Source organism: Silene latifolia, chromosome 2, assembly GCF_048544455.1.
Source record: "Silene latifolia isolate original U9 population chromosome 2, ASM4854445v1, whole genome shotgun sequence".
Lineage (NCBI taxonomy): Eukaryota > Viridiplantae > Streptophyta > Magnoliopsida > Caryophyllales > Caryophyllaceae > Silene > Silene latifolia.
The window spans coordinates 2,613,452-2,685,540 of NC_133527.1; the positions used below are offsets into that span (position 1 = coordinate 2,613,452).

General features: G+C 38.9%; 2 protein-coding genes across 2 annotated transcripts; one reads left to right on the forward strand and one right to left on the reverse strand.

Annotated features, from left to right (window-relative positions):
- Positions 1-18,365: 18,365 nt before the first annotated feature.
- Positions 18,366-18,884, reverse strand: LOC141627124 (uncharacterized). Its single transcript, XM_074440582.1, has one exon. The coding sequence runs from the start codon at positions 18,882-18,884 to the stop codon at positions 18,366-18,368; it is 519 nt and encodes a 172-aa protein (XP_074296683.1).
- A 6,390-nt stretch (positions 18,885-25,274) lies between these two features.
- Positions 25,275-26,129, forward strand: LOC141627148 (uncharacterized). Its single transcript, XM_074440591.1, has one exon. The coding sequence runs from the start codon at positions 25,275-25,277 to the stop codon at positions 26,127-26,129; it is 855 nt and encodes a 284-aa protein (XP_074296692.1).
- The last annotated feature ends 45,960 nt before the right edge of the window (positions 26,130-72,089 follow it).

Genomic DNA, 72,089 nt, shown 5'->3' on the forward strand with positions numbered 1-72,089 from the left:
ATTTGCAATATCACATCGTATTAATGTGAAAAGTTTACAAGAAGTATACATCATAATCACACATCAAAATATGACAATAATGTTAACAGCCTCAACTAGGATTTCAACTTCATTAACGTTGCCTTCTTCACACCTATCTTCATGAACGATTAGCCAGAGTCTTGCTCCATTTTGTATATATCTTCTCTTTGCGCGCCTTTTTAGTATTGGTTGATTTCTCAAACTTTCTTCTTCAAATTTTCTGACATTAAAAACAAAATATTCGACTATTAATAACTAAAACTTATGCGAAGCTTGTGGTCCATCATTATTCATAATATTACAGTAACATCATTTGTGAGTTTATGACAATTTTAAACCATCAAATTTAATTGGAAAATATCACACAACATCAAATATACAATGTTGTAACAGTATATCAAGTTCAGTTCTGCCACGCAGTAAATAATGTTTGTGACACCCCTCGATAGGGCATCAAAATTAAAGCGGAAAATACGAGATTTTTAAAACCTTTTTAAAAGCTTAAAGTGCGAAATCCACCATAAGCGATCAAACAAAAATGAAAAGAAAGATAATTAAGTTTTACAATTTAAAACAAGTGCGATGGGGAAAAGATATCCCACGAATAAACACAGGTCTAACGATAGGTGAGTCTAAGCAACCTATAACTAAGGTCCAAGGGTCAACGTTCTCGCTAGCTCACACGTCTTCCCCATAATCTGCATCACAAACCTGTCATTCATGTAAACATGAACGCCACGATCGGGGGGGAGTAACTCGGGGTTCTCCCACCACCATATGTCAAAATGCACATAAGCAAGAACTTAATTAACATATTGATCATGCATCATACTTGAATAATATGAACAAGGGAATATAAACGATCATCATAATGAGATAGGCATATTGCATTATATTAAAACATGCATTCAAGGTAACCAAAACATGGATATGAGATTAGACATCGAATCATATGAAGAAGGTAAACAACGGATCAATTTAATAGAAAATACATGGATAGAAACCAATAGCCATTACTTTGAAAACCTCTTAACAACCATAGCACGGGACGTGGCTACTAATGTCACATTCATACTTATGGCTTACATCTCACCATAAGAACGGATGGGAACATCAATCCCGGCGATCATATCGCAACTAGGGGCTTACATCTCACCACTAGTATCCGATAGGACCAAGACACTCACAACAATCATAGAAGACGTGCACTCTCGTATATAAGAACACACCAATGACCGTAACAAGTAAGACATTTACAAAGGCTTTGACTCAAAACAAGACAAACCCCTAGACTCCAACCTCCTGGTAGGACGACGATCATAATACGGTCCTAGTCTAAATCGCCGGACTCTCGGGATGGACGACACCCGATTCGACATACAATCCCAAATCGTATCCAAGACTCGATCCATGACACCTAGCCGTGCCCCAAGGTCGAGTAACCCCAATCGGAACAATGGTACCTAGCCGTACCCCAAGGTCCGAAGAGGCGGAAGGAAGATAGCCCAACTCGGAAACAATGGCACCTAATCGTGACCCAATGTCCGAGGGCAAATAAATAAGGAATGTCGAGTAGTCGCACAATGTAAAACGTCACACTCCGATCACAAGTACGAGTAACAATAGTTTGCATGAACATAACATCAATAAGTCTTATATTAACCAAATACCAATAAGGGAGAAGATACATGCATAAACCATTGATCATTAGAGGTTACAAGTGAAAAGAAGCTCACGGGGACTCCCAGTAGGTCAAGAGACCTTTGCTGGCCCACCTACTGGGACAACAAGCCAAAATCAAAATTTAAATAAAACTTACAAAGTGTACTCCCCAGCCGGTCGAAGACCGACCCGCACGGTCACCCTACTGGGACTACACCAAATTTCAAAACTCTCATAAATCCTTGATGCACTCCCAGTAGGTCACCCTACTGAATACACAAATTTCCAAAAACACATAAAACCTTCATGTACTCCCAAATGGTAGGTCACCCGCTGCAGGTCCACCCTACTGGGAATACGCCCAAAACTCAAAATCACCTAAAACCTTCATGTACTCCCACCGGTCAAGAGACCGGCCACCGGCCACCCTACTGGGACTACAGCTTTCTAAAATGTGTTCAAAACTTACGGGGATCTCCCGGCCCGGTCAAGAGACCGGTTTCACGTCACCCCGGCCGGAGTACATACTCACGGTTTCAATGCACCACTTCCAAACCATTTGAAACCAACACAAATCGTTTCCCATCAATTGTTTACGTATCCTAGCATGATTCTAACTCGGAAAAACAACATATTTGAGACGGAAATCCAACAATTACGAATTTAAAGCAATAAAGAATGAAACTTTCAATGAAACATGTGAGAAATTCATATGAGGATACAATCCAACCAAAATTCAAGTAGAACACAACAAAAATCAGATTTCAACATTTGAAAGGTTAAATTAACAAACAAAGCACATAAATTTTAACATAAAAGTCGAGTAACCCATCACCGTTACCTTTTTGCACTTAAATCCACAAAAGACTCGTCTACCTTTCAAGAATCCACTTCCGGGTCAACTAAAACTTCTCCTAAACATAAGAAAACACAAAATAAGACTAAAAATCGAAACTAGAAAAAGGGTACCATGAAGAGGATGGCTCGACAGCCCTATTAAAGGAGGAAAGGTAGTTCTTTTCTTACCTAGAAAGAAGGAGGGCGATGAGAGGAAGAGATAGGCGCGAAAATCACTTAGTTTGGATAAGAATTGAGCAAGTTATGGTGATTTTAGGGTTGAGAGCAAAAGGGTTAACAATGGTGGAGTGTTTGTTGAGGAATTTCAGAAATTAGAATGAGGGAGATGAAGTTGTGAGGGTTTAGTTGAGGGTTTTATGAAAAGAAAAGAGAAGGAGAAAAGGCCCATAAGTTGTAACAAGCCCAACAACTCAAATTGAGTCGGTTTCTACTAGAAATGACGTCTCAAGCCCACTACAACTCAAGACGGGAAATATTATTATTATTATTATTGTCCGACCAAATATTTATTTTTTTGTATAAGATAAGCTTTAAAAATATAATATTTATAAAAATCATGTTTAATAATGAAATTAATTAAATTAAATAATTTAAAATATAAATAAGACAATAGAACGGTTAATTAAATTATAATTGTCAAAATGGAAAATTCGCGGGTGTTACATTACTGTAACGCTGTTACCGTAATGCTGTTACCGTAACGCTGTTACTGTAATACTATTACAGTAACAAGTGTTAAGTTTTTTACGAAAGCTAATTTAATCCTCATGGTTACTCAGTCTCTACAAATCAGTAACCCTAATTTTTTGGCGAATAGTAGAACATGAAGAAACGCATATTTCAATAGCAAGCAAAACAAAAATGAGTGTTAGTTACTCAGTTTCTACAAATCATTAACCCTAATTTTAGGCGAAAACTATAACATGAAGAAAACACCGAAATCAGTAGTGAGCAAAACAAAACCGGACATTAATTACTCACTTTTTACAAATCATTAACCCTAATTTTTTTGGGCAAAAAAACTAAAATATGAAAAAACTTGGAAATCAATTAAAATTTTCTTCATATCGTTCAAAATCGACAATAAGAACAACAATAACATGAAGTAACATCAATCACAACGAAAATTTAATAGTTAGGGAATCAAAAATGAGAATTAATTTCTCAATTTATAAGTTCGAAAAAGCAAAGATATAATCAATTGACAGTTTAGTTATGTAATTCAAGATCAGCAACAACAACAACATGTAAATTAAACCTAATTTTTTGCCGAAAAATCAATCACTCAGTTTGAGAAAAACATTAATCCTAAATCAATTAATAATTTCTTCATATGAATCAATATAATCATTATCATCATCATCAACAACAACAACGACAACAACAATAACAACGACGACAACAACAACAACATGCAGCAACGTCAATCGCGACAAAAATTTTAAACGAAATCACGAATTAGAGATCGATCTATACCTTTTCATTATGGGAGAAACGCTTGTTTTCTGAACGTTTTTGAAGATCTTGAGTTGATTTTTGTAGCGAGATCGACAAAAATTGATGCGCGTTATTTTTCTTATGTTGTTGAAGAATAAATGTCTTAACTGACTAGAGAGAGAGAGAGAGTTTGTAGAGAGAGAAAAAAATGTGATTATAGTGAGACATAACAATCAGTTTGTAGCTTTTATTAGGTGCGCCTAATATTTGGGGCGACGTGGCTGAACGAGAGCCCTTGGATCTTTAGATCCAACGGTTCTTATTGATATGCTAGACTCATCTAAGATGCTAGACTCATGGGATGCTCACTCTATATATATATATATATATATATATATATATATATATATATATATATATATATATATATATATATATATGTAAATATATATTCATGCTAAACTCGGAATAAATAACATTGTCAATTGTTTAGACTAAAGACACCCACCTCTCGTTATTAGTGTCAACCATAGACCGGGTCCTAGAGAACTCTGGTTATGACTAGGTCGTCCTATTACACATGCTTAGTCTAATTCGATTCCATGCCTCTCGACTTATAGAATGAATTAACAAACTTAATCGTTGAATATGGCCACTAAACAAAGATTAATCGTGACGATACAAACATGTGATAGAAACAAATAGACAATATTACATTAACCTAATTTAACATTTACATATATTACTTATGAGTGGCTTACCTAATCCCTAGACAAAAGGGAACTACTCACTCATATTAGAAATGAAACTAACAATGTATGATGTAGCAAACATGTTGAGTATGAAATAAGAATTTGATTAATATTAATTAGAAACTAATAACTAAATAATAATTTCTAGGCTGATTTGCATATTACTACCCATTATAGTTAATTTTTTTCAAAATACTACATATTATAATGTTTTCTTCAAAATACTACCTATATAGTTACAACTCTTCCCAAATTGATACCTAATAACCTAGATAAGGTCTTAATTAACCATTATAAGATGATTTTCATTAATTTCTCCTCTATTAATTCAATTCTAAATAATCTACCCCATTATACCCTTATTAATAATCTTACCCCTTGTTCCAATCTTCCTTTTTCATAATATTCATCTACCCACCACCACTATCAACATCCACCCACCACACCCCAACATCTACCTTTGTTAGAATGTGCGGCGTGGATAATTAGGGGCGATAACGATGGCATGGTTAGGTGGTAGAGGTATTATTGGTGGTGATCTAACATGGCAAGACTTTGGTGATGGTGGTGAGTTTAAGTGGGTAAAGATGGGCAAAATGGATAATATACTATATTAATTTCAGATTTTTTGATGATTTAACCTCAACTATGACCTAGTTTAGCTTATTTGGTAGCAATTTGAGAAGAGTTCTAACTATATAGGTAGTATTTTGAAAAATTAAGTATATTATGTAGTATTTTGAAAATTACTAACTATAATAGGTAGTAGTTTGCCATTTTTCCTAATTTCTATGATGAAATGATTAACTAAATAACTTGTAATAGAAATAACAAACGCAATAACGAAATGTAGAATTAGAATTACCGAAATGTAGAACTTGCATCAAGAACTTGCAAAGGAAGAACAAACAAGAACCAAATGCTTGAACAAACAAGAACCAAATGTTTAACAATATTGAAACTAATATGAAAACTATTAGAGAATTTTGTGTGCTTAAACTAAGGAGTAAAATTGTGTAAGGAAAGATATCCTACATTGACAAACTAAGGCCCCTATTTATAGTGAAATAGGGGCATAACGGAAAAATCCAAGGGCAAGGAAACCCCGATCGGGGACAAGCCACCCCGATCGGGGCCGAGTGATTTCCGATTTCTTTCTTCAATTCTTGATTAAATGTTCCAAGGGATCCAATGTATGCGATTAATGTCCCTTAATGCACCCGGGTAAATGCATAATATCGCAACTTAAGAGCATCCAAAGAGTATCCTAAACCGGTTTGATCTCGAATTTCGAGGCGGTAATTTGAGTAGTAGTAATAATGGCCGGAAGCATAGCCGCGGTGGGCTTGAAATGATCGGAAAGTTTCACCTACCTTTTAGTTGGAGATGATGGTGGTGGTGGGGATGAAGAACTAGAAACCCCCTCCTCTTCAAAAGCTTTAAGATCGTCTAAGTAAGACTTTCTTGTACTTTAAATTTGCACGGAAGAAGCGGCTTCTATAATTTCTTTCAAAAACTGTCGTCTTCTACGCAAAGTTTTCTCGGGATTGGAATCCGGTGAAAGCAAATCTCTAATACGAGAAGACTTGGGCATAAGACAACAATCTCAAGAAATTCGTAAGTAACAGTCTCAAGGAACAAGTGTTCCTCAAGACAAAAGAAAACAAGATAGAAATCAACAATTCTAAACGCTATAAAACCGTGCTCCCCGGCAACGGCGCCAAAACTTGATAGGTTTTGTCGCACACCTAATCAAAGATAATTTTCCGTTGACACAAATTAATGTAGTATGAGGGGCCGAACACAAGGAGACGGGAATTACGTTATGAATAGCTATTAATAGACTTTTATCAAGGTTGATTACGATTAGTTTTGTTTGTTGATCAACAAATTAAACGATGTAAAAATATATGATTAAAAGAGTTTAGGGGAGTCGGGTCACACATGCAATTTATATATGTATATATATATATATATATATATATATATATATATATATATATATATATATATATATATATATATATATATATATATATATATATATATATATATATAGAGCATCCCATGAGTCTAGCATCTTAGATGAGTCTAGCATATCAATAAGAACCGTTGGATCTTATTGATCCAACCGTCCCGATTATGACACGTGTCTTAATTTAAAAAAAAAAAAAAAAAAAAAAAGGGCGCTGATATATTAAGAACGACACATTCATTATTCCTCATAAATTTTCACTTCCTTTTCTCTCTCTAAAACGTCTATCTCTCCCTCTAAAAAACAACGCGCATCAATTATTTTGACAGTAGATATTCAAAGTTTCTTCAATCGCCATTCTTTTCAAAAAAATCTTCCCTAATCTAGTTAATTTTCTCTAAAATCGAGCATAGATCTACAAAAAGTTAATCAAGATCTTCAAAAACATTCAGAAAACAACCGTTTCTCATCTAATGAAGAGGTATAGATCGCTCTCTAATTCGTTATTTCTTATAAAAAATTGTCGCGATTTATATGTTGCTGCATGGTTTTGTTGTTGTTGTTGTTGTTGTTGATTATATTAATTGATTTAGGGCTAATGTTTTGTTCGAACTGAGTAATTGATTTTTGGCAAAATATTAGGTTTAGTTTGCATCCTGGAGTTGTTGATCTTGAATTATATAACTAAATTGTCAATTAATTGTATGTTTTCTTTTTCGATTTCAGAAATTGAGAAATTAATTCTCGTTTTTGTTTTCGTAGCTATTAAATTTTGTGTTATTTCATATATATTCTACTTTTCGCCTAAAAATTAGGGTTAATAATTTGTAGAAACTGAGTAATTAATGTTCGTTTTTGTTTTGCATAGTATTGATTCTATGTATTCATAGTGTTTGTTAAGAAGTTAGTGTCGTGACAGTGTGAAATTCATAATTGGATTTGTTTTCATGAAAATTGGGGAAAAATTGTGACGATTAAATTAACTTTCGTAAAATACTCGACATCTTTTACTGTAACATTGTTACTGTAACACAGTAAAACTATTACTGTAACATTGTCATTGTAACATTGTAAAACTATTCTTTGTAACATTATTCTTTATTACATTAATATTGCATGCTATAATGTAGTTATTATTGAGGAATCGTCAGTTACTGTTGAACTGAACTTGAAATATTATTACAACATTTTAAATTTGATATTGTGTGATTTAACCCAATTAATTAATTTTGTTCGTATAACATTGTTATTAACTCACAAGAGATGTTGATCATTAATCATCGACCATCAGTTTTCACATATATTTTAATTATTAATGCTACAATGTTTTGTTATCTAGTTACCTTAAGATTGTATTGTTATTATGCTACATTTATTCGATAATATTGATCCACATTAGACTATATGGCCTGTTTGAAAAAATTAGGTTACTTGATTTGTTGAAACCGAGTAACTCGAGGATTAAATTAGCTTTCGTAAAATACTCGACACCAGTTACTGTAATGTCGTTACAGTAACATTATTACTACATGATAGAACTGAACTTGATATACTGTTACAACATCGTATATTTGATGTTGTGTAGTTTATCCAATTAAATTTGACGGTTTTAACATTTTCAAAAACTCACAAATGATTATACTGTAAAATTGTTACTGTAAATTATAACCAATGATTGACCACTGCCTTTCGCATATGTTTTAGTTAGTAATGGCTTCATGTTTTGTCTTGAATGTTAGAATATTTGAAGAAGAAGGTTTGGGAAATCAAGTAAGATAAAAAAGGCGCGCAAGGAGATAGTACATACAAAAAGAAGGGAGACACTGCCTAATCAGTCATGAAGATAGGCGTGAAGAAGGCAGCGTTATTGAAGTTGAAATGCTACTTGAGACTGTTAATAACATTGTAGTCAGATTTTGATGTGTGAATATGATGTATACATCTTGTAAACATTTCACATTGCTACTGTGTGGTATTACAAATCATTTAAGCATATGACTGGTCTGTATTCATTTGATTTTTATTGTTGAAATAATTAAAGTTGGAACTTTTAACATTGTTTTCGTGCTACTTTGATGAATCAATGTTGTTACAGTAACATCATTACAGTATCATTGTTACTTTTTGAGTAATGACGTTACGATACTGAGTTACTTTAAATCTAAAAAACGAAATAATCCCTACATTTACATTTTAGAACTACTTTATACACCGTCTTATATTGTAAACAAACTAAATTAATACTGTAACATTGTTGCCAGGTTATTTTAATGAATCACTTGTTATAGTAACATTGTTACATTAATATTGATCCGCCTTTGAGAAATCAATTAATGAAACGATGATGTTACAGTAACTTTATATTACAGTAACACTGTATTACTCTGATGAATGACTGATGTTACAGTAACACTATTACCATAACGCGAAAGAACAAGGATTAGTTGTATCAAAAATATGAGGAACGCATACAATAAACAACATTAGACTATATGCATGGTCTGTTTGAAAAGTTGACAATACATTCTTAAAATAACTAAATAGGCTATATGGGATTCGAACCCATACCTTTGTACAAGCTTTGCACATTGCTCTCCCATTTGAGCTAATAGCCTTTAAACTAACGACTCAAACTTTCAAATCAAATGAATAACAATAAAGGTATCCTCTTCCTACAAGCTTAAACTTTACAATGATATAATAATACTCATTATTCATACGGAGTTAAACTCTTTTTCATATGGCGTAGATGCAAAGATTGAACCGACAAAACATACATCTCTAATGTTTGTCGATAATAAATGATAACATTATAATGAAACAATTTCATCAAAAGAAGGTGCTAAATTAACATAATACAATTATAAAGATATTAGAATACGGTTTCCTATTATCGTAATAGTGTTACAAGAACATCACATTATTCTGATAACGTTATTCTTGTAAGAGTGTTACATAACCATGTTACTGATAACGCTATGTGTCGAGTATTTTGCGAACGCTAATTCAATCGTCACAATTAATTACCCCAATTTTCATGAATAAAGTCCAGGTATGAATTTCACAATATCATAACCCTAATTTTTTCGACAAACACTAAGAACACATATAATACACATAGATAATAACAAACAAGTCAATCGATCTGTCTTTGCTTAATGCGAATAAGAGACAAAATTACAGTGCAAAAAAAGATCGCAAAGGAATCGCATAATAATGCAATTAATTAACATCACACGACTAATAAACTGGAAGATGCGACTACAAATTGCAAGATCTGAAATCAATTGAAGATATTAACATCGCAGGACTAATAAACATAAAATCGTCAAACGAAAAAAAAAATCTCAAAAGTAAAGGAGTAATGAATTACATACCTGATTACATATAATTAATTGAATTCAATTGATTCAATTGAGCGTGTTCATTAAATTCGCGAGCAAATCCTGTAATATCATTGAAGGTTTCTAGCAAAATCGATTGTGAATGTTAGATTGAATTTGCGATTGTTGATTTGCTGATTAAATTATGCGAAATCGTAAAAAGAGGAAAAAGGTGAGATAGAAGAGATCTGGTTTAGAGAGAGAAACTGATTGTGAATTATGAGGAGGGGAAGCATATAATTAGGTTTATATAGGTAGGTTATGATTTGTGAGGATTAATCCCAGCCGCTGATTTATGTTAGATCTAATGGTTGAGATTAAAATGCTAGACTCACCTAAGATACCTAGACTCACTTGATGCAGTTTCTATATATATATATATATATATATATATATATATATATATATATATATATATATATATATATATATATATTCATGTTAAACTCGGAATAAATAACATTGTCAATTGTTTAGGCTAAAGACACCCACCTCTCGATATTAGTTTCAACCATAGAGCGGGTCCTAGAGAACTCTCGTTATGACTAGGTCGTCCTACTACACATGCTTAGTCTAATTCGATTTTGTGCCTCTCGACTTATAAAATGAATTAACAAACTTAATCATTGAATATGGCCACTAAACAAAGACTAATCGGGACGATACAAACGTGTGATAGAAACAAATAGACAATATTACATCAACCTAATTTAACATTTACATATATTACTTATGCATGGCTTCCCTAATCCCTAGACAAAAGGGAACTACTCACTCATATTAGAAATGAAATTAACAATGTATGACGTAGTAAACATGTTGAGTATGAAATAAGAATTTGATTAATATTAATACGAAACTAATAACTAAATAATAATTTCTACGATGAAATGATTAACTAAATAACTTGTAATAGAAATAACAAAAGCAATAACGAAATGTAGAATTAGATTTACCGAAATGTAGAACTTGTATTAAGAACTTGCAAAGGAAGAACAAATAAGAACCAAACGCCTGAAAAAATAAGAACCAAATGTTAAACAATATTGAAACTAATATGAAACTATAAGAGAATTTTGTGTGCTTAAATTAAGGAGGAGTAAAACTGTGTAAAGAAGGATATCCTACATTGACAGACTAAGGCCCCTTTTATAATGAAATATGGGCATAACGTAAAAATCCAATGGCAAGGAAACCCCGATCGAGGACATGCCACCTCGATCGGGGCCGAGTGATTTTCGATTTCTTTCTTCAATTCTTGATTAAATGTTCCAAGGGATCCAATATATGCGATTAATGTCCCTTAATGCACCCGGATAAATGCTTAATATCACAACTTAAGATCATCCTAAGCTTGATATTTTCCACATGAATTTGGACTTCTCACTGGGCTCTGTGCATGATCATTTTGCATTTATCAATTAATGCTCCATACTTTCTTTCTTGGGCTTGAAAACACACTCTTCTATGGTCATGCTTGGTCTTTGTTAGCCTCGTGAACTCGTATGTTTGCTATTTGATGGAAAAAGCTACTAAAGCTTAATTTCCTACAAAACATAATGAAACAAGCAAATGAAACATAATCACTAATATTAGTGCAAATAATATGTAAAAATAGAGCTAAAATGGGGGTAAAATCATGTATAAAATTCTAATACTCATTCATTTCATTTCATTCAAAGATCTCAATGAATTTGCAAATCGTTATTATAGATTGAAAGTGATTGTTTCAAAAAAATTGTAATACTCATTCATTTCATTTCTATTGTCCTCTTTTATTTAGTTAGATTTAAAAAAAAATATAAAGAAATGGGATGAATAGAATTACTTGTAGTTTAAATATTTACTGCATATATTTAGAAAAAGGGTAAATTAATTTGATACCAATCGATATAATAGCAAAACTAAACAAAACATAGCGATTTCGAACTCACATAAAAAGAAAATCTATCAACAAAAAAACATAAAATTATGTAGAATTATATAAAATACTGCAATTAAAAAAATGAAATGATTATTCAAAGATCTCAATGAATTTGCAAATCGTAGTGCGAGTAATTCAGACGTAGTATTGTATACTTAGGATTTTATAACAAATCTCGAATAAAGGAAAAAATACATGAGAAAGTTAGAATCATATATATATGTAATGAGCTCCTATACTATGCAATGTAATATAAGGATCATCGCACCAAAGAATTACTCATATATATATATATGTGTGTGTGTGTGTGCGCGCGCGCGCTAAAAAATAAGAAAAATAATACGGCACCAAAACAAAGATTATGACAAATTACTACAACCATCAAAGTTACACCAAAAAAAATAGTAAATCACTATCATATCAAAAAGAAAATTTGAATGATAACTACATGCAAAAATAATGAAATTGTAATGACTAAATTTTTCTCTTTACATGTTATGTAATATATATGCATAGAAGGGTAGGTGAATGATTTGAAAAACTTAAACTCGTATAACTAATAACTTATTTAATTACATGAATTTTAAGTGTCATTAAAAAGGAAGATGTATGAAAATCTAAAATTGTTAAGGGACTATAGTCAATAGCGGATGGGAAATTTAGAGTTTTAAAAAAAAAAACAAATAATGGCTTAGAAATGAAGGAGGGATGTCACGTGTCGGTTCAACAATTGCTCAATCTAGGCTTTTTATATTATTGTATAGATAATTAAGTTAGTTAGATTTGAAATGCAGCAACTACTGAATTGATGGGATTTAAACAAAACCAACCCAAATTTGTTAAATTTGAACACAAATTAGGGTGTTATAAAAATGATAAATTAATTACAATACAATTTAATTTTTTTGACATTTATTTTATGTAAAGGCAAGGAAGATGTCTTACAAATGGTTTTCGTCTCCTACGAACATTATGTCGTCTTTTGTAGACGTAAAAAAACGAGAAGTAAGATTGAAAGTGGAATCTTCAGACGACGAATCCTGTTCGGATTTCATATTATCACCTATGTCTTGTCCAGTATCATCGGATTCTGAATCTGAATCAATCCAAACTTCAACAAGGCAAATGTGTATAGATAAATTGCATCGAGACGGAGGGAGTAATAGTTTTATCTTTTTAAAATTTCTCTATAACGTTTAATCATAGAAAACCAAATCAATTGATTGAGACAGAGGGAGTAATAGTTTATCATTGTAGCGCACAACCTTTTAATAATTAAAATAGTTCTATTACCCGTGAAATTCACGGGACTGGTTATATTGTCACATTGGTAGTGTTATGAAAAGTCGGATTGACGATCACATCGGGGCATGGGGATAAAAGACTTCGTAAGAAAAACGTTTTTAATAATCAATACGTATATCGTCAAAGTATATGTATGTTATGTGTATATAGCACAATTTACTAATCTTTTGCCACGGCTTATTGGTATTTTGCCACGAGTATTGTTATATTTGTTAGTGTTTTCCTACGATTATTGGTATTGTTGTTGTTGTTGTTAACTTTGATTTTGTTTTTCCTCTTTTTTCATTTTATAACCTCCGTCTCGGTAATTTGTTTACGGGGCTAACTGAACTTACAGTATATGTGATTTGCGTGTACTAGTTCAATCAAAGTTTTAACACACATAATAGTTGCACAATTTTATTCGTTTTATTTTCGTGTATTCGAATCTATTACAAATTACAAGGTGGTTAGAATACATGGAGTTTTGATTATTAGAACAGCAACTAAGATGCTTAGGCAGTTGGCATCAATCTACGGGTAAAATAATTATCACTAAAGTCATATAGGTAGAGGATAAGTATATTTTACTTCTCTTGTCATTAAGTTAAGTTGGTTGTAGCCTTAAAGTTGTACTTGCTAAAATTTCTTATCGATCGTGTCTTGTAGTATCCAGCTGATGTGCAAGCGTTTCTTGATCTCTACATGCCCGATTTGAGCGAAACACCGTATGTGAATGCGGGATTTCAGAACGTAAATGTAGTGCACGAAATCTGCCATCACGGTCCAAGCCTCCTTGGCTACATTGGACCCAATATGCAGAGTTTTGCTTGCAGATCTATTTCCGCTATGAGATGCAAGAGTTTATGCAATATGTTTGTAAGTCTTCATTCTCATCATTTGCTTTATTCTATGAATCAATTTGTCTACCCTTTCGCCCTATATTTACTTAGTCTATTACGCAGGTGCAACGTTACGTGACCGTCAACTTCTTCAACCAGTTGCAGAGCTTGGTCCTAGGTGGCAGCAAGTTTCAGTGGGAGACTTCCTTGCTGCTGCTGATAACTTTGCACCACTCCGAGGAGCTCAACTGATGTTTCGAGTCGTGCCCGATAACAACAGGCTATTTCTCTAGGAGGCGAGGTTTGGTGTCACAAGATTAGGTAACCCCGCTAAGCGTTACAAGAACCGCATTTTAAAATCTCCTCCTCTTCTATGCCAACAACAAGTTCCCAAGAGTAACAAGGTTTCAGACACAGACATGGTCTTGTTGTGGTCTCTCTACAGTAGAGTTTGATTATTACTTGGAATCTTGAAGTTTTATCGAAACTACTTAGCTACAATAGCCTTATAGTTGTGATGATATTGTGTTCAGTCCTCTCTGTGTATATTGAATCTTGATTAGCGCCTACCAGCTTTCACACCTTATTCAGACGCTATTATATAATGCTCGTGTAATACCCCAAATATTTTGAGTATGTCCTACAAATATTTTAATTTATTTTAAAAGCTTTACTATAGTAAATAATTTTTTTTTTTTTTTGATTTAATAATACATTACTTTTTTTTTTGTATTTTTGAATCCAACATTTCGTTCCATTCATATTTAAGCCCATTATCAATGTCACATATCCAACATGATTATTTATTAACCTAAAACCTAATTGTTGTGAAACCCATCTAATGCTAGTCATCTATCTTGCTTAATTTCGTGCGGTAACGGAGTCCACTGTATGTCGAGTTATATGTTATTGTTGTATTGGGCCTAGGTTAAGTAACCTAGGGCATCGTATGTATTCCTATAAATACGTTCCTATGATTAATGAGAAAGGCAAGTCGTTCTATTCTATCTTGAGTCGTATTCTTGACATGGTATCAGGTTACTTAACAAAATAAAAATAACATGGTGTGGGCAGCAGTAGTGAGGCCGTGACCGAGCCTGTAATGGGTAGGGGTCATCGAATAAAAATTCCGAACTCTAATCTTCGTGACTATGTTGTTGAAAGTACTGTTCGTGGTAATAGTTCGTCCGCGTCCAATCGTATCACCGTGACACCGCCCCTCTCACGTACGCCGTATCCCCTTGTTCATTATGTTAATAGTGATAAATTTTCTGTGGAGCATCGTACTTATCTGACAGCTATTACGAGTAATAAGGAGCCATGCTCGTTCAAAGAAGCAGTAAATGATGAAGGGTGGAGAAAGGCAATGGAAACCGAAATGAAAGCCTTGGCTGACAACAGAACATGGACGTTAGAACCATTACCTCCCGGAAATAAAGCACTCGGTAGTAAGTGGCTGTATAAAATTAATTACAAATCTGACTCGACCATTGAACGATTGAAAGCTCGGTTGGTTGTCTTTGGTAATCATCAGACGGAAGGTATAGATTATGATGAGACCTTTGCTCCTGTAGCAAAGATGAGTACAGTGCGCATGTTTTTTTCTATTGCTGCAGCTAAAAATTGGATATTGCATCAGATGGACGTCCATAATGCCTTCCTTCATGGAGATTTGACCGAGGAAGTTTATATGCGGTTACCCCCGCCCCCCCCCCCCCGGTTTCTATTCCTCTACTCTAGGTATGGTATGTCGATTACGTAAATCGTTGTATGGTCTAAAGCAGGCGCCTCGCTGCTGGTTTGCAAAATTGGGTTCTGCTTTGAAAGAATATGGGTTCAAGCAAAGTTATGCCGATTACTCATTGTTCACGTTTCTCAAAGACACGGTCCAACTACATGTACTAATTTATGTAGATGATCTCATTGTGTCGGGCAATGATGTTGAAGCTGTTACAAAATTCAAGAATTATTTTCATAAATGTTTCCACATGAAAGATTTGGGTGTACTGAAATATTTTCTTAGGATTGAAGTAGCTAGAAATGCTGATGGTATATTTTTGTGTCAAAGAAAATATGCACTCGATGTCATTGCTGAAGTGGGCTATCTTGGGAGCAAGCCGTCGCCAACTCCCATTGAGCAAAATCACAAGCTGGGATATTCGACCAGTCCAATGCTTGCCGACCCAGAGGTGTATCGTCGTTTGGTTGGTCGGTTAGTTTACTTGTCTGTCACTCGCCCCGATCTTACGTATGTAGTTCATATATTGTCCCAGTATATGCATGCGCCCCAAATGGATCATTGGGATGCTGCGCTCCGTGTCCTGCGTTATATCAAAGGTACCCCTGGTCAAGGTATCTTATTGAAAAGTAATGCTGACCTGCACCTTGTTGGTTGGTGTGACTCCGATTGGGGCACGTGTCCTATGTCACGTCGTTCTTTGACTGGATGGATTGTTTTCTTAGGTTCATCTATTGTGTCGTGGAAAACCAAGAAACAACCCAATGTTTCTCTTTCTTCCGCTGAAGCAGAATACCGTGCGTTAGCTGCTATTACGTGTGAAATAAAGTGGCTAACTAGTTTGCTCCTGGACTTGGGTATTACACATTCCGTTGTCGTACCTATATCTTGTGACAGTCAGTCTGCCTTACACATTGCTCGCAACCCGATTTTTCACGAACGCAAAAAGCATATTGATATTGCCTGTCACTTTGTTCGTGATGCTATTAAAGATGGTCTTATTGCACCGTCGTATGTGTCTACTAAGATTCAGCTTGCAGATGTCCTCACAAAGGCCTTATGTGTTGCTCAATTTACGTCGTTAGTGTCCAAGTTGGGCATTTACAATCCGTATGCTCCAACTTGAGGGGGGGTAACGGAGTCCATTGTATGTCGAGTTATATGTTATTGTCGTATTGGGCCTAGGTTAAGTAACCTAGGGCGTCGTATGTATTCCTATAAATACGTTCCTATGATTAATGAGAAAGGCAAGTCGTTCTATTCTATCTTGAGTTGTATTTTTGACATGCGGCGCACATTAGAATTTCCAAATCCTATTTGACTAAACCTCTCAGGATCGTCATCAAATTCTAAACAAAAACAAATTGCCATTATTACGTACTTAAGCTTATCTTGTTTTACCTCTCCTTGTCCCTGTATTTTTGGCGTCCTCAATCCGTTCCATTTATCTTCTCTAATTCCTTATAGACAAGGTAACACGATTCTACCGATCCTATTATTATTACTATTGTTCGAGGTTATGTGCTTACATGTTAATTGTTATTAGTTTCTTATTGTTCTTATGTGCTTATTTGAGTTGAATACTAGTAATTGTTATTTTATATTAATAGTTAATATTTTCTATTGATAAGATAATTTTATCATTGGTGAGACGGGATACGAATGAGTTGCTTATACAATTAGAACGATGTTAACTTATGATTGTGAGGTAGATAGGACGGTACCGTCCTAATTTGGTTGTTGGCTGTAAAAGTAGATGTACCATGAAAGAAAGAGGTTGAATACATAGGTTGACATCATCATTATAATTATGTTAATAGGCAATAGTTGGGATTGTGTCGTAAAGTTGAGAGTTGTAAAGAGATAATGGAAGATTTGTATACGTTTGGCATCGTATTGATTATTGGCCTTGAGTTTACGGATTGTTTAGTATTGTATTTTTACTGTCGTTTCCTTTGACATTGACTTGTGGGTGATTAGCTTAGAGACTAGTACTCTAAGTGTTGAGCATGGTTCTTTGAACCTTTGACAATATCGATATTGAAATTGAGATGACTATTGGTTACTGGTATTGAGTTATGGGGCCGTTGTGCCATATTGTGTTTACGGTCCAGCGTGATCATGGTTATTGAGTATATTATTTGAGTTTGAAATCGATATTGAGATGAAAATATTGTTTCGCGATTTTTATCCGCCAGAGTTCACTCACCCATTGTCTTTGGTCTTAAAGTTTAATATAAATAATGTGGAATTAGTATGAGGTTCGGATTAGTTTATGGGGATTTTTTTTTTTCTTATTCTCTCTGTTTATTTTTATTTTTACATGTCTGTGTTTCCACGTCGTGACCAAAACTAAGCTGCTTATATTGAGGTATAATTTGTTACTCAGCTTTTCGGCTGACGTGTTTTCTCCCTTTTGGGCTACTCGTCATGGGGTCAGTTCCTTTCTGTCTTCTGGTTTTTTTTTTTGAATTCCCTATGGGGAAGAACTAAGTATTAATTAAATCTGCATCTGCCAAAGCCGTTATAGAGGGAGGAAATACACCTTCCCAGCTGCGTCGACCCTCTTCCCACGACAAAACATGAGCATACCCATGTGCCACCTTATTCCAACTTCTACGCACAAAAGAAAAACTAACATCATCAAACCTACGACAAAGTTTCAAAATATCGTAATAAACAAGAAAAATATCATTGCGCCCTGTCCTTCTCTTCTTCAAATCTTCTATGACCACTTCACAATCCTCTTCTACTATCAACCTCCGAATGCCTCTTGATGCAGCTTCCTGTAACCCGGACAAAATAGCCACTGCTTCCACCAAAGTAGGGTGGTACAGAGCTCGAGCCTGGATTGTCGCACCCCATAACATCATCCCATCCGCGCCCCTGCATACGATGCCCCAACTCGTCCCGACTCCCTCCTTAACTCCCGCATCAACATTAATCTTCACCTTACCCCTCTCAGGCCTCGCCCATCCCGCTGCCACACACGCCCTCGGGTCAGCCATTGTCCCTACCACATCCGAAATCTCCTATAACACCTCTCTCACTCGCTGAATCACCAAGTCCGCCCTCCAAACCTCCTCTTCGAACAAAGCCTTATTACGCCTTTCCCACAATTCCCAACACCCAACCATAAACATCTCCCAATCCTTCGCATCCATCTCGCGTCCAGCCTCCTCCATCCAATCCCTCACCATTTCAAACCCCTCCGCACCTCTTACCTCGACCCCTAACCCCTCCCAGACCGCATCCACCCATCCACAACCTCTGATAACATGGAGACACGTTTCCGCTCTCGACTTACACTGTGCTCACGCATCATCAACCAAACCCACCCGCTTGGAAATATTCATCTTGGTTGCTAATGCATCGTTACATAATTGCCAAAAAAATACTTTTATCCTAGGCAATACTGGAGCATTCCAAATACGATTCCAAAGCATCATATCACGAGCACTATCCGACTGACCAACCATGTCCACTCCATCCGCTACCGGTAATTTATAAGCAGAGCGAACCGAATATATCCCATCCCTCTCAGCATCCCAACACCATTCATCCAAAGGTCGAGCCTCACTAATCCTAATACCCAACACACGGTCACATTCAAAAGGAAGGAAACACTCCCTGACCTTATCCTCATCCCAACCACTCCCCTCCTCATTCATAAGCTCCACTACACACATCCCCTCCGGCTGCACACCCCTAGGCGAAATGACCCGCCTTATCTGCGTCCCAGGCAGCCAAGGGTCCTGCCAAACCCGCGTTGACACCCCATCCCCAATTCTCTTTCGGACTGCAAGTTGTAACACGGACCGAGCCTCCCAAATACTACGCCATGTATAACTTGGGTTCCCTCCTAACTCTGCCTCCATAAAAGACCCAGTCGGAAAGTATTTCCCCTTTATTACACGCACCATCAGACTCTCCGTATCCGTTATAAGCCTCCAAGCCTGCTTCCCCAATAAAGCCATATTAAACTGTTCAAAATCCCTAAATCCCATGCCACCCCTACACTTCTTCCTACACATTCTTGACCACGCTACCCACGAAATCTTCCTCTTACCATTCTCAGAACCCCACCAGTACTTCGAAACAAGAGATCGCAAATCGTCACAAAAATTAACAGGTAGCTTAAAAACGCTCATCGCATAGTTAGGAATAGATTGGGCAATAGCCTTTAACAACACTTCCTTACCCGCTTTACTGAGCAGCATCCCCCGCCAACACTGCAACTTCTTACTAATCTTGTCTCTAATCACTGCCGCTATCCCCTTTTTGGATCTTCCCACCACAGTAGGTAAACCGAGATACCTATCATGACCCGTTACCTGTCGAACCCCAAGTATAGCCGCCACAGCCTCTCGACGCCTCACTGTAGTACCATGACTGAAAGATACAGTCGTCTTTTCCAGACTAACCCTTTGCCCTAAAATAGACTCATACTTTCTCAACACATCTCTCACCACTCTAGCCTCCCTCTCATTCGCCTTTACAAAGAAAATGCTATCATCCGCAAATAACAGATGAGAAATAGCAGGAGCAGCAGGAGCCACCCTAATTCCATGAATGGAACCATTCTCGACAGCATGCCTCATAAGGCTCGAGAGAACCTCCGCACAAATTATAAACAAGTAGGGAGAAAGAGGGTCACCTTGTCGTATTCCACGTTGAGGCGCAAACATTTCCGAGCTCTTCCCATTTACAAGCACTGAATAATTAACCGACCGGACACACTTCGTAACGCAATCAGACCTTCTAGCATCAAAACCCATTTTATGCAATACCGCCTCTAAGAAGTCCCACTCCACACGATCATAAGCCTTTGCCATATCCAACTTAAGAGCCATGTGACCACCCCCACTCCTATAGTTTTTCATATGATGAAATAACTCAAAAGCGACAAGAATATTATCAGTAGTGTATCGATCAGGGGTAAAAGACTCTGATTCTCAGACACAATCTCTCCCAGGAACCTTTTCACTCGATTTGCTAAAACTTTAGAGACCAATTTATAAACCACATTACATAAACTAATAGGTCGGAACTCAGTCATTTTATCAGGAGCCTTTTTCTTCGGGATTAGATCAATATTAGTTAAATTCAACCCTGTCGGAACTTCAGCCCCATTAAGAATATTTAAAACAGCACGTACCACCGCAGGACCCACGATATGCCAATATGTTTGATAGAATAGCCCATTCATCCCATCCGGCCCCGGAGCCTTCAGTGGATGCATTTGATTCAAAGCTTCCAATACTTCATCCCCTCTATACTCCTCGGCCAGAATTGCATTCATAGCTTCTGTAACTCGCTCCTCAACCCCGCACAGTGCCTCCTCAAACCCCGATGGTGAGTCAGTAGAGAACAATTCGCGAAAATAATCAACAACACACGTTGATATTGCCGCGGTATTGTCAAAAACACGCCCACTACTATCCACTAACTTAGCTATGAAATTCTTTCTCTTTCTCTGCCCCGCCTTCCTATGAAAGAAAGCGGTGTTACGGTCCCCATCTTTAAGCCATAACGCCCTAGACCGCTGCCTCCAAAATCTCTCCTCCTTCCGTAGAAGCTGATTTATCTCTCCCACAACTCGTCGCCTCTCCTTGACCTGCCACGGCTCCCTATCACCTTCATTAAGCTTCTTTAAATACCGCCTTTTCTTGTTCAACTCCCGAAGAATCCTCCCTATACTAATTCCCTTCCACTCAAACAACTCCTTGGCACAACTCTCGATAGACTCAAGTAACTCACCATCTCCCTTCCGCCACCCTGCCCTTACCACCTCCTCACATCCGTCCTCCCCTACCCATATATTGCTTTCAGGTCTTCCGCTGCTATTGAAAAAGGATTTTATTTCAAGACAAGATTTTATTTAAAGTGGTCAAAGATTTAGTTTATTTTGTATATTTTATTTTAAGAGATATTTTGTAATAGAGACTTTGTATATTAATTATAATATCTCTCTCTTTCGGCCAGTTTTGTATGTAAAAGTTAATTTTAATTTAGCCGAAAATCAGGGGTGTTACAAGTAAAGCTTTTAAAATAAATTAAAATATTTGTAGGTCATACTCAAAATATTTGGGGTATTACAATCTCCCCCCTCCTTAAAAAGAACTTCATCCTCAAAGTTCGGATTTGACGAAAACTAAAACCCTTTTGAAAATTTTAGAGTGTTATAGCTCGAGAATCGAGAAACATTCACACCTTTCACAGAAGAACCTTGATTAGTATGATGAAGGCCTTCTCTATCACAAAGAGTCTTTCTCTGAAGCTTCTTGTCTCCAAAGATATCAACGACACTTCTCCAAGACAAAAGTTCAACTAGGATGGTCATGTTTGAAATGTCGCTTCAACGACCGACTTGTATCTTCCAATCCAAACCCATCTACCAAAGGCTACTGCTGATTTTTTACCTCATAGAAAACAAAAGGTCTGCCCTTATGTGCAACTACGTAAGTACTGTTAGACTTAATGTCGAGCTTGACTGATTAGAGCGACCAATGACCTTTTCGGGTTAGCCAGAATGGACAGGGTCTCTCAGCCAAATATGAGGTCATGTCTCATGACACTACTAGCTGTTTGCATGGCCATTTTAAGGGTGCTACCAAGACACTATTCATCTGCATTTCTTACAAAATGGGTTTCCTTAGGGAGCATCCACCACAGGAGTTTCAGTCTGGAGTTCCTGCCAATTGATGTAAATATATATCAAGATGTCCTCCTGATGCGACTGGCTTTTATTACCCTAGCAAACCAAACCCTATTTTAGGAGTTATAAGTACTATTTCTTTAACCTTTTTACGATCTTGTTTAATCATCGTGGAGCCGGAATCTGTGATCTCAGGTAATTGTTTTCTTCATGGTTGGGATCGATTTTGAAGCCCTTTCCAGTGGGGATCATTTTTTTCGATTGATTCTTCAGTTCAAGTTGGTTATTCGCTTCTGATTGTTTACTGTATATCATTAATGAAAATGATGGGTAATTGAAGTAACTAGATCAAGTATGAATGGGTATTGTCGATGGTGCTATGTACACAAATAAGAACAATGTTATTGCAAGTATCATATTATAAGCCGTATAAGGGGTACTAATTCATACTACCAATCATTTAAGACCCACATATACACTGCCCTTTAGTCTCTTTTTGTTTTGGTTGTATTATTATCTATAGACGATATCCATATTTATCTAAGTTGAGAAGCTCCTGTCATAACTTCTCCTCAGTCTATACTCACTGAGGGATGTCATTGGGTTACGACACTTCGCTCATTAAGGAATTACGGAAGAGTTGGGCGTCATGTGTGCTTGGTTATTTTGTTGATTATAGAATGATTAGTGTCGGTAAGATTAACCAATTCATTCGTGATCATTGGGCCATTCGTGGTCATATTTTAGTTCATAAAATGGATGATCTCTATGTTTTCAAATGCTCGGATGAAAGGGATAAAAACGATATTATTGAAAGGAGTATTGCTGTATTCGATGGAGCCCTGATGATATTTAGAGATTGGTTACCGAACACATCTCCCCAAAGAATGAGTTTCAGAGAGGCTAAGGTTTGGGTTAGAGTTTATGGGCTCCCTTTTGAATTTCTTAATAATCACATTGCTTCATTGATAGGGAGTATGTTTGAAGAGAACTTGGCAGTGAGTAATTTTGATAGTTGTCCACAAAATGACTACTTGCGAGTTAGGGTGCTGGTACATCTTGATAAACCCCTCCTTCCCGGATTTTATCTAGCTCTTAATGAGGGATCTTTATTATGGGTGCAATTTAAGTATGAGGAGATTATCAAGGTTTGTGTACGATGTGGACAAGTTGGCCATAAGATAAATGGGTGTTGTGAAACGGAGGAAAAAATAAAAACTAACATTGACACGCTCATGTCTGAAGTTCTATGTAGAGGTTTTCCTATTTTACAAGCGGAAGACATCTTTCCGATGTTTAAATTGGATTTGAGAGTTAACTCACATGTATCAATGTCTAATAAGCGACGTGTTAGAATGGGACAGAACAAGATGTATAAACAGCCTTGTGTTGACAGAAGTATTTATCCTGGTACAAAATTTGAGCAAGGCTTTCAACCTTTTATGGGGCCAGTGCTTCAACCAAAAAAACAAGGGGGGAATGAGTGTAGTGAGACTGTCCAGCAATCACCTAGTCTGACTCATTCTTCTAGCTCAATGGAGAAGGTACTTGAAACTGAAGCCTCTCAAGAACAATCTCACGTGGAGAATATTATTAATGCTACGTTGATCTCTGGGGACACTGATTCAATGGTATCTGTTGAAAATCAACAAAATGTTGAAAATAAGAACTTTATTCGGGTGACTAGTGAAACTATGACGAGTTCTATCTCAGATGGGGCTTTGACTGGCCGAATGAGTACCATAGATGGTTTTATGGGTGTGGCTGACCTCTATCATGAATTTGACTTGGGACAGGTTCATAAGGATATTATTGTAAAGGCTAGGAAGAGGAAGCGTTGTACTACTGAGTCTCTTGTTCTCAACGAGGCTGTCATTTCTTTTGAACAAGTAGAGAGTTATCTTGTAAAACTTGCAAAAAGGGGATGTGTGGGAGCTGGTATCCATGGCATGCAGGTTAATGCAAGGAGCTGTGAGTTTCTTTTTTCAGTGGCTGAGGTGGATATGATAGAGGTTCAAATGGTTCACGGTAGAGGTAAAAAGCTGAGAATGTTTGATATTCCTGCTGTTTGGAATAAAGCCAAGTTACTTGTTGAGTTACCAGTGGGGAGCAATTCTGATGGATGCCTTGGTTTGGCTGATGTGTACCATTTGTCTGACTTACTTGAGGATTATAAGGAGGATATAGTGGCTGTAAGAAAGAGGAAGTGTTGTTTTGATGCAGGGGACTATATTCTTTCAGAGGAGGCCAAATTGTCTTTGGGAAATGCAAAAGCTTATCTTCATGGGTTGGCTAAGAAGAGTAGGGTCTGCAATGGTATAACAGGGGCATAACAAGGCAGGTCAGGGGCAGAAGCTTTAAGGCAGTCTTGGGGTTTCAGGGTCAATGTTGAAGAGGTGATAATGGTGGACTCGAGTGATTCCTCTATTCCTTCTGTCAATGGTGGAGATGCGGACTTGGTTGGCTTTGCGGAGGTTGGGCCTGCACAACCTCCTCTTTTGTCATGAGGGGTCTTGTGTGGAATTGTAGGGGCCTCAATAATACGCTCTCCCCTATAATTCCGAAAATAAGAGCGTTGTTAGGTAGTAATTTTTATGATTTTGTTTTTCTTATGGAAACTAAATGTAGCTCGAGTCATATCTTTCCTATGTTTCGTTCTTTCGGGTTCATGGAGAACTTTGGGGTGGATGCGGTTGGGGCTGCGGGTGGTTTGTGGGTGGGGTGGAGGAGGGAGTCAAAAATGAAATTAATCAAGGCTTGCAATAATTTTATTATCCTTTTAGTAGAAAAATATAATGGACGTTTCTGGTATATTGTGCTCTTCTATGGTGCTCCGAGTGTTCATATGTGGGCATCGGTTTTCTTGGATTTGGAACAATGGATTGATACGTGTAAACTTCCCTTCCTTATAGTTGGGGATTTTAATCAAGTTGATTATCGGTGTGATAAATTAAGTGCTAGTCAACGACCAATTGAAGGTGCGGAGGAATTTAATCTCTGGAAATTAAGGAATGAACTTGTGGACATTCCTTTTAAGGGACCGCGATTTACATGGTGTAATAATAGAAAGGGAGAAAAGAGGGTTTATGAAAGGTTGGACAAAGCTATGGGGTCTAAGGATTGGTTGTCCCTATTTCCGGATACGGGTCTCAAACACTATCCGATTCAAATTTCGGATCATGCCCCGATTGAGGTTGATCTAAATCTCACTCGCATGGCGGGAAAAAGACCTTTTAAATTAGATGCCTGGGCTTTGGATTTTGAGGAGTGTTTGGAAAAGGTTCGGCTTGTTTGGGGCACTACGGATGGTGGTTCTCCGGCGTATCGTCTAACGAGGAAGCTAACCAGAGTGCGGAGCTGCGTTAAAAAATGGACTTTGGATAAGAAAGCGGAATGGAATGCTAAGTGGGATGATTTTGATGGGCAGCTAGAGCATGGGATTAATGTAGCGTGCAATGGGGGAGGGGAGGAGGAGTATACGAGAGTGAACGAGGAGCTCCGGGCATATGCGACTGCTGCAGCAAAGTTTTGGAAGCAACGGGCAAAGATTAAGTGGACAAGTGAGGGGGGATACCTGCACAAAATTCTTCTTTAATTGGGTGAAGGGTCGGGCTGGAAGAAATTTTATTCATGGGATAAAAGGGGAGGATGGTCAATGGAGGTATGATGAGGAGGTCGTCAGTGGAGCTTTTCAAAGCTCTTATATGGATTTATTTCGGGCTTCAAGCAATGGTATCATTTCGAGAGAGTCTACGGATCTGGAACGACTCATAGGGCATTTAAGGTTTCAAGTGACTCAAGATGAGGCGGATAGGCTATCCAGCCCATTCACTGCAAAAGAGGTACGTGGCGCTGTTTTTCAAATGGGGGCCTTTAAAGCTCCGGGTCCCGATGGTATCCCTGCTTGCTTTTATCAAAAATGTTGGTCCATGGTTAAACATGATTTTACTAAGGCGACACTATCCATTTTAAATTCGGGGATGGTCTTGAAGGAAATTAATAGAACCTTTATCACTCTTATCCCAAAGAATGACTCTCCGGAAGGGGTCTCTGATTACAGGCCAATTAGCCTGTGTAATGTGATCATGCGTGTGATTACTAAGTGTATTGCCAATCGACTTGCAAGAGTTATGGGTGCTCTTGTTAGTGAAACACAAAATGCTTTCCTTCCGGGCAGAAGTATCAGTGATAATATTTTGCTGACTCATGAAGCAATTCACAGTGTTTCGCGCCATAAGAAGGGCTTGCAAGGGCGATGCGTGTTTAAAGCAGATATGAGTAAGGCGTATGATAGAATAAGGTGGGATTTCTTAGAGTTGATTCTGGTCAAAATTGGCCTCCCGCATAAGATGGTAAGACTTATTATGAATTGTGTTACCTCAGTAAGTTCTGAGATTCTTTTTAATGGGACGCCGCTCCCACAATTCAAACCTCAGTGTGGGCTAAGACAGGGGGATCCTCTGTCTCCGTATCTCTTTCTTCTTTGTATGGAGGTTCTCTCGGCAAATATTGAACATGCGCAGGAGGCAGGCAGAGTGCACGGGTTTAAATTATGCAGAGGGGTACGACCTATCACACACCTATTTTTTGCTGATGATGCGGTTTTCTTCTTCAAGGACAAAGGAAGGACGGCCTCGCATCTCATGAATATTATCAACGACTATTGTGAGGTTTCAGGACAGAAGATTAATCCGGAGAAATCGGGGATCATTTTTAGCCCGAATATGACGCTTGCGAATGCCCAAAACATTCTCAGAATCTTCAATGTGCGGAGGAATAAAGGTATTGGTAAGTATTTCGGTATCCCGGCAGAGTTTCAGGAGTCGAAGAAAGATATCTTCCAAGCTTTGGTGGATCATATAACAAAGAGGATCTCTTCATGGAATGGCATCTTTCTATCACCGCGGGACGTTTAACCCTAATTTCATCGGTCCTATCCAATCTCTCAAATTATTTTCTATCGGTTTTTAAAATTCCGATAAGTGTGGCGAAAAAGATTAATTCTCTTTTGGCACAATTTTGGTGGACGGGTTGTAAGTTAGGGAAGAATGTTCACTGGTGTAGTAAAAACTTTCTGAGTCTTCCAAAAAGTGCAGGAGGACTGGGGATCCGTAACATTGAATGCTTGAACCAGGCTTTGCTGGCAAAACATGGATGGAGATTAGTTTCCGGGGATAAATCGCTTTTCTGCACGGTTTTTCGGCAAAAGCTGTTTGGATCGCAGGTTTTTGATCCCGGGAAATTGCCGTGTAAAGGGACCAGTGGCTCATGGGGTTTGCGTAGTATTCTTCATGGATTTCAAAAGATTAAGGACTTCTTTGGATGGAAGCCGGGGCGAAACTCGAGTTTAAATGTCTGGACAACACGATGGGTGGGGGGTGCATATCCGGAGCCTAAAGATAACTGGCTTGGTCACGAAAATGTATATATAACTAACTTACAGGTGAGGCATCTCTTGCTACCTAATGGGAATTGGAATGAACTTTTTGTCCGGGCGTTGTTTCGTGAGGAACATGCAGAGAGGATCCTGGCGACACGGGCAAGGTCAACAAATTTAGTTGATGGGATTTTTTGGCCATTCACTAAGAATGGGGCTTTTACGGTTAAGAGTGGATATGGTCTGATCTTTGAAGAGTATATGAATAGGAAGGGTACGTTGAAAGATAAAGCTAGAATTGGAAATCGTGGAAAGGTCTTCTGTCGAACGCAGTTATGGAACCTTCCGGTCCCTAACACATGGAAAATTCTTTTGTGGAGAGTCATTACGAACACGCTCTCTGTGGGGAAAGAATTTCAGCAACGAAATATGGAGTTGGATGTGTCCTGTGGTCTGTGTGGTGATTACCAAAATCATTTGGAGACTGTTGAACATTTGTTTAGGGATTGCGAGGTTTCTGCTAGAATTTGGGCGGGATCTGATTTAGGTATTAAAGTTGATGGTGCGAAGTCTTTAAATATGACTGACTGGATCATTGATTGGACTCGGTACCTGGCGAGGCAGGAAGGGAGGATAAAGAGGGTTATTCTCTTCATAGCAATCTTCTGGGGTTTATGGATTATTCGTAACAAGGTTAAGTTTGAAGGATTGGCTACGAACCCTCATTTATTGTTTGGAAGGATGTTTGACTTAATCAATGAAAAGGTACGCACCCTATGTGAACAGGTGGATGGCAAGGGTTCGAAGGCAGGGTCGGTAAGGAGTACTGGGGAGCCATTTGAAGAGACTAACGCGGATTTAAGAGACGGGCACCCTTTTCAAATGATTGGGAAGCCGGATCAGTGTAATGTACTACGGGTTAAGGTGGATGCTAGTTGGGAACGATCTTATAGGGCGGCCATTGGGTGGGTGGCGTACGATGAGTCGGGGCATGAGTTTTTTCGACGGCAGGTAAGGACTAAAGCGGAATCAGCATTGCAGGCGGAAGCGATGGGTATTCGTGATGTTCTTGGTTGGGCATGTTCTGGGGGTTTTTTCCACCTGAGCATCTCGTCTGATTGTTTACAACTTATCAATCAACTTGCAGGAGTGGCGAAGACTGATCATTTGATTTCGGGATTATTGGAGGAAATGCGTGGTCTTGCGAGTTCTTTTCATTGCTTATGTTTTAATTTTATTCCGAGACATCTTAATAGTGTCGCTCATGGTCTTGCACGACAGGCCATTCGTATGTAAACCCTTTCTTTACAGCTGTCAAAAAAAAAAAAAAAAAAAAAAAAAAAAAAATCTTCTCTCCCATAATTTGATCTATTTGAAGCGAAGTCAGAGACAAAAAGATTAATCAGCTCTTCACAGTCAGAATCCATAAAAGAAGTATGTTCAGGGAAAAAGCCGGCATGTTTAGCTTTTACAAGTTTTGAAGCAATCACTTGCCCTAACGATAGGCCAGAAACAGGAAGGCAATCACATGCAAAGGCAGTGTCCAAGAAAACTTATGCAATTTCAGCAAAGATTGGACAGAGCCATTGGTGAAAATATCGGCCAATGCAGGTCGTTCGAGTATCTTAAGATAGACAAACTTCCCCGACAAAGGCTCCATAAGTGTCTGTTGCTCAGTATTTCCCACCCAGAGTTCGGTAACTCCTAGACGTGCCAACTGCTTGGTTGTAGTTGGACATGGTAGGCCTCTCAACTCAGCAACTACAGACAAAAATCAAAATGAGGGGAGTACAAATTAAATTATGTATTATACTATTTTGAGGCGCGACTAGGTGCAAAAGACAACACAAACAAATTACTAAGGTAGATATTCACAGAAAATTGAATAAACTAGTTTAAAAATTTCTTTCCCACACAAATTTTGATATACTTGAGATCACCAAAATGTGAATCCTGCTGGTGAAAGATGAAAAACAATTATAGTGATTCCAGTATCTAACACACAACATAGGCCACCTCCAAAACAGACTTGAGAAATAGAAGTGCACGAGATCCGTGGTCCATAAACTTATTATCTTCTGAACTCCAACTCCAGGTTCTTTTTCCATAAACTCATTGCATTCATCACTCGATTATATACATCCACCATATCTTCTCCTAAGGCAACTAAATAATACAAATAAGGTAAAACTATACAATTCCTAAGATTACGATATATCCTACTTGGCACTTGCACTATAAAGTATTACAATATATACGATATCAAAAACCCATAATAATATCTTCCGATATTATTATTCTCACACAGACAGAAAAAGGCGCTCAGCAAACCCAAGCCATAATTATAAGCCAGTAATTTCCTCCCTAAAGCATATATTCTTGGCATCGCTAAAGCTAAATGCTGCCGAAAGACGACTTGATCAGTTACAATTTCGTTATTCTTTCCAAGCTCAAGAATCTGGGCAGCAACCACACTTCCACCAGGTGGTGAAGACCAACCAAGCTGATGGGACAGCACAGTCGACCAACACTATCCGTCAGTTACTAACTTTAACTTTATTAATTTATTTTCTAAAGAATAATTTTACAAAATAAAAATATGAAACTTTATAAACTATTCTTACATTTATAATAAATTGTCTAGAAATTATAAAATTATAAAAAATACTTTCTATCACAATTATATATTGTATGAAAGTTATTAGGTTATAAAAAATAAATTTTGTTTTTGATTAATTGGATTATAAAAATGAATTTTGGTGGAATTTCATGAAAAATCAAATAATAGGGTTGAATTTCACTTTTGACTAAAGTCAAAGGCACTTTAATGCTACAAAACGGAAACTTAAAAACCTAATTTCAACATTGAACAAAGTAATGCTGGATCAGCAGATTAGGCGACGTCGGGGTAGTCGGAGTTGGGATGTTATGGTGGGGATATGCCGGAGATAGAGCTGCCGGAGGTGGGGTAGCCGGAGGTGTTGAAGGGGTAAATTGTAAAGGGTGAGAGTTGAAAGAGTAGGGGACTTTGGGTTAGGGGGTGGATTAATTAGGTTTGGAAATGACAAATCCTACATGGACACCATTTCAACAAATAGTTTCAATACGGACCCAAAACGATAAATTTTTGAGCATTATTTTAAAAAAACGTTCAGCAAATTGTCACTTTTACAATTTGATAGACGGAATAGAGTTCCCTCTAGGGTTTGTCCTTGGGAGGGTTTACGGTTCCTAGGCAGTTCCTAGGGTTTTTTTCGCGAAATCTTATCAAAATTCTTCGATTTTCCTCTCAATATTCATATTTCCCCCAAATCTTTTCTATTTATCGTTTAGTCTTCCTTTCTTTTGTGAGTGTGTGAGGTTTTTGGTGGTGGTTGTTGCTTCCCATGGATGAAACAAATACTACGACGCAATTGCAGGCTATCCCAATGGGAAAAGAAGATAGTGGAGACCAAAAAAAGGAGGATAACATGGTGGAACTGGAATGGGTTGCTGAGGAGGTGGATGAGACGGATGTATCCAACCTGTGTGTTGTGGGTCGCCTTTGGACAGAACGTAACATTAATTTCAAAGCCCTGATTGATACTATGATAACGGCATGGAAAACCAAGGGCGTGGTTGGGGAGGTGGTGGACAAGCAGAAAAAGATCATCACGTTTAAGTTTGATGATAAGGAGGATAAGGCACGGGTTTTGGAGGAACAGCCATGGCACTTCGAACGTCACATTCTTGTGTTAGCAGAACTACATGGCGACACCATTCCTACAGAGGTACCACTTTTTTTCTCCCCTATATGGATACGTGTCTATGACCTCCCGATCATGGGAAGGCAGAATTTGGAGAATGCGTGTAATATTGGAAATGCGATTGGAACGTATATAACGGTGGATAATACGGTGAATCCCTCGATAAACAGGTCGATGCGTATACGGGTCATTATCGATGTCCGTAAAGCTCTCATTGATTCCATTTATATGAAACTTAAAGGTGGAAAAAAATGGCGCGTTCGAATAGCTTACGAGAGTCTACCTTTATTCTGTTACATATGTGGGAGGGTGGGGCACGGTGAGAAGGATTGTGGTGAACGCAGGGGACCTGTTGGTGATGGAAGGAAGTTTGGTGAGTGGTTGAAAGCATCCCCATGGAGGATTTCCCAGGGCGGCGGAAGTAATAGGGAGAAAGGTGGGGGGTGTGCTAGGAAATTGTTTGATGATGATACTGAGAGTGGTGTGTTGGAGGAGCAGGAGCTTGGTAGGATGGTGGAGATGCTGAGGAGTGTATCATTGACAAAAGCAAAGGGGAATGAAGAGGATATGTTGACGAAAAGGGCCTCGGGAATACAGGGAGTCTCTGAAACGGACAAGAGGGTTGATCTTCGAATGCAGCCAGGTCACGGAGCTGAGGGTAAAACTGTGACCAAGGTGGGTGAACGGAGAATCATTAAAGTCAAGAGAGTGGGGGATGGACAGGGAGGGTTAGCGAGTGAGGGGCAAGCTGAGTCTACCCCTCTGGATTTGAATACAGGGAAGAGGAAAAATGTGTGGGGGGAGGATGGGGACCTGCATGATGGTACGGTGGTTGGTTTGAAGAAAGCTCGGGCTTTGACTGACAGTGACGTTTCTTTTTCTAAAGTAGCGGAGGTTGACGTGGATCAACCCCGCGAACAGCAATGAAAATATTAAGTTGGAACTGTCAAGGGTTGGGCAATCCCTTGACGGTTGGAACCCTCCGTGACTGGTGTTGGAGGGATAGCCCAAACATCGTCTTCGTTATGGAGACGATGATTAGTGCTAGGGATTTAGAGAAAGTTCGTAATAAGTGTGGTTTTACGTCAGGTCTTTGTTTTAGTAGTAGGGGTCGATCGGGCGGTATGGGACTTTGGTGGAAGGACCTTAACGTCCATCTTGTGTCTTATGATGCTCATCATGTTGCTGTAAATATTGTGGGGGAAGGAGGGGAAGTGTTATGGAAGGCTGTGGGGGTGTACGGTTGGCCGGAACAAGCGCAAAAACACAAAACTTGGGATATGATGCGGGCTCTTTGTCGTGACAATAATGACATTCCCTGTGTCTTTTTCGGGGATTTTAATGAAATTCTTAGTGAAGATGAAAAGGAAGGAGGAGTGTTAAGAAGGGAGCGGCAGATGGATGGATTTCGTATGGCCTTAGATGACTGTGCTCTTCTTGACCTTGGTTTCCAAGGAAATCGATTTACTTGGCAGAGAGGACAGGGAGATGGGACTTTTATTCGCGAAAGACTGGATAGGGCTGTTGCTACGGTGGGATGGAATGATCGTTTCCCAAATGTGGAGGTCCGTCATTTCCCTATTTTTTCTTCGGACCATTGTGCTATTCTAATCCATGAGGTCGAGGCAAATCTGGGACGCAGGGGTAATAGGGGTTTTAAGTTTGAGCCTTTTTGGATGTCGGATGCTGAATGTGGTGAGGTGGTTAAGGAGGCGTGGGATGAAGTAGTGGGTTGGAATGTGGTGGAAAAGGTCGAAGCTTGCTCAAAGAGGTTGTCTAGGTGGGCTCGTAACAAATTCGGAAATATTAAAAGGAAGATCAGAGAGCTGGAAGCGGAGTTGGAAAGATGGCAACGTAGAGCACCATCAGCGGATATGCTTGCAAGTTGTCGGGCTATTGTGGGGGAACTAGAGGAGTGTCGTATGCAAGAGGAGACTTACTGGTATTCTAGAGCGCGGAGATGTGAGCTACGGGATGGGGATAAGAATACAAAATATTTCCATCACAAAGCTTCACAAAGAAGAAAGAAGAATTCGATCAGGGGCCTCGAAGATGACGCGGGTGTATGGCATACTGATGAGGACAAGATCTCGGAGATTATTGGGTCTTACTTTTCCAACCTGTTTAACTCGGATAATCCTTCGGGTTGGGACGATTCCCTATCTTGTGTACAAAATGTTATAACTCCAGCTATGAATGAGATATTGGATGGGCCTTTAAGCGACGAGGAAATTAAGAGCGCTCTTTTTAACATGCACCCAAATAAAGCTCCTGGGCCGGATGGTTTACATGCCTTGTTCTACCAAAAGTACTGGGACACTGTAAGTGCGGATTTATGCAAGTTTATCCGAGATTGGTGGGAAGGAGGTGGTGATATGAATGCTCTTAATAAAACTTTGGTTGTGCTGATTCCTAAATGCAATAACCCAACAAAAATGTCGGAATTTAGACCTATTAGCTTGTGTAATGTGGCTTATAAAATTATTTCCAAGACAATAGCTAATAGGCTTAAATCTTTCCTGAATGATATTATCTCGGAAAACCAAAGTGCTTTTATCCCCGGAAGATTTATTACGGATAATGCTCTTATTGCGTTTGAAATTTTCCATGCTATGAAGAGAGGCGGGGAGGGTAAGTGTGGGAATATTGCGTTAAAGTTGGATATGAGCAAGGCTTATGACCGTGTTGAGTGGTGTTTTTTGAGCGAGGTCATGAAGCGGATGGGTTTCTCGGAGGGGTGGAGGACAAGGGTGATGAGATGCGTGACCACTGTGACGCAGTCTTTTATCATCAATGGGCGTCCGACGGGGTGTGTTAGGCCTAGCAGAGGATTGCGACAAGGTGACCCGATTTCTCCATACCTTTTTCTTCTTTGTGCGGACGTCTTTTCGTGTTTGATTAAGCAGGCGGCTGACACGGGTCAGGTCCATGGTATGCGAATTTGTCGAGGTGCCCCTAGGGTATCACATCTTTTCTTCGCTGATGATAGTATTCTTTTTGCCAGAGCCAATAGGGAGGAATGCTCAGCTATTGCTAACATTATTAGCACGTATGAGAGAGCATCAGGACAGAAAATTAATTATGATAAATCGGAAATTGTCTTTAGCAAAAAAGTCGAAAATCAGCGGAGGAATGATATCAAAAGCATCTTGGGAATGCGTGAGGTGGATAAACATGAGAAATATCTCGGCCTGCCGACTATTATTGGGAAATCGAAAAAGATGATATTTGCCAACCTTAAGGAGAGAATTTGGAAGAAGGTGAGGGGATGGAAAGAACGGTTACTATCGAAGCCCGGTAAGGAGATTCTTATCAAGGCGGTAGCGCAAGCGATACCCACATACATGATGAGTCTTTTCGCTATCCCTGATGGAATTATAGACGAGTTACATTCGACTATGGCCCGGTTCTGGTGGGGCTCGACGGATGCTCAACGGCGAATGCATTGGATGAGATGGGACCTTCTATGTCAGCCAAAAAATTTAGGGGGCATGGGTTTTCGAGACTTACGGGTTTTTAACCAAGCTCTCCTTGCTAAGCAGGTGTGGCGACTTCTTATGGCTCCTGATTCACTTGCGGGTCGAGTTCTTAAGGCTCGGTATTTTAGGAACGACTCAATTCTTGAGGCAAGAAGGGGGTACGACCCTAGTTTTACATGGCGAAGCTTATGGGGTGCCAAATCACTTTTACTGGAGGGGCTGAAATGGAGGATTGGGAACGGTCTTCAGGTAAGTTTGTGGGATGATGTCTGGTTGCAGGGTGAGGGTATGGGAAGGGTACCAATGTTCAATTTGGAGGCTGACCCAGGTTTAAAGGTGGCGAGCATCATAGACCATGAGCACGGTTGCTGGGACATTAATGCGGCACGAGAGCTGCTAACTGCGGATGATGTGGAGCGGGTTCTGACTATCCCCTTAAGCAAGCGGCTTCCTCCGGATGAGATGTATTGGTGGCCTTCTAGGGATGGCTGTTATACGGTCAAGTCGGGGTACTGGTTGGGCAGACGGGGGGAGGTGAGAGCGGTCTGTTATGGTGATGATGAGGATAGTTGTGAACTATGGCGGCTGGTTTGGAAAGCAAATGTTCCACCGAAACTGGCACACTTCATTTGGCGAGTATGCGCTGACACACTTGCGGTGAGAAAGAGCCTATATGATCGACATTGTAGCCCGAGTCCAAAATGCAGTTTCTGTGAGGGTGAGGAATGCTCAAACCATGCTCTTTTCTTTTGCGAATGGGCAAAACAAATTTGGGAGGATTATGCGTGCTGGAACATCATCGAGGCCACCATTGATTTGTCTTGCAGGGACCGGTTCAGATGGGTGCTGAAGAATTTAGGTGAGAATGACAGGGGACGTTTCTTGGCTATCGCTTGGGCAATTTGGACTATCCGCAATCAACGTATCTTCGACGAGTCTCCCACGTCACCTGAGATTGTGCTTACAGGTTTTATAAAAATGGTGTCGGAGTATTGTGTCTATGCTCAAAGAGTGATGGGTGGTTCAGCAAGGGGGTTGAGTAGGCCTGCAAATAGTTGGTCTCCACCGGCAACTGGCACTGTCAAGATTAATACTGATGCGTATGTCCCTGGTAATGGTGAGGTTGGCTTAGGGGCGGTTGCACGTGATGAAAATGGGTGTATCCGCTGGATTGGTAGCAGGAGGGTGAGAGCGAGGTGGGATGTGGATATAGCGGAAGCTCAGGCTGCCATCTTCGGACTTGAAATAGCACAAGAGAAAGGTGAGACCGTACCTGTGCTCGAATGTGATGCGTTGTCTTTGGTCAATGCGTTGAAAGGTGGAACATCCTATCGATCCGCTGTGGGGCTTTGTGTCGATGATATAAACCATCTCCGTAATGGCTTTTCTAATAGTAGTGTTTCTCATGTGAAGAGGGAAGGGAATGCTGTGGCTCACTTAGTGGCAAGATTGTGTGAGACGGTAGGTGATTCATTTGTAATGGTCTCGGACTTTCCGCTTGCGATTTCTGCTATTGCAGAACTCGATTTAATTTAATATAATATATTTTCCCTTTCAAAAAAAAAAAAAAAAAAAAAAAAAAAAAAAAATTTCTTTCCATTTTATTTTATTTCATTTCATTTCATTATGGTGCGACTTACTACTTATCCACGTTCAATTTGATGGCATATTGTTCAAATTCAATCGTGTATTATCATTGTGTACTACTTTGTCATTAATTCATTCATTCCATCGATTTTTTGCAGGTACAAAGATCAATTCAATGATGTAATGTTCAACTGTACACAATGCCTTTATTTGATGCTATTAGATTCCGCCAAATCTCCGGTCTTCGAGTCTCGGAAGTAAGGATATTATTTTTTGATTTTTTCTTATGCGATTGATTTCTCCTGGGTTATTTTTATACCTTGAGAGCTCCCACATATTATATGATGATGAATGGTAGGATGTTTGCAGCCTTTATCCCACACAGAGACTGATTTGTATGATGCACATTACAGATTTTATATACGGAGTATTTATTTACATTGTACAGGGGTTTTTCCGACCAAATAAGTTGCGAGACGCCCTAAACAAGGAGCTAAGTGCATTTGATTCACTAAGAGCATGTACAATAGAGAGGATTACCCCTCCTCTTAGCACTCTCTTTCATCTAAGAGGAGGTCCTTTCTATTGTGGACATACTAGTATGCATCCTCTTAGTAAAAGGAAGGTAGCTTCTTCCTGTAAAATTAGAGGAAAGCTAATCTTGGCCCTTGTGCCCACTAACCAATTCTTATTTGCTATGTGCCTAATAATTTATTTATTTATCAAGTTTGTAGATTATTTAAAGTAAAAATAATAATTTTAGAGGATCCTCTCTATTGTAGTAAAAAAATAAGAGAATAAAGTAAATGAAAAACAAATTGAGGTGTCATAAAAATAGTGGGGGAATGAAAAAATAAGAGGATCATTTCATACTCTCTATTGTACATGCTCTAAGCAAGTGCTCTATAACGGTGTCACCCACAATAGAGAGGAGGTTACCTTCCTCTTATTTTTTTCATTCACTCTCTATTTTTATGACACCTCAATTTCTTTTTCATTTACCTTATTTTTTATTATATCATCATCTTCCTCTATTTCTTTTAATTTTTTTACCACAATAGAGAGTATCCTCTTTAATTAACAATCTTACTTTAAATAATCTCATACTTGCTAAATAATTAAATTATTAGACACATATTAAATAATGGTTGGTTAGTGGACACTAGGGCCAATGTTTACTTTCCTCTAAAAGTAGAGGAAGCAACCATCTTCCTTTTGCTAGTTCCACAAGGAGAGGACCTCCTCTAAGAGAAGAGAGTGTGCTAAGAGGAGGCGCAATCCTCTCTATTGTACATGCTCTAAGAGGACATATAACATATGCCTCACAATAGAAAGGATGTCCTTTTGGAAGAGAGAGAGGACTAAGAGGATGTTCAATCCTCTTTATTGTGGGTGCTCTTAGGTACTGAATTTTGAGATAGAAAATGAATGTGTGTTATTATGCTTAGAATTTAACATGCTTTGAGTTAGCTAATGGTTAGAATTTGAGCAGGAATTGATTATAAATTCATGACTTATGATAAAATGCTATAACTAAAATTGTTAATTTTAATAAAAACTGATGGTAGTATTTTCTCATAAAATGGTTATTACATTTGGCCTGTCTTAATTTCAAACAAAAATAGTTCGTCTGAAACAAGAGTTTATAAGATTGGCTTTAATCTGCTTTAATGTACATCCAATTATCCAAACTGAAACCGATGGTAGTATTTTCTCATAAAATGGTAATTCACACAGATCCCTAGGCCCAAACACTTTTGTAAATTCTAGTAGGGCTGAGCTAAAAATCCGATTATCCAAACTGATCTGATATCCGATCCGAAGCCGATCCGAATTTTTGGATATCCGATCCCAAAGTTAAGTTTGGTTTGCATATCTGATCCGAAATATTTGGTTTTGGTTTGGATATGGATATTATAATTAAAACTTTTGGATATCCGATCCGATTCGAAACTATAGTTGTCTAGTATAATTTCGAGAAAATAAAATTTTATTTGATACAACAACTTAGTTAATGTTTAAAATATTAGAGAAATATCTAGGTGATACTTAAATTTTATGTCAAGAACATTGGAATAAGAATACTAAAGAAAATCATCATGTAAGACTATGAATATATAATCGTGTTTCAAACTTAACTAGTTTTTGAACCCGTGCACTGCACGGGTGGTAACGAAAAGTGTTTTTGAAAGTAAAAATTTACGTACTTTATTTAATTTAGTAAATCACTAAATTTTAGGAAATTTCATTTTGTCTACTCATACACTTTTAATAAATTTATGTTGCTTAATTTTATTTGAAATATTCTATTTTTTTTCTCGACTTTTTTACTTTTAATAGATGAAATCTTAGAAGTGAATATAAAATTATTGTAGATTTCATAACCTATTTATTTACGCAGTATACATTTAATTTTACTCATTGTTGTACGCTTTTTCTCAATTCTCTACCTTCTCTCTGATTTTTTTCTCCCACTCACCATCGCTTGAACGTCTCGAAGCAGTGTTCACCATCACTAACTGACCATCTCGAGATCCACCAGTACACCCTCCACCGAGGTGATGGTCGCGCCCAACACCTCGAACCACGATATCCATCTCAACCCTTATCTCAGCCCCCCCCCCCCCCCCGCCCCAACTAATCACCACCCTGGAATCCATATCCCATGTCCTTCAACTACCGTCCCTCTCTTGTCTCCACCATCCCCTACGTCCGCCACCGTACCTCCGGCATAACCACCAACCCATGCACAGTTGCCCACCCCATGCGTGACCCATAACCCTTCTCATAACCAAACTGATCCAATCAAATATTTTCCGTTTATTGGAAGTCTATTAAAACATGCAAAATAGTAGACTCTTTTATTTTGTGCATGTTTTTATGATAAATGTATACCTATTATTGTAGATTGTGCCATGTTTATTAGTTTGCCCTTTTCTATTATACATACCTATTTTAATTATTTTGGTACAACGTCATGAGTTCGTGAGCGACTATCAATGATAGGGTAAGAACGGGGGGAGTAATTAATAATAACTACTGCTTCTATCATGGTCATTTATTTATCTTTTGATATATGTGTGATGGCATTGCCGATTCAAAACTGAAAGGTGAATTATGAGCCGCCCCAAAATAAAAATAGGAAAACATATGACCGAGAATGACGGAATATCTCTTATATATGAATGTTAATGCTCTGCTCATGGAAACCATTTCTTCTCTGAATTAGTCTTAACCCTAAAGCATTACCTAGCTAAATGCTTTTTTATTGAACAAATTTAGTCATCCTTTATAGTGAAATCCCACATCTAAATCCAATTCGGCTTTTTCATCTTGAGTAGTTATTATCTAATTTTATAGAAATTCCAACAATACTTCTAGTATGTCCTATAAATCATCTTGATATATAAAATACATTAAATTTGCACTTGACTCAAACCCTGTCTATTTGCGAAAATAACCCTTCTCAAACTTTGAATAAGTAACTACAGAGTAATTTGTTAGAGCGACAATATCATTTTCAATTATTGTTCTTATTACAATTGTTAAGTGTACATGAGACCTACTATAAAAAATAAGACCATATTGAAATTAAATTATATTGTAAATAAGTTTTGTCTTACTTCATTTTGGTAGCTATTGGCCAAGTAATATATAGTTAAATCCAGTGGCTCGATTTTAGTTACCCGATGAATTACTACAGACCTAGGTCAATACTCCGTAGTATATAAATATAACTTAAATAAAAACAGAGGAAAAAATGTTAAGTCGTAATATAAGGACTCATGTTAGATATGAGTTCGTAAATATGGAGTATAGCTTAGTAGAGCTTTGGTTCTCGTAGCTTTGTAAATTATACTCCGTACAAATTACCAAGATATTAAAAAAATCACTACTCTTGCACACACGTTTTGGCAAAATTGATAAAATACCTCACATTTATTGATCGAATATGATGATGAATTATGTAAAATTAAAGAGCAGATGTCTTAATGTAAAGACTCATGTACATAGAAATTCAAGATTGTTAAATACTCCGTATTCAAAGATAAGTCATACTAGTTGTTCCGGGTGTAATTCCAGAGCAGATATTTGTTACCACTCGTAGCTCGTAGGATGTCGTCTTTGCTTGAATCCTCCTTGCGGTCTCCTGAAACGATGAACAAACTGAGGGCTCGGCTTTGGCCGAGCGTACTCACTCCGACGCTCAAGTCAGTTAACTTAGAGAGGTAAGTTGTGGTAACTTGATCAAGAGTGTATTGTAGAGAGATAAGGAAAATATTACCAAATGAATAGTGGTTATTGGGTCAATTTCTGGATCCCTTACTCAATGAGAGTAGAGGAGTATTTATAGACTTTCACCTTTTGTCACGTAGTGGCCAAGTGGCTAGCAGGTGGAAAGACTGATCTACCCCTCGGCCGAGGGACCCATGGCAGGCCGGCGGGCCCTGTTGACTCACCGCCGAGGGGTCTTGGATATGAGTTCGCGGATATGTGCCCCGGCTGGCTAGTTGCCCCGGCCGGGACCCATCTGTCAGGCCGACAGGCCTCGTCGGTTAGGCTGTCTAAGCCGTTGACTTGCTGTGGATATCTTTGACCTTGCTCAATATCTTTGGATCGTCGGTGCGAAATATGCCCCATCAATTTGCCCCCAGCGTAGTCTATGCCGTGGTATGGGCTCCGATGTATGCTGAGCGTATATTCTGCGCAAGTAAAAATTTTCTGCCCCGGCTTCTTCTACCTCGGCTTGGTTCTGCTTAGGCCGTACCCTATCCCCCCTCCACATGGATGTGTAATGGACATCCGATGTGGAAAAGAGAGAGACGTTGGCCGAGACCAGGGTTGAGAGTGGACCGTTTGGCAAGTAGATACCAAGGAGCGTGTTGAAGAAGATACGTCGATTGGCATTCTGTCAAGGAGCGTGTCCCAACCGCCGCTGTAAACATGTTATCGTATCGGTCGTTGTGGCCCCGCTGCTTCCCGGCCTTGGCCGAGGGAATCGGGGTTACGGCGCGACAGCGTTCGTATCTATAGACCATTATTGATTGCGTCCTCGTTCACGCTCGGTCTTAATTCGCCGAGGTGTCAGATTTGCGTCTCAACGGTACTTATACATTCTTAAGCTCGGTCTTAATTAGCCGAGGGCAAGTCGTGGTTCCCTCGTCACTCTCGGTCTTAGTTAGCCGAGGTGATCGAGTTTACGTTCTGACTGCCGTTGTAAATATCTAGGCATATCGGCTCGTTCCCCCGTCGCCCTCCGTTTTAATTAGCCGAGGTGATCGAGGTTTTGGCTCGATTGCATTTACCGCTCGTTCCCCGTCACTCCGGCTTTGGCCGAGGTGATCGAGGTTTTGGCTCGATTGCATCTTTCGGCTCGTTCCCCGTCACTCCGGCTTTGGCCGAGGTGATCGAGGTTTTGGCTCGATTGCATCTTTCGGCTCGTTCCGTCACTCCGGCTTTAGCCGAGGTGATCGAGGTTTTGGCTCGATTGCATTTACCGGCTCGTTCCCCGTCACTCCCGGCTTTGGCCGAGGTGATCGAGGTTTTGGCTCGATTGCATCTTTCGGCTCGTTCCCCGTCACTCCGGTTTTGGCCGAGGTGATCGAGGTTTTGGCTCGATTGCATTTACCGGCTCGTTCCCCCGTCACTCCCGGCTTTAGCCGAGGTGATCGAGGTTTTGGCTCGATTGCATTTACCGGCTCGTTCCCCCGTCACTCCCGGCTTTGGCCGAGGTGATCGAGGTTTTGGCTCGATTGCATTTACCGGCTCGTTCCCCCGTCACTCCCGGCTTTAGCCGAGGTGATCGAGGTTTTGGCTCGATTGCATTTACCGGCTCGTTCCCCGTCACTCCTGGCTTCGGCCGAGGTGATCGAGGTTTTGGCTCGATTGCATACCGGCTCGTTCCCCCGTCACTCCCGGCTTTAGCCGAGGTGATCGAGGTTTTGGCTCGATTGCATCTTTCGGCTCGTTCCCCCGTCACTCCCGGCTTTGGCCGAGGTGATCGAGGTTTTGGCTCGATTGCATCTTTCGGCTCGTTTCCCCGTCACTCCGGCTTTAGCCGAGGTGATCGAGGTTTTGGCTCGATTGCATTTACTGCTCGTTCCCCGTCACTCCCGGCTTTGGCCGAGGTGATCGAGGTTTTGCTCGATTGCATCTTTCGGCTCGTTCCCCGTCACTCCGGTTTTGGCCGAGGTGATCGAGGTTTTGCTCGATTGCATTTACTGGCTCGTTCCCCGTCACTCCGGCTTTAGCCGAGGTGATCGAGGTTTTGGCTCGATTGCATTTACTCGCTCGTTCCCCGTCACTCCGGGCTTCGGCGAGGTGATCGAGGTCTTGGCTCGATTGCATTTACGCTCGTTCCCCCGTCACTCCTGGCTTCGGCCGAAGTGATCGAGGTTTTGGCTCGATTGCATTTACCGGCTCGTTCCCCCGTCACTCGCGGCTGTGGCCGAGGTGATCGAGGTTTTGGCTCGATTGCATTTACCGGCTCGTTCCCCCGTCACTCCCGGCTTTAGCCGAGGTGATCGAGGTTTTGGCTCGATTGCATTTACCGGCTCGTTCCCCCGTCACTCCGGGCTTCGGCCGAGGTGATCGAGGTCTTGGCTCGATTGCATTTACCGGCTCGTTCCCCCGTCACTCCCGGCTTCGGCCGAGGTGATCGAGGTTTTGGCTCGATTGCATTTACCGGCTCGTTCCCCCGTCACTCCCGGCTTTGGCCGAGGTGATCGAGGTTTTGGCTCGATTGCATTTACCGGCTCGTTCCCCCGTCACTCCCGGCTTTGGCCGAGGTGATCGAGGTTTTGGCTCGATTGCATCTTTCGGCTCGTTCCCCCGTCACTCCCGGTTTTGGCCGAGGTGATCGAGGTTTTGGCTCGATTGTATTTACTTTGTTCCTGGGCCTCCAGCTACATACTTGCTGAGGCTCCCCTTCCGGATCGGTTCTTCAATGACATTCTTCAGATGCCGGTAGTTATCAGTTAAGTGACCGGTGTGGCCGTGGTACTCGCAGTACTGGCTCGTGTCACCGTCACTCCTCGGCCTGGGAGGTCTTTCCCACTTCTGACCCTCGCTCTTGCTCAGGGCGAAGACCTCGGCGCGAGAGACTCGAAGGCCTCGGCATGGTCGCTTGGCATGTGACCATACCGACATGTGAGACTCGAAGGCCTCGGCATGGTCGCTTGGGTCACCTTCTCCTTTGTATGATATGGGCGGCAACTTTAGCTTAGTCGGCACCGGGACGTCAAGGACATAGTCATTGAGGGGCTGTCTGACCACGTGTCGAACGACACGCGGCGATCGGCTCCTTGTATCCTTAATCCGGCTCCCCTCCTCGTGGCGGGTCGGGCTTCTTCTCCGACTCTGGTGAGTCGGGCTTCTTCTCTGACTCTGCTGAGTTGGACTCCTTTGGCTCCTTTGGGGTATGCCTCGTTCGTGCTGCGGGGACGCTGTCCCCCCATGAGTACGGGAAGGACTTAGGTCTACCACGCCGACTTTGGGATCCCCCGGCGACTTGGCTGGGTCAGCTTCTCCTAGTGCTCCGTTCAAATTTCTCGGAGTCACGTTCTGGGCCCTGGTCTCCTGATCGGTTTCCGCCGCTCTTGTCGGCGTGACAGTGTGAGCAGGCGTATTACTAATTAGGTCCAGGAGCATTTTCAGTTTTGCTACGTCAACCACATGTCCCATGATGGTGACCTGGTTGGCTGGCAGCGGCGTGTCTGGTATTATTGGCATTCCGAACTCCGGTTGGATTACTCCGCCGGTGGAGGGCTGCACGGCTCCAGAATTGTTGAAGGCATCATCTTGGTAGAATGCGGCTTCGTCGGTCACGACCGCGTCTTGTTGTTTCGACATCTTAGCTTTTTGGGTGGGTTTTTGTGTGTTATATTTTTTTTTGTTTGGGAATGAATGTGACTAGCTTCTAGTATCTTTCCCCACAGACGGCGCCAATTGTTCCGGGTGTAATTCCAGAGCAGATATTTGTTACCACTCGTAGCTCGTAGGATGTCGTCTTTGCTTGAATCCTCCTTGCGGTCTCCTGAAACGATGAACAAACTGAGGGCTCGGCTTTGGCTGAGCGTACTCACTCCGACGCTCAAGTCAGTTAACTTAGAGAGGTAAGTTGTGGTAACTTGATCAAGAGTGTATTGTAGAGAGATAAGGAAAATATTACCAAATGAATAGTGGTTATTGGGTCAATTTCTGGATCCCTTACTCAATGAGAGTAGAGGAGTATTTATAGACTTTCACCTTTTGTCACGTAGTGGCCAAGTGGCTAGCAGGTGGAAAGACTGATCTACCCCTCGGCCGAGGGACCCATGGCAGGCCGGCGGGCCCTGTTGACTCACCGCCGAGGGGTCTTGGATATGAGTTCGCGGATATGTGCCCCGGCTGGCTAGTTGCCCCGGCCGGGACCCATCTGTCAGGCCGACAGGCCTCGTCGGTTAGGCTGTCTAAGCCGTTGACTTGCTGTGGATATCTTTGACCTTGCTCAATATGCTGACTGGTCAGCGGGTGCAGAATATGCCCCATCACTAGTATTGGTGCCCGGCTTCGCCTGGGCTACCTCTACTTACCATTAATTTTTTTTTTCATTAAATAAAATTACTTAATTAAAGTTGCATAACCCATAAATTTATCATTAATATATTTTTTATAACATATCCTAAAATTACGATAAAATAAATTTTGAGACAAATTCACTACATCTGCTATTAATATTTTACTCTTATTAATGAAACAATAGTAATAATATTTCACTACTTGCCCGTAATCATTGTTACTTTCACTACTCCCGCCGTAATTATTGTTACTGTCACTACTGTCGCATTAATATTGATAATGTCACTACTCCCGCCGTAATTATTGTTACTTTCACTATTGCCGCATTAATATTGATTATTTCACTACTCCCGTTGTTGTTTCTACCACTCTCACTAATCTCGTTGATAATATTGTTACTTTTACTATTCAAATGAGGGATTACTATCATATAACTATATCCAATGTTACTACAATTACTTTCTTTACTGACGAAATTACTTTTGCTACTTAGGCATGCAATTTTAAGAGGATTATATATTTATATAAATATATTACATATATGCATTAAATCAAATCGAAAGAATTATGCAATATTATATATTATGGAATCTAACTTGAATTATTTATAACCTACTTATTATATTTTTGTATGTTAAATAATTAACATCTCTATACATCTAATAAACTATAAACTTTAATAAAATTGCATAGATTTTAAATTTAATATATAGATTTTATGGTGATAATAATTAATACCATAAGTGTGCATGTTTATACTTATTAATTATTTTATTTTAAAGGAAATTGACCATCTTCTAGTCTTCTATAAATATTTAGGAATCTTTTAGTCTCCTTGAAATTGACTATCTTAATTAATGATTTTATTTTAAGGAAATTGATCATATTAATAAATTATTTTATTTTAAAGAAATTGACCATGTTTTGGAAAATTATCAAGCTTCTATATAATTTAATTTCAACCCAAACTATATAATATTTGCATTGAAGTCCCTTAATCGGGTCCATCGCACGGTGCTAGTGATTTAAAACTATATAGTATAATTAATTTGTATAACTTTCTTTAATTACATTGAAGTCCCTTGGTTTCTGGATTTAATATATAGTATTGATATGTAGACATGTAGAGATGTCCTTTACTCACACTTTTAATCTTACACGGAGGATAAATAATTATTGCTTCAACTCCTTGAAAAATGACGCAAAACATGATAACCAAACTCAGAAACATAAGCATATAAAAGCTATTCATATAATTGTATGAATACTCAATAGTGTATCTCAAACCTTGTTGTATTCCATATATCCACCATATGACTCGTCTTAAAATTCCGAAGAAATGCCGATATAGGTTGTTTATTATTTACCTTTGTTTGTGTTTCTTTAACTTGTTTGACAAAGTTCATGCAATCTACCCATGCATGTAAATCCATCACTAGTCGATCCATACACAAAGGTCGTGGATGTTAAGTTTGTGTTTTGAGATAAAGACCTTCATCTCTGCACCAAAAACATAAATATTTTGAAAATTTGTGACAATAATAATATCACTTTAAAAAAATAACTACTTACTAGTTTCACTCGATGCACTATTTCATTTTATTTGATGGAGTATTCTTCTCCGCCTCGCCTTCTTTTTTTTTTTTTTTTTTTTTTTTTGAGGGTAAAGCCCAAAGGCTCTAATATATTAAACGAGAATCAAAATTATTAACATCATTGTTTGCAATCGGAGGTAGCACATTCGACCACTCTACTCGACCAACCACGCTATCTAAAGAATGAGCTAACGAATGAGCGACCATATTGTTGTCACGCCTTCTTTTGAACAATTACAATTGAGATTAAAAACAAAAAAATGAAATTAAGCTTTCTGAATATGCTATTTGTTGCTTAAAACCGAAAAAAAAAACTATGAAATAAGTCTGCAATTTTTCCTACCTAAATAAAGTTACCAGATTGATTTCATTATATTGCAATATAAGTTTTGGATTTGGCAAAATCTCAGCAAACATTCTGATTAAAATTTTAAATGCATGCTTTTATGATATTGTTACCATGAATGACGTCTTAAAATATTCGGTTTACTCAAATATCTTTGCTTTCCAAGAAAATATTTGGGTCATGATTTCCGTAGAAATTGCATAAAGCAGACCATATTTTTTGTTGATTTGTTGCTTGATTTTTGACGAAAATAACTTAGTTGTGATTGAGACAAATTTAAAATTATTTTGATTGTGATTGAGGCAAATTTAGGGAAATAAAAATATTTCCTAAGATATATAATGAAAGTTACTCAAAAAACAACCTAAAAATATACTATGATTCTTAACAATTGTCTTGATTGCTTGTAGTGATTAGTGTTTTAAGAACTTTACTTACGATGGTACTCAAGTGTGAATTACACTGTGATTTCAAGGAGTATATTAAGATCTATATATAGTCTAAATTTGCATGATATGAGATTTTGATATACTCCGTATTAGGGGTGTTCACCGGTCCAAAACCGGACCGGACCGGACAGGATGAACCCGCGGACCGGATAACCACATATACCAAGACCGCGGACCGGACCGGTTAGAAGGGGACCCGGACCGGACCGGACCGGAATCCTTTAGGTTCGGTTTTTTCCGGGTTTGGACCGGACCGATACTAATTTATAAGGCAAATTTATTTTTATTTTTTAATGTGGACCGGACCGGACCGGACGGTCCGGGTCGGTCCGGTTTGCCGGTCCGGATCACTTTTTGTTCACCCCTACTCCGTATAAACTAAACTATTTTGATAAACTTAACAATGTAAGACGATATTTACACTATTAAAATGATCAAACCTAGCTACTTTGTACTTAAATACTCCTTAAAAGACAATAAAAGAATTTTTTAAGGGTCATTCGCCTATATTAAAAGGGGTTTTCTATCATGTGCTCAATGGGCACATGATAAGGAGTATTGAAAACGGTCTTATATAAACTTTAATTATTAATATATTACAATATGGTACTTTAATAAATATATTGATTTTTTTTCAATTAGGCAAGTTGTTGATAACTTGATACTACGTATTTATTCTATTGCCTTTTAAGTAATGTTTCACCTTACCCTAGCTAAAAAAGATTTGACAGCTTGATTTACATCATAATTGTAAGCTTATTATGCAACTAATTTATTGCTAATGATTGATTATGTGACTTTTTTTATTCTTAATTAGAAAATATTTTAAACAGAAAAGGTAATATATTATGCAAGTGACACGTGACAATTCATTGTAGCGCTGACATGTGGCAGATGGTTTCTACTTTAATATAATATATGATATATGATGATATGATTTTAAAGTAAATTCAAAAGTATGGATATCCGATTATTTTGGATACCCGAACATTGGATATCCGAAATATTTGGTTTGGATATTGGATATCTAACCTCAGGATTTCTAATATGGATATTCTATCCGAACTATCATTTTGGATCAAATACCCAATCCGTACTCTGCCCTACATTCTAGGTTTTCTCATCTAGGATAGTATATATACTTACCTTCTTATTTCCAATTACTTTCCTCATATATTAAATATAAGTCAGGTTTTCTTTCATCATCAATTATTCTCATACAATTCAGTGTTTCATTCAACTTTCATCATCATCATCATGGTGCACCAGAGATTTTATCATAAAGTTCGCATTTTTCTCTATCTTTTCTTCATATCTTTACTGGTTTCATTTGATTTTTGTTTTAAGTTGTAAGGTTTAAATCTTTTCATGTTTTTGATGTTTTTTTTGTTTGTTTTAGGTTGATGCAGCTCCTGTTGGTGTTATCAAATCGAGGGAAAAAGGTAACTTTGAAATAATTATTACTGTATTTTATTTTTTAATTTAATTTGCTGTTGTTCTGTTTTAATTTTGTTTCGAATCCCTTCACAATGTATGACGTTTTTGCTTTTCGAGTTTGGTTTTGATTTGAAGTTTTATAGATAGAAGTCTACTTTGAAATAAATTATTAAATTTTTTTCAATGAAAATATTTAGTGTTGGGTATACCTTTGTATATGTTACAAAAGATTGTATGTTACGTTGTATTTGTACGACAAAATGTTTTAATGTATAAAAGGCGCTGCCTTTCTGTGTTTAAGTCGTAGAAACATTACTAAACAGCAAACACAGACTGTAAGTTCAGTAACCCCCGAGCTACTTCTATGGAGAGTGTGTCAACAAACTTTCTTTTAGATTGAATTAATTACGTAGCTAACTGTTTTTAATGAGTGAACAATAAGAGGTAAACAAATTACCGAGACAGAAGATATAAAATAAAAAAAAGAGGAAAAACAAAATCAAAGATAACAACAACAACAACAACAACAACAACAACAACAACAACAACAACAACAACAACAACAACAATACCAATAATCGTAGGAAAACACTAACAAACGTAACAATACTCGTGGCAAAATATCAATAAGCCGTGGCAAAAGATTAGTAAATTGTGGCTATATATACATAACATAAATATACTTTGACGATAAATTATGACGATATATGTATTGATTATTAAAAACATTTTTCTTACGAGACGGATTTAGGTGTGGATGGGGTTCTTTGCATGAGTTATGAAACTGCTCACCTGTTCCTACAGAATAGGATATTTGACTTTGAAGCACTGGATGCCGGAAAAGTGACCATTCACGGATTCTGAGAAAAATTCACTTTGCCAGCTCAACGTCAAGTGCTAATAGATCGTCAAAGTGTGGAAGATTTTGAGGTATAATTTACTCCTCTTGTCATTAAGCTAAGTTGGTTGTAGTGTAAAAATTATGTATTTAACTCAAGGTGAGGAGGTAATGTACAATAATTTACGGAGTAGAACGCGAAACTAAACTAGTTTATGGAATATGTTTGTAAGTCTTCATTCTCATCATTCGCTTTATTCTATGAATCAATTTGTCTGCCCTTTCGCCCTATATTTACTTAGTCTATTACGCAGGTGCAACGTTACGTGACCGTCAACTTCTTCAACCAGTTGCAGAGCTTGGTCCTAGGTGGCAGCAGGTTTCAGTGGGAGACTTTCTTGCCGCTGCTGATAGCTTTGTACTACTCCGAGGAGCTGAACTGATGTTTCGAGTCGTACCCGATAACAACAGGCTATTTCTCTGGGAGGCGAGGTTTGGCATCACGAGATCAGGTAACCCCGCTAAGCGTTACAAGAACCGTGTTTTAAAGTCTCCTCCTCCTCTACGCCAACAATAAGTTCCCCAAGTTCCCCAAGTTCCCAAGAGTAACAAGGTTTCAGACACAGACATGGTCTTGTTGTGGTCTCTCTAGAGTAGAGTTTGATTATTACTTGGAATCTTGAAGCTTTATCGAAACTACTTTGCTACAATAGCCTTATAGTTGTGATGATATTGTGTTCAGTCCTCTCTGTGTGTGTATTGAATCTTGATTAGCGCCTACCAGCTTTCACACCTTATTCAGACGCTATTGTATAATGCTCGAGAATCGAGAAACATTCACACCTTTCACAGAAGAACCTCTATTAGTATGATGAAGGCCTTCCCTGTCACTTTCTCTGAAGCTTCTTGTCTCTAAAGATATCAACGACACTTCTCCAAGACAAAAGGTTGACAAGATATCAACGACACTTCTCCAAGACAAAAGGTCAACTAGGATGGTCATGTTTGAAATGTCGCTGCAACGACCGACTTGTATCTTCCAATCCAAACCCATCTACCAAAGGCTACTGCTGATTTTTCACCTCATAGAAAATAGAAAGTCTGCCCTTGTATGCAACTACGAAAGTACTGTTAGACTTAATGTCGAGCTTGACTGATTAGAGCGGCCAATGACCTTTTTGGGTTAGGCAGAATGGACAGGGTCTCTCGGCCCAAGATGAGGTCATGCCTCATGACACTACTAGTTGTTTGCATGGCCATTTTAAGGGTGTTATAAAGTGACAGAATTCATAGATACTCTTACCTTTATAAAACAAAAACAGGGTTGAACAGGTTGGACATTTCATATATGCTGGCTGTTATTGCAGGAACTAGATTTAATGCCCGTGCGATGCACGGTTTTAAAATAATGGCTTCTCAATATTGCGTAAATCTAAAAACACAGTAAATAAATTTATCCTAAATAAATCCATTCTAGAATAGGTGAAGATATAGGAGACGATTTATATATAGGTGTTTTATTTACACCGGTAATTCTGTTAAATATATGAAGATAGAGAATAACATAGTTTAATGTTTAATTTAGATAAATTTTATTTGGTCTACTATCATTAAAATTCCCACCCTTCTTTTTTCAACTGTTGATGGATGCCGGTTTTGAATCTTTGATGAGTCAAAATATTGTTTGTAATGAATGATAAATACATAAATGAAAAACTATATGTGATAATGATCATGAATATAATCAGAGAACATCTTTAACTGGTAAAGCATTCAAGGTATTTTGATACTCTTTTCGTTACGATCTATTTTTTATGTTCATTTTGACATAAAGGTTAAGGAAAAAAGATTTTTAAATAAGAAAAACGTAAAATATTGAATGGAAACATATAGGGTAACTAATAAAAGAGACTTACAAAGTCCCCTCTAGGGTATTTCCTGTGAGGATATCAGTCTAGGGTTTTTCCTGCCTCTTCCTTACTGTTTGAAGGCGGTTTTCATCTCGTTTTCTGGCCAGGGACATCGATTTAGCGGGTATTTCTCTTTCTTTCTCTTTCGATTTTCTTCTGTCGTAGTGTAGTTGTTCGGTGAGTGGATGGAGAAGAGGGGGTTGGCTGGTTCGGCGAAGGGGAAGGGGATTATGGGGGAGGAAGATGAATTTGTGTGGGACACGGAGGATGGGGAGGACCATCGAGTTAGGGCAGAACATATTCTTGTAGGGCGCATATGGACATCGAAAGCAGTTAATGCTAGGGCAGCCATTGAATCAATGACAAGACTATGGAATACTAAAGGGAGTGTTGTGGGTAACCTAATTGATGCTAGTAAAAAGATCTTCGTGTTTAAATTTGAATCGGAAAAGGATAAGGCACGCATTGTGGAAGGCCAACCATGGCACTTTGACAAGTTTATTTGGTGTTTCGACGATCCGGTGGAGGAGGGACGATTAACGGACATGCCTTTGTTTCACGTCCCAATTTGGGCACGTGTTTATGACTTACCTATCCGGGGACGATCGAACATGGAGAACTTGAGACGCTTGGGTACGCAACTGGGAACTTTTGTTGCTGTCGATGAAGCGCCTTTCCCAGAAATGGAAAGGGCAGTGAGGATACGGATTGTGCATGATGTGAGACGATCTTTAAAGGAAGCTGTGGAAATTAAGATGAGGCAGGGCTCGGTGGTGGAATTCGAGGTTCGATACGAACGCATTCCTACATTTTGCTATGGGTGTGGAATTCTTGGGCATGGGGAGAAGGACTGTGACGATGGACCGTATGATGAAGGAGAACTAAGGTTTAGCGAAAGATTGAGGGCCTCACCATGGAAGGTTTTTAAGACTCAAGCTGAGCCAAAAGCAATGAGTTCGCGATCTTTAGCGAGTGTTTTTGAGGATGTAGCTAAGAAGAATGAGGAGGATGAAGTCACGAGTATGGTGTCGAAGCTCCAGGCTCTTGCACTAAAAACGAAGGGGCGGACAGTGGAGGGGCTAAAACAACGTTCAAAGGAGGCAGGGCATTATGAGGAGGGGACAGATCAGAGGGAGGGGCCGGTGGATGGTAGGGTGCGGGAAAGGAATAGAGAGGATGATGGGGGGGTTGTGACCTTAGGAAGAGGGGAGCAGGGTGATAGAATGGGCCATGTCGAAGATGAAGGAAGGAATAAGCACCAGATGGCCACAGAAACGGTGAATCTGAGCACGAGGAAGGATGGTAGAGGACATTGGACGAGAATTGAGAGGATGGGAGGTGGAAATGTGGGTGTTGGGAGTTCATACACATGCGAGAAGAGGAGCAGGGAGGTGGTGGAAATTGAGGGCGAGAAGTTGGGGAAGAAGGCACGTACTTTTATGGGTGTAATTTCACCTGAGGCGGAGGTTGAGGGCGCTCAACCCCGCCCGGCCCAATGAATCTCTTGAGCCTTAACTGCAGGGGGCTGGGCAACCCCGATGCAGTAGGCGGTCTTCGGAACCTTATCCGACGGGAGGCCCCGGCTATTTTGTTCTTGTGCGAAACTAAATTAAATAGTCGAGATATGAGGAAAGTTCGAAGTAGTATGGTGGGTTATGATGGGTTAGAAGTGGACAGTGTAGGTCGTTCTGGGGGTCTAGCTGTGATGTGGAGAGGAGAGGTGAACTGTATGTTACGTTCTGCGACGGTACATTATATCGACCTAGATGTCGAGCACGAGGGGAAGCGGTGGAGGTTTACAGGGTTCTATGGATGGCCTGCAGTCCAAGATCGTCACTTATCTTGGCAGCAGCTTCGTCTCTTGGCAGGGGAATCGAATGGACCTTGGATATGCATGGGTGATTTTAACGAGGTTCTTTTTTCTACCGAAATGAAGGGCGGCACGCGGCAACAATGGCAAATGAACAATTTCCGTGATGCGGTGGACGAATGTGGACTTCGGGACCTCCCTTATGTGGGGTATGATTTCACTTATGATAATGGGCAGGTAGGGGATGCAAATAGGCAATGTCGGTTGGATAGGGCTATGGTCACTGGGTCTTGGGGCGATTTGTTCCCTTATGCGAAGCTCGTGCACCTCAATAGGGAGTGGTCTGACCATGCCCCTATTAAGGTGTTGTTGAATGCTAGGGAAATGGAGGCGATGAATAATAGAAGTCGGCAATTCAGGTTTGAGGAAGTTTGGGTAGGAGAGACGGGGTGTGAAGAGGCTATTGAAAGGGCTTGGCTGGGAGACGATGGGAATATTTTGGAAACGTTAGGGCGGTGTGCGGCTGAATTGCAGGCCTGGAAGGGAGTGAGTGTGGGAAAAATTGTGCGGGATTTGAAAAAGAAGCGGGATAGACTACGGGGACTCAACGAAGGGGACCGAAGTGAGGCAAATGTCCGAGAACGAAGACAACTTATTCATGATATTGCACGGCTTCTTCAACAGGAGGAATTGTTTTGGAGGCAACGGTCTCGGATTTTGTGGCTTAACGAGGGAGATAGGAATACCAAGTATTTTCACCGGAAGGCTGGGGAGAGGAAAATCAAGAATAGAATCTCTAAACTGGTGGATGAAGAAGGGCGAGAATTTCAAACGGAGGAGGCTTTGGCTGGTTGTGCGACTAATTATTTCCACAAGTTATTTTCTTCCTCTAGGCCAACAGGTTTTGAGGAGCTGTTAGAAGGAGTGATAGGCCGGGTTACGAGCGAGATGAATGCGGTCCTTCGTGAGCCATACACGGCTGGGGAGATCTATCATGCTTTGGATCAAATGCACCCTCTCAAGGCACCGGGAGTTGACGGTATGAATGCTCTCTTCTACCAAACATATTGGCATATCGTGGGGAGGGCGGTCACTAGAACAGTCTTGGGTATTCTAAATGGTGACCCGATACCGCCTGAGCTTAATAAAACGACCATTGTTTTAATTCCGAAAAAGAAAGCCCCGGATAAAATGACGGAATTCCGACCCATTAGCTTATGTAACGTGCTCTATAAGTTAGTGGCAAAAGTCCTAGCTAACCGGTTAAAAATTTTCTTGGGTGATATTGTCTCGGAAAATCAAAGTGCCTTTACCCCGGGACGACTCATTACGGACAATGTCTTAGTAGCTTTTGAGATGTTCCACTACATGAAGAACTCGCGTGGCGGTGGGGGTCATATGGCGCTTAAACTAGACATGTCGAAAGCTTACGATCGGATCGAATGGGGTTTTTTGAGGGCGGTTTTATATGCCATGGGGTTTGACTGTGCGTGGGTTGCTAGAGTGATGGATTGTGTTGAGTCGGTTTCTTACGCAGTTAGAATTAATGGCAGACTGTCGGATATAGTGGTACCGGAGAGGGGCTTGCGCCAGGGAGATCCGTTGTCCCCTTATCTCTTTATATTATGTGCTGAGGTCTTCTCTAGTATGATACGCAGGGCTGTGGAGAATCAATCGTTACATGGGATCCGTGTGGCTCTGACGGCCCCAACGGTCTCACACCTCTTCTTTGCCGATGACAATATCATTTTTGTTCGGGCTAAGGAATCGGAGGCGAGATGTGTCAAGGAGATCCTTCGTCAATATGAAAGGGCATCGGGCCAAGAGGTGAGTCTAGAGAAAACTACGGTTTCTTTTAGTAAAGGCACGAATATGGCGAGAAGGAACGGGGTGCTAGGAGTCTTAGGAGTACGGATGGTAGGGGAGCAGGAGAAGTATTTGGGCCTACCTACTGTGGTTGGCCGTTCTAAACAGGCGCTTACCAAAATTGTGAGGGACAAACTTAGCAAGAAATTACAGGGATGGCGGGGTATGTTGCTCTCTAAAGGAGGTAAGGAAGTGTTGATAAAGGCAGTTGGCCAATCTATTCCTACCTATGTCATGAGCGTTTTTAGACTACCGGCTAATTTCTGTGACGAATTGCGATCGCTTGTCTCGCGGTTTTGGTGGGGTGGTGAGAATGGGAAGAGGAAAATCCCTTGGGTGGCTTGGACCAAGATGTGTCGTCCAAAGTGCCGAGGTGGGTTGGGTTTTAGAGACTTCAATAAGTTCAATAGTGCGTTGCTAGGCAAGCAAGCTTGGAGGATGGTAACTAATACGGACTGCTTGATGGTCCGAGTTCTAAAGGGGAGGTACTTTCCGGGGACTTCGTTCATGGAAGCCGATCTAGGGAGCTGCCCTAGTTACACATGGAGGGGGATTTGGGAGGCAAGGGATGTGTTAGACAAGGGAATTCGGAGACGCATAGGGGATGGGCTGTCCACCTATGTCTGGAAGGATCGATGGATTCCAAACACACAATCTAGAAGGGTTGTGTCGCCTAGGGGCCAAGGGGATGAGAATTTACGGGTGGGTGATTTGATGGAAGCTAGCGGTAATGGATGGGACATTAATAAGGTGCGCTCGTTGTTCCTCCCTTTTGAAGCTGATAGAATTTTAAATATTCGTATTAGCGATTTGAAACCGCGGGATGAATGGTGCTGGGACCCCGACAAGCATGGTGAGTACTCGGTTAAGTCTGCATACCACATATTGGCGGGTAAGGAGATGGATGAGGTAGGACAGTCGTCTTGGGAGCGAGATAAAGCGCTATGGAATCTCATATGGAGCGTTCCGGTGTTACCTCGTATTAAAATTTTCTTTTGGCAGCTGTGTAATGACTCATTAGCTACCAAAAAGAATATAGCAGCCCGATCGGAATTGACGGATATCTTTTGCCCACGGTGTCGTGACTGCGTGGAGACAAATCTTCATGTTGTCCGAGACTGTGGGTGGGTTGGGGGGGTGTGGGACGGGCTGGAGATTGAGGTAAGGAAGAAGGAGGGAGGTGTAGGGGTCAAAGAATGGGTCGAAGCCATGTTTAAGGAGATTGGGATAGTGAGGAGAATGGAGTTCTTAGTAGGTTGCTGGGCTATTTGGGAAAGACGAAATAAAGCGGTGTTTGACGACGGGGAGTGGAGAGCGGACTGGGTGATTAGGAGGGCGAAGGATATGTTAGTGGAATTGCGGAGTGTGGGTGAGAGGGGGAATAGGCAGGGGACGAATGGGGGTATGAAGGGCGGAGGCGTGGGACAGAGCAGAGAGGCGGCTGGGACAACGGAGGGGGAAAGGGAGAGGTGGTCAAGACCGAGGGCTGGAGTTTACAAGGTGAATGTTGATGCGGGTTTGATTGCAGGAAAAGGAGTGGGTTGGGGCATGGTATGTCGAGGGAGCTCAGGGGCCATCACCTGGGCAGCTACGATCCAAGATGAAGGTGAACTCGAACCAAAGACGGCGGAGGCGTTAGCTATTTACCACGGAGTGCAGGAGGCGAGAAGAAGGGGCGAAAAGGAGGTTATCATCGAGAGCGACTGCTTGAACGTGGTTGATGAGTTGAATGCACGGAAACAGGGACGAAGTAGTATTCATTTGATTTATAATGACATTTTATCCATTTGTAATTCTTTCGATTCTTGCTTGATTGTTTTTGTTAGTCGTAAACTGAATTGTGTAGCTCATGCTCTCGCACATCATAGCCCTTGGCTATTGGGTAGGCGTGAGTGGACGATTGATGTTCCTCCTTACATTCGAGCTTTGGCCGAGTGTGATTTATCATTAATGAATTAACCCGTTTCGGGTTTCCTCAAAAAAAATAAAAAAATAAAATAAAAGAGACTTACAAATGAGACAATTTAAATAAATACCAACTAAATTAAATAAAATATTATTGTTAATACTTCCACAATCTTCTAAATTTATCACGGTGATCCGTGTACTAAAATAGAGATGCCGCTGTTTTTGAGGTTTGAGTCCCTTTGTTTAATGAAAACTGAAGCTTGACTATGCATCATATGCTTCCTGCAAATTAAAAAAAAAAAAAAAAAAAAAAAAAAAAAAAAAAAAAAACCTTGTATTAAAACATGATTAGTGTATCTTATAATTGTAAAAACGTGAAAAGTTGTGATTCCATGCTCCTACAAATAAAATAATAATGTTAGGATCTCTTCATAAGGTAGGTAACACATTAAGTCCTATATTTACGTAAGAATAGTTATTGTGTAAGACGGTCTTACACCATAAAACGGTCCCAATTTGTAAAAAAATAACCTAATTATTACCAATAAATGAACAATCCTTTTTACAAAAATAGACCGTCTCACGGTACGAGATTGTCTTACACTATAACTTGTGAAGAATCATATATACTTACACGGATCATTGATAAGCATTCAACAATACAACAAACAAAAATAAGCTACTGCTTGTGAAGGGTAATTACATACGATGGATCATGGATGATGATTATGCCATAAATCCATAATAATGATAAATTCCCAAACGACGAAACCTGCAGAACAAAAAAGTAGTAATAACATAAGGAGATTAGAAAAAAGAAAAAAAAAGAGTAATATAAAACTAATGTGCAAACTGTTAATCTTTGGCTTATATAAACGCCAATAATATTAGTCATAACATTAATAAACACCTATAAATTTATCTTTTTGTTTTAGTTAACTAATGAGATAAAAGTTTATAACAAATTTATTTATCCGTATCTACTATCTAGTATCTATCTATCTATCTATCTATCTATATTAATAAAGGAAGTTTTTTTCGAGCGATTACAGAGAGTCTAAGGTTTACAAACTGCATTCGAGTTATTAAAAAATAAAAAATAAAATAAAAAAATTAAGAGTTATTATGCATCTACTATACTATTTCATAAACTTCATCCTAATAACAATAAGTTAAGAAATAGAGTTCAACTACTCTTGAAATAACTCTACAGTATAAATACTATATACAGACTTCGCAAACAAATTAAATTTTCTGATACAAATTATTTTTGGTAGCAAGCTTAGATGTTTTTTTCTTTGTTTTCGTATGCGTGCTAATTGTGGTCCAGTAGCAAGTTGTATCTTACCCACCGAGTTATCATTTGTACTAATCATTTGTACTAATGGTGTTTGTGTTGAAATTTCAGGTAAAAAAAGGATATAGAAGATTGTTGAATTCATGGTTGGAAAATTATCAACTAATCTAATTTCGAGGTATGGTCAATAATTCGATATTGATCTCTACACACAATTATCCCTAAAGCATCTTTCCAGTTGCAAAGTTTGGGGTATTCGATATTGATCTCTACACACAATTACCCCTTGCATGCCAAACACAAACACCACCGCTTTACTTGGTAAGATTATTGTCTATGTCTAATTGCATATTTGGATAGTTTGATTGCCATGATAGATTAATTTGCCTTTTTTTTTTGGTACAGAGGAGCAAAGCCCCGAATTAATTTCTCATTAATAACCAGCTTTTGTACTCATATAATAATTAGTTGAATTAGTAAGATTGAAAGTTGTACGTTGTTTTTGATGGAATTTTAACACGTTCAAATTCAGGTGAGACATACTTCGATAGTTGTACGAAACAAGCAATTACGTTGACATGATTACATGAAGGTATAGGTACAACTTCGTAGTGATACGAGCAATGTTGTCAGGATCGAGATTCTACTTTGAATCGATGAAGACGGTAGGATCGAATCGGTAGAATCGGATCGTAGAATTGTAAGATTCTACAAATTCACTAAATATAGTTATTTATTTGGTAAAAATATATAAATGAATATCAAAACACTTATTTATACCCAAAATATTGATAATTAATGAGTTTAGTATCATTTCATGAACATGTTTCTACAAATGACATGAAATTTGGATTTTACTATGTCGTTATATAAAAATTTATTTTAATATGTTTACTATGGAGTCGGATCGTAAGATCGTAGAATCGTATTCTGATCCTACCTCTAGAAAATTTCAAAGAAATAAGATCGTAATATTCTACAAACTTGATAGAATCGTAGGATTCGGGATCGGACAAGCATTTTTGGATCGTAAAATCGTAGAATCAAAGGATCGAATCGGGATTCTGACAACAATAGATACGCGGCAATTATTCTATCTAACTACGTAGTTAAACCAAGAATCCTTATAGAACTTTTATTATACAATACTGCATATATATATGAGTTCGGCCAAATATTCCAAAATGTGAGCAAGTCTTCTCAAAAACAGATTGCACTACATTATTATATGTGGAATATCCCATTAATATATTTAAAACTTACTAAAAATATATAAAAAAAAAAAAAAGCAAGAGATCACACGGAGTAAATGATTAGCCATCATGCAAAAATTTTTCCGAACGATTTTTGAGTGACATTAAAGCGTCTCCCTTTAAAGAGTTACCTAAAATCAATCTATATATATCTCAAGGGTTTTTTTAATGTGTACCCTTAGGGTACACATTAATAAACCAAATAAGAAAAGATTATATTTCTCCAAGCCATATGTGTCGTAGCTAATATAAAACCAATAATAGGTCTAAGAATCCTTATGCCTATCATGATCTACTATATGATCTATTATACCGTATTTGTTGGGAGATTAATATAATAAGAACAATAATAGGTCTAAGACTCCTAATGCCGGCCTATCATAATTTACATTGTCGTAAATATATTATCGCTAAAAAATAACGATAAAAACTTATTCTAATCTCGATCACAGAGTTTGTATCCGAATGAGCTACAACCTACAACTCATTAATCTAGCTATAAAAGGATGTGTTAAATTTTTATTTTCATTATTCGTCTTACATTTGATATTTGGTTATTGTTGTTGTTAATCTATCTACATAATGATATAAAAGTAAAAATTTAGAGTGTTGGAGGCAATTAAATATATCCTTACGTTATAGGATAAGTAATTGCCGAGTGAGTAAAGTTTAATTTACAAAGACAATTTTATATCCTTACTAAAAGTCTATGCGCTAACCCAAACTAGAATTTGACTATTTGAGTTGTCTACACATCCACCTATGCTAATACAAACAGGAGAATTTAGTTTATACGATAAAATTTTATTTAGTGTGAGTAAACAAAATTTGCTAAAATTTTATTTAGTGTCAATAATAAAGAGTCCAACTTTAATACAGTTTAAGTGTTATGGAAGGCTTCATCCTCCTTTGAAATTTAAATAATTTTTATATAAGTATAAAAACAATGATAAGATACCCTAAATGCTTGATCCTCTTAGTGGTCTCGCTGAGTTGCTCGGAATATAACTATAATTTTACCTTTAAAAATATAAAGTATAAAAATAATGACGATTAGATATAAGAGCAATGATATCTAACGCGGATAAAAATAAAAGGAGTTGAGCAAACAAGATAAAATTAACTATTTTTTGCAGCTAAACGGGATAGGTCATGTTCTTTCGGCTTAATTTAAGCTCATTTCAATTCAGCTCGGTTCTATTTAGTTCAATTCAGCTTCATTCGGTTCAGTTCAATTTAGTTTAGTTTAGTTCAACTCATTCCTTCATAAATTAACTCTTACTTCAGCTTCATTAAGTTCTTTAGCTTCATTAAGTTCAGCCCAGCTCCATTCGGTCAACTCCTTTCAACTGACCATAGAGCTAAATACGACGCGGAATGTATGATTTTATGAAGTACTTTGACATTATGATATAGTTCGATTATATGTATCCGATCGGCTACAGTCGAAGTTCCACCTCGAAATTCAGTGTACATGCTAAGAAGCTAATAATGATTTTGCCTATTCTTTTGTAGGAATATTACACATATATATACATAATACACTAACTATATCGTGAGCTTCAAAAAAAAAATTGGATGATAGGTATTATTTCTAGGCCCGTGCATCGCACGGGCATTAAATCTAGTATATTTATAAAAGAGGCTTTTTTCGAGCGATTTTAAGCTGTCCACATCATCAAAGATCAAAAATCAATTTAGGAAAATATCATAAATAACATTTTTTAATATAAAAAATAAAGTAAAAAATCTTTTAATTATTATAATATATATTTCCTAAATTATACTCAAGTGATTTTTCTAATTTTTATATAAAAACTTTTTACATTTCATTTGAAGAAAAAAGTATCGATAAAAAAATTATGAAAATAGTATAATTAGATTCGTGGTAAAAAATGCTATCATTAGAGCATAGATTTCATATTATTTGCACATATTAAAGATGATATAGTTCTTAGTATTTTATGTTCCACATTGAACATATATAAATAATAAAATTGTCCCACATCGAAAGATTAGCATAAGGTGGGGTGATCCTATGATTATAAATAGAAGACATCCTTGGAATTTATTTATCAACCCAAAATCTTTTGAGTCTCTCAAGTATTGTCTTAGAGATTCATAAGAGTTTGTATCATTATCTTCACGATATGATATAAAAAATAATATGGAGAATGTTTTAATTATTATAATAATATTTCTTATATTAAAATGGGTTATAATGATTATAATGTTTTAATTATTCAATTTAATGAGAATGAGAATATAAAAATGAGTTAGGTATGATTTCATTACAATAAGACCAACTCACTGAATATTACTCAAACAATTAAGTGGACAACAGTTGAAGAAATTCTAGTATAGCAAATAGGTCATGGTTCAGCTACCATCTTACCTCTAGGAACGACCAACACACTCATAATAAAATGCTACAAAAATATTTTCCTAAAAGACCCATAGGCCATAACGGCTTATGTAGTCTTAATACCAAATTTATTTGTATTTTATTATCAGGAATTTTTATTTCAGACGGAATTATCCGTTTTCAATCTTTTTTTTTTTTTTGTTTAAATAGGTACTTAAATTAAAAGATTTACAAACGGAGTTCATACATCAATTAAGGGGAGTAGGAGGCCTGACTCCAAAGAAAAAATCGTTATTAAATCGAGTTAGATGTCGAACTAGATGCGAAAAAGATGATGTACTTCTTAGTATGTTATATGTCACACATTGAAAAATACTGTAGATGTGGTGAACATATTCCGTATAAATAGTAGAAAAGATGGGGTCATCCTATTATAAATAGTAGAATGAGTCATCCTTGGAGTTTAAATATCAACCCAAAATCTTTTGGACTCTTAAGTATTGTCTTAGATAGCTCTTATAAGAGTTTGTGTTATTACCTCCACAATAGTGAAATTATTTGTATTATACTTTGATTTTGGTGGTTTCACAATTATATAATTATATATAGTTATATCATCTCCTTTTCTACTCAAATTTAGTAGTTTAGCAATAAGTTATTTATTTTTTAATTTTTAAGCTTAACTTTGAAATAACGAACATATATCAGTAGTATACTTATTATATAAGAGACGTTAAAAGTAATGTTACATAATGTTAATTTTTCAAGTTTTAACATTTTTTTCATCTAGAGACTAGAGAGTCCAACCTTAAAAACTACTTAATATTTATAAGAAAAAAAATGTTAATTTTATACGTAAGAAAAACTTTGGACTTTAGATAAGATTAGTTTGCTAGCATAAAGATAAAATTACACAAATGTTAGTTATATACATGCGAAAAACTTTATACTCTAGATAAGTTTAGTTTGTTAGTATTTTTTTTTTTTTTTTTTTTTTTTTTTTTGACAACGATAAGGAGAATAACTTACAAAGTACTACCAACTACAATGCAAGCTACTCGACTAAGTAGCACCAGAACATCGACAACCAAATCTAGCACTACAAAGCCATACCTAAGGCATACATAGAAAATATTTAAGCCTAAAAATACAGCATAAAAATAAACAAGATCTGCGATGATAGGATAGATGGGGGCGGAGGAAAAGCTACGAACAACCGATCCATCTTCACAAGCACGCTTGACTTCCAGAATACATCGACGCAAGCCAGCAATAGAGTGACGAAGACAAGGTGTACTTCCGCTCTTGCGAAAAGAACGAAGAAAGACAAAGAGATGAGCGAGACAACGAAGCCTGCCATCGGCGGAGATAAGACTCCTACACCTCAGAAACCGCACCCTATGCCCAAAAGACCAACACATCAAGGAAGCCACCATACAAAGAAGAGAGGGCAGAGGTAGTCCATTAACCAACATCCAGTCAGAGGAGGCCGTAAGACACCATCCTCGGTCGAACCCCATCCACAACTTACAACTAAAAACCCCGTTGATGAATAAGGGACAGGACACCCATAAACAAGGGGAGGTTATTATTGAGAAAAACAGGAAATTACGCAAGCAATAAAAAAGATGAACCATCAATTAGAAGCGAAAACCACCACATCCGAACCAACCAACAACACATCCAACACCCCAACACCACCCTACCCACCCGCCTCTCACAAAACACTTCCAAACCCAAGCTGCCAAATCTTCCTCCGACAACAGAACAAAAAACGGCCATACCAAACAAGCCATACCAGCAATACACGGCCCAACAAAGCCACCGAGAAACCAGAAAAGCCGGAGAACAACCAAACCCCCCCAGGACCGTCGGCAAGCAAAAACAACCCCAGCCGAGAGGACAACACAAGTGACCCAGAAACACCGAACAAGACACAACGATACCCGATTTACCACACAACACCTCCCAGGACCACCGCCTCACGAACACCAAGAAAAAAACATAAAAGGACAAGGACAAGGGATCGATAGGTGGGGGGAATGGGGGGATCACCATATCTGACCCAAAAACTCGACCATAAAAAAACACCAAAGGACAAGACGGTTGAGCTATGCTCAATCAACACAGACACTTAACCCAAGCAGACCAACACAGAGGTGGGGGGAATGGGGGGATCACCTCTGGGATGGGAGCCGAGACGACGGTGACAGGACAAGGAGTCGTCAGGCCGGGACCGACCGAGAAAAACCTTACCGGAAAAAGCCAGGGGACGGGACAAAGGGGTTTCAAGCAAGACTTCGACGACAGGACATGGGAACGGAAGGACGGACGTTTCAGATATCTACAGGGAGGGAGACCAACGCCGCCGATTGACCACTAAAGCAGGACCACCGGCCGTCACAGAAAGAGGAGGAAGATCGAAGACAAGCAGTCGGAAAAGACAAAGGGAGAGGCAAGATCATTCGTCGGAGTTAGGCCGAGGAAATAGCCTAACTCCGGCGAAGGGTAGGGCGAGATCAAGGGGGAGGTGAGTGGTTAGGGGAGGCGGCGGCTCAAAGTGGAGTATTAGGGTTTTTTTTCTTTTTAGAGAGGGGGAAAGTTAGAGAGAGAGAGCGTTTTATATCCTATATTTCAATAGTTTGTTAGTATTTGCTCATTATTAATCGGATTGAATGTTGAACGTACGAATATTAACATACAGTATTTGCTCATATTACAGTATTAAATATAACTACTACTCATTTGACTTTTGACTTTTTACGGTGTACGAGACGACACTTTGACCACCCAATTGACTTTTTACCGACCCTCCAATCCAATCCAAACTACCCATTTGACTTTTTATGGTCTACGAGATGACACTTTGACCACGTTTTTCTTCATTTACATATTATTTTTGTCTGTCGAAATTATAATTTTCCGAAACCTCTTTTTATAACAAACGTAAATATGTCAATTTTAAGTATAAATTTTAAAAAATTGATTAAATATAATCGATGTCAAAATTTAACAAGGTTGACTTTAAAAAGTGAGTGGGTAGTTTGGATTGGATTGGAAGGAATATTAGATATAATGAGTAGCAATTGTCCGTATTACGGGATTCGGGTTGGACGTCGAGGTAGGTGTGAAAAGGATGGTGTATTTCTTAGTATGTTATTTGTCCCACATTGAAAAATAATGGAGTGGTGTTGTGAATATACTACATATAATTAGTAGAATTGTCCCACATTGAAAGATTAGTATAAGGTAGGATGATCTTATGATTATAAATAGAAGTCATCCTTGAAATTTGGGAATCAGTCCAAAATCTTGAGTCACTTAACTATTGTGAAAGAGAGCTCTTAAGAGTATCTATTATTAACAGTTAAAATTAAAATTTAACAAACTATACTTTTGTTGTCACTAAATTATATGTTTGCTTACATTGGCCAAAACCATAAATTGGTTTATCTTTTACGCCTTTACGGTGAAATGATAACAATAAGATGATCATAGGAGTATACATTACATGTGATTTGTGAAAGAAATAACATAAAAATGAACTATGTGTATAAGTAATTAGAAGATTTAATTATTATTATTATTATGTAAGACGGTCTTATTAATTGAACAAACAAAATTGAAATGACTAATTTAAAAGCATGACATGTGTAAGTATATTGTCCATATTTGAAGGGTAGGTATATGGTTCAAACAAAATATATACTCCCTCCGTCCCAGTCATTGTTGTCAGAATCGTGATTCGATCAACGATTCTACAATTTTACGATCCAAAAATGATCGACTGATCCTGGATCCTACGATTCTATCATAGTTGTAGAATCTTACGATCCTATTAATTTGAAAATTTCTAGAGATGAGATTGTAATACGATCCTACGATTTTACGATCCTACGATCCGATTCCATAATAAAAAAATTAATATATATTTTTATATAATGACACCGTAAAATCCAAATTTCGTGTAAGTTGTTCATACAATGCTACTAAAATCATTAATTACCAATATTTTATGAATAAATAAGTGTTTTGATTTTCAATTATATGTTTTTACCAAATAAAAAATTATATTTAGTGAGTTTGTAGAATCTTGCGATTCTACGATCCGATTCTACCGATTCGATCCTACCCTCCCCATCGATCCAAAGTAGAATCCCGATCCTAACAACAATGGTCCCAGTCAGTTGTTTACATCAATAGTATACATTTGCTTTATTCCCCCTCACAAAATATAGCAAATGTAAACTATTCATTAATTTCACACATGTCTTTATATTAATCATAAGGGCTATCAAAGTGCCCCGATTCCCTTACGCTTATTATGATTAGTACTTAATAATTTTTTCTAGAATTCGAGATAACAAAGCTTTAGAGGCTACTTAATGTTTAGAATCAAGTACGTACCAAGAGACCATAAAGGATTATGATATTTCATTTTTTTTAGAATTATTTGACACTCGGATTTGAACTTCGAAACACCTATTCGATAATGTTCTATAACTTAGTTTTAAAATGATTAAGGTCATTAACCCGTACGAAGTACGGGCTTTCAAACCAGTAAAATACTATATAACAGATTAAGTTTTTGAAAATAAATAGTTATCTATAAAGTAATATGTGTTTAAAAAATCATAAGTTTCGAAAAATTTGGAGACTACCTCGTGCCTTGAAAAAAGCTTCTTTTATATATATACTAGATTTTATTGCCCGGGCCAATTTGTAATATCGTATGATTATGGAGTAATAATACTCTACTTCTCTGTTCTTGGACTTAATTTTACTGAATTGAACATATAGAAGCTTAACTGAACTTGGAGGAGCTTAACTTTTCTGAACTGAACTTATAAGAGCTGAACATAACTTATAAAAGCTTAATTTATAGAATAATGGGTATGTATTGAGCACTACTACAAATCCAGGCAACTACAACGCCCCTTTAACAACGATTATTCACGAAAATCACAATAGACGTTGTAGAATGTATGGCGCGAATTTTACTAAAATCAATTACAACGGGTATGGTTATAAAAACCGTTGTTATTAGTTTTAACAACGGGTCACACATGCACAACCGTTGTTAATAATTTGGCGCAAAATTGGCGCAAAGTTAGTGAAAAGTAATCACAACGGTTATTTTTGAAACCCGTTGTTAAAACTTATTTAACAACGGGTGTTTTTTACAACCGTTGTTAAAACATATTTCACAACGGTTGTTGTTTAATAACCGTTGTCAATACCTTCCATACTATAAACCACACAAACAGAAGTCTGCTGCAGCCACAAAACACAACCCTTAATACACAAACACAAACACAGCAGACAAACAAACACAAAACACATACACACTCTCTTTCTCTCTTTCTCTATTTCTCTCTTTCTCATCGTCGCTTTATCTTCTCGCCGTCACCGTGATTTCATCGTCTATTACGTTCGTATTTATCGGGTAAATCTCGCCGTCTTTGTTAGTTTCATCGTCATTATTTTCTTTTTCTATTTATTTCTTTTGCATGTATGTGTTTTTATCGACCATTATGTTATTTGTTTAAGTATTGTTCGCATAATTAGTTACTAAAACAATGAAGAAGCAAGATGAAGAAGTAAGATAAACATAATTAATATATATATATATATATATATATTTATAAATACATAAATTAAAAAAAAAAATTACATATGTAAAAATGCAATTCTTATATTTTCATGGAGGATCTTATTGTGCTCTATCGTATCCGTCCTCTCCTCCTTGGCTATTTGGAGGTTCCGTTCAGCAGTTGCTATATCGTCATATAGCTGCAACTCTCTTTTCTCCGTCAAGCCATTTTCTTTGGCGTGCTTCGGTCTGCGGATCGAGCTTCCGCAAGGTAGCTCCTGAAACTTTCCTCAATATGGAGGAACCGGCGGATGAAGTTGTTGTTGTTCTCGATCATGGTAAGAGTCTTTAGGATGAAATCATTCATTTTGTTAGAGTTTTTTGAGTTTGATTTGAAAGATTAAGTAGAGTTTGTTTTAACAGTTAGAGTTTGGAGATGAATATATGAGATAATGGAAATGTTAGTTGAGATATGCAATGTATTTATACTAAGCAATGTGTGGGTTGAGTTAATTGCTTTTTAATTAATATATATGTTAGGAAGTTGTGCCATAATAATCATCATCATATCTCTCAATAATGCTGCTTCAAATCCTATTACTAACCCTTCTCATTCCATATTATCCGTTCATATGTACAGTGATGTCAGTAATAATGCATGCATCGGAATTCTAACAGGCCGTAATTATGCATGCATCTAGTAATATTTAATTTAATTTTTTTTTATTTTTTAAGAACAAACAACAACGGTTATTTTAAAACAACTCGTTGTCTTTAGTTATAACAACGGTTTTGTATATTACAACCCGTTGTTATAACTTTCCCCCCAAAATTGAGTCACACTTTCCACAGCGGGTTTTTATACATAAAACCGTTGTTAATAGTTTTAACAACGGTTTGGTTAAGTAAACCAACCGTTGTTAAAACCTTCTACAACGGACGCTTTAACAATGTCCGCTTTTTTATATAACAACGGTTTTTGACCGTTGTTATAGCCTGTATCTGTAGTAGTGGAGTTTAACTCTTCTGAACGAAACTTGTAAAAGTTGAACTAAATTAAAAGAGCTTAATTTTTTTTAACTGAGTTTTTTTAAACTGAACTTATAAGTGTTAAACTAAATTTAAAGGAGTGACTTTAAATCCAAAAGAACATAGCCTACTACTTAAATATAACTTTTAAGTTAACAAATACTCCGTACTCATTAGGACTATGATTGTATGAGTTTGGCCATAAAAATACCTTGTCATTGATGTTGTAATGCAATTTACTATTAAATTGCTACAACTGTCTTCTCCATTCCATTTTTACTGTCCCAATTTTCATTTTGGAAGGTGTTCCGGGTGTAATTTCCAGAGCAGTTATTAGTTACCACCCGTGGCTCGTAGAATAATGTCTTGAGTTGAACCCTTCCTGCTCCTGTCGTCCCTCTCGGCCTCTCCTGCAACAATGAACGAACTGAGGGCTTGGCTGTGTGCCAAGCGTACTCACTCCGACGCTCAAGTCAGTAAACTTAGAGGATTAAGCTGTGTTACTTGGCTAGATACGTATTGTAGAGAGATAAGGGAGATATTACCAGATGAATAGTGTATTTAGGTTTTAGTTGTGGGATCCTTTCCTCAATGAAGGTTGAGGAGTATTTATAGGCTTTCACCTTTTGTCACGTAGTGGCCAAGTGGCCAAGTGGCTAGCAGGTGGAAAGACTGATCTACCCCTCGGCCGAGATACCTATGGCAGGCCGGCGGGCCGTATTGACTCGCCGCCGAGGGGTCTTGGATATGAGGACGCGGGTATGTGTCCCGGGGCAGTCATCATGCATGCGAGACCCAGTGTGACAGCCGATGGGATGCATCGGCTAGTCATCTAAGTCGTTGACTTGCTGTGGATATCTTTGACCTTGCTCAATGTGTTGACTTGGTCAGCGGTGCAGAATATGCCCCATCAATTTGCCCCCAGCGTAGTCTATGCCGTGGTATGGGCTCCGATGTACGTTGAGCATATATTCTGCACGTGTTTTTTCCGAAAATTTTTCTGTATCGGCTTCTTCTTCTGCATCGGCGTGGCTCTTGTTAGGCCGTACCGTATACCATATCCCCCCTCCACATGGATGCGTAAAGGGCATCCGATGTGGAAAAGAACATGAGGCTGGCCGAGACCAATGCTGAGAGTGCCGGTTGATTTTGATTGCCCCCGGCCGGTGCTTCCTGGCTTGGTTGATCAGGTGGCCGGCGGTGACCAGATACCTAGGAATTTGTTTGAGGAAGATGAATAGTCGAAGAGATGTGAATGGGCGTGCTGAAGACGCTTGGTCACTGTTGCATTGATTGACGTTTAACTGTTGCGACGATTGACATTCCGTGGTTGCATGCTCGACACGTGTCTGCTCGCTGATTGGCTGTCGCTCCATGGGTCGTGCTCGATTGGTCCTTCTTTATGGGCTTTTTCCTATAAATAGGGCAGTTTTTCCGTGATTTTGGTCACTAATTTTATTTTCTCAAATTTTCCTAAAATCTTCATCTTTCTTAAACTTTCAAGGGCTTCCTTTTCTTCCAATCTTCAGAGTTTTTGATCCGGCGGGCACTTTTTCCTTTTAAGGTAAACAAACGAATTTTTCTTTTATCTTGCTAGTAATTTGCTGTGAACATGTCTTCTGCGATCTTTGGACCTAGTGGGCCTGTGTCGGAGGGTCATAGGTCTCCTTCTCTCGAGGTTGATCCTCAAATTCTGGAGGAATGGGAGGATGAAGATTCTTGTGGTGATTTTGGTGATGATTTCGGTGAGGAGGAGGAAATATCTCGTCCTAGTGAGGGGAGACAGTACGTCATGGATCACGGCTATGTCTGTAAGATCGGTCTTGACCGTGTTTGGTCCCATAAGTTTGCCAGTTGTTCCGGCGAGAAACTTTTCGAGGGCCATTTTTTCTTTGGTAGGGGATATGAAATTGTTGTCCCCGGGAGGGTCGGTCCGTCTGTTGCCCTCCACCGGGCCACACCGGCGTGTACATGCGGCATTTGGAGTACGGGCTCCGGTTTCCGTTGAACGAGTATGTTATGGCCATAATTAGGGCTATGAACGTTGCCGTTGCCCAACTGCACCCGTTGGCCATGAGAACCATAATCGGTTTCGTCTGGCTTTGTCTCTTTAAGGGAGAGGCTCCGACGGTGAATTTATTCCGCCGACTTCATCATCTTAAACCATCGATCTCTGGCCGCGTCGGATGGTATAGTGTGCAAACGGAGCAGGGCTATGTCTCTGTCGACAAACTCTCTTCTTGCAAGGATTGGCAGGGTCGGTGGGTGTACGTTAAGGTGCCGGACGACTATCCGCTGCCCTGCTCCTTCCAAAGACCAGGTTAATTTGCGGTGTGAGACTAGGGCGGAGCACGACGGATGGGTCACCCGGAAACATCTCGAAAATGGACGCCACAGGTACATCCGAAGGAGGACGAGAGGTCAAGGCGATGAGGCTCTTCGAGGTGGACAAGAGTGGGATGTCGAAAAGATGGATCCCCCGACGCGATCATTCTTTAGGATGAGCCGCTTTGCTATGTTGGCCTCATACCGGCCCCGGCGCAGGTGAGTGGGGTCGGTGTGAGGCCCATCACCGCTCTCAATGTTCCCGTTTTTCTCGGACCTCGATTTATTTCCTCTACTTGACTCTTGCTTCGTTTCTTTTGCACCACTTTGGGCCGGACCTACCCGAGGACCTTCTTCGAGAATGGGGCCGCACAAAGATAAAACCGTTGCTAACTTGCATCCCAAGGCTCTAGCCCATGATCGCAGGACGTCGCCGAATGACCTTATGGAACAAATGGCCGTGAAGGGCTTGAGCAAGGAGGAGGCGCAGGCAAGGGTTGTTAGCGGCGTAGTGCGTCGGACGCGGAAAACGGCGTCGACAGCGGTTCCCGCTCCCATCCCCTCCCCCAAGAAGGTGGAGATTGTTGACATTCCCGATGAGGGGGATTCTGACGCGGAGGGATCTCCCCTTATCCGTAAGAGGAGAGGGACAGTTTCTACCGCTGGCAAGGAAGTGCCTCCTCCGGCCAAGAAGGCCAAACACGGTACCTATCTAGCTTGTGGCTTAAATTTAGCCGTGCCATTAGGTGTTTTTGGTAAGTCAATGTTGACACCGATGTTTTAATT

Excerpts from the sequence above, each read along its gene's own strand:
- LOC141627124 (XM_074440582.1), bottom strand. The coding sequence starts at position 18,884 with ATGGCTGACCCGAGGGCGTGTGTGGCAGCGGGATGGGCGAGGCCTGAG.
- LOC141627148 (XM_074440591.1), top strand. The coding sequence starts at position 25,275 with ATGAAATTAATCAAGGCTTGCAATAATTTTATTATCCTTTTAGTAGAA.